General features: G+C 44.7%; 1 protein-coding gene across 2 annotated transcripts; it reads right to left on the bottom strand.

The window, feature by feature from the left end:
- Positions 1–10,752: 10,752 nt before the first annotated feature.
- Positions 10,753–42,378, bottom strand: VLDLR (very low density lipoprotein receptor). Of its 2 annotated transcripts, XM_060014678.2 has the most exons (19): positions 42,247–42,378; positions 29,979–30,098; positions 25,487–25,609; positions 23,977–24,099; positions 21,942–22,313; positions 21,717–21,839; positions 21,504–21,626; positions 20,950–21,069; positions 20,720–20,845; positions 20,051–20,222; positions 19,145–19,363; positions 17,278–17,396; positions 16,529–16,668; positions 16,065–16,206; positions 15,071–15,217; positions 13,778–13,861; positions 13,310–13,390; positions 12,299–12,468; positions 10,753–11,408 (listed from the first exon to the last, which is right to left on the bottom strand). In XM_060014678.2, exons 1-19 carry the CDS (start codon positions 42,326–42,328, stop codon positions 11,373–11,375), a joined length of 2,622 nt encoding a protein of 873 aa, XP_059870661.1. In that variant the 5' UTR covers positions 42,329–42,378; the 3' UTR covers positions 10,753–11,372. The 2 variants fall into 2 exon arrangements, with proteins under 2 accessions (XP_059870661.1, XP_059870660.1); XM_060014677.1 differs by lacking the exon at positions 13,778–13,861.
- Between the last annotated feature and the right edge of the window lie 18,570 nt (positions 42,379–60,948).

Raw genomic sequence — 60,948 nt, 5'->3', positions numbered from 1 at the left:
GATGAAGAAATGGAGGCTTGGAGCTGGAAGAGAATTTACCAGGATTGTAAGGCAAGTGGCAAAACTAAGATTGGAACTCAAATCTCGTAACACTTTTCCCGGAACACACGAAGGCTTGTGGGATCAAGCTTTTTGTAGTCATGCTATGTAAGGTACTTCGTTAGCAAATTAATTCTAAACACTAAAATGAAGTAACAGTTGTGATTATCAAGTTACAGGATAACTTTTTAAATTGTCTTAGCAGTATATAGTAACCTAGATGAGTGTTACCCTAGTCAGTGTAATTCCCTTGTCTGGTTATGTGTTTATTTCGGAGATGGTGCTATTGGCTGGAAGTATGTTCTGTTAGAGTTCCTCATTAGGACGGCCAGGGAGGGTGTCAAAATGGTTTTAATCAACATGACAAAATTACTATGGTCCCTGACAGAACGCTCAGTGATTTTTGCTGTTTCAGAATATTCAGTCTACCCTCAAGGATGTAAGTTTTGCTATAACAATATGTGAGCAAAAGACAGCCGTATGCCCCCTGAACCTAAGTCCACAAAAGGACCTCCAACTTGTGTGAGGTGTAGGATACGTTGGAATAGGTAAATAACCTCTCAAGGGTACTTCTTTAATGGGATTATGCTCACCTGAAGGCGTCGTGCTGGTATGCTTGTTTATAAAATATTGCTTGCGTTTGTGGGTTTCAGATTAACGAATGGTATTCGAGCATTAAAAAGTGCCCAACTTTGTGCTATACATGGTGGGGGAGACAAAGATAACGAAGACCGAATTCTTACATTAGAGAAGCTTTTATTTCATTCAGTCAGGAAGGTATACACATAAAAATAGATAATCTCTATATAACGGGGTAGATAAGAGACACATGAGCCAAATTGGGTCAACAGGGAAGGCTTCCTGGAGGAGGTGACATGTGAACCGAGTCTTGAAAGAAGAGTAAGAGCCAAGTGAGGAGAGATGAGAAGAGCACACAAAGCAGAGGGAAGAGCATGAGCAAAGGCACAGCTTTGTCTGGGAAGCAGCAGTTTGTGGAGTGGGGTGGAGGTTACAAACAGGTGTTACCAGAGCGTGGAGTTTGGGCTGGGGAATTGCAGGATAGAAGAGAATTGAGTAGCAGGGGTCGGGTCATGGTGGTCTCGAGCCTGAGCCTAAGAATACCGGCTTTCATTCTGTCGGCAGGCAGCAAGAAGTCATCTAAGATAAGGAGTGCCACAGTCATATTTGCACTTTGGAAAGATGACTCCATGGTTTGAATTACTCCAAGCCCCTGCAGGCCATTGCTGTGATAAGTTCTGTACACTGACTAACTAGCAAAACACCGAGCATGCATCATCTAAAGCCACCTGACCCCACCTAATACATGTCACAATTTGCGGCATCATCTGGAGTGACTCTGTCCTTTAAGCTCCAGGTAATATGGGCTTGAACTTCCATCTCACATTCTGTAGAAAGTCCACGGTCCCCGTTCTAAGCGTCCCTGGGGGGCTTCTGCTGTCTAAGCTCTTGCAGCTACTGAGTTCAGTTCAGTTCCTGGATTGTTCTGTAAGTCCCTTCCCTGTCCTGCTGCCACGTCTACCCAGATCTGGGACTGGGCTCCTTTCCAGGACGTTCATCAAAAGCCACTCACACAAGGTGTGAAGCCACACACTTTCCTGAAGAGCTGAGGAAGTGGAAGCGTTCACAGTGCAGAAAATGTCAGCGGTCCCAAATTGCCTGTTAGACGTTCCTGCTGTCCGGCAGCTGGAGCCCCAGAGGTCCGTGCACGCCATGTAGCTCCACCCTCTTCTCCACCTTACTGCTTCCCAGCACTTCCCCACCCCACTCCTGAGGCCTCTTTTCTAGAATGCAGAGCAATTCAGCAGTCTGTCGCTCACTCCCCAAACCCAGCCCAGGACTTCCTTTGTCAACTCCAAAGATTTTCCTTCTCTCACAGCAGTATAGAAATTTCCTTTCCCAGGACATTCCCAGCCCTCCTGCCAAGGCAAAAGAAGCTACAGTTAGTTTGGGTTTTAAGTCGTCTTTTTTTTCACCTTCATGTCACTGGATTTCTAAGAGAACTAGAGATTCCGTCGAAACCGGTGTGCCGCTTTTGGCGAATTGGCACTATTAATGAGGTCCATGGAAATCTTATTTGTTTCCTAGTAGAGATAGTGCGCTGAGTGCTGGGCACACAGTGCCTGCTGCAGGGGAGGGAGAAGCCAGGGAGAATGGCACGTAGCCTCTAGTCCCAGCCTCGTCCTCTCCGGAGGTGACCGGATCCTGAGATAGGAAAGGTTGCTTCTCTTTTCTGAATGGAAACAGGTACCGGGGCTGACGTCTGGGAAGAGACTGTTTTCTGTTTCCAAGCTGTTTGTTAATATTTGGCTTCTGTTCTGTGACATGCATGGGTGCCCTTCAGAGACTCACCTCACTTAAAGAGCCTTTCCTCGAAAAGAGGACAGAAAAAAAAATTCCTTTCCTCAGATTTTGGGTCCTAGGAGGCACTTGTCTTTCAAAACAATGTTCTTTTTTTTTTTTTAAATATATATATATATATATATATATATATTAAGGCTCACGAGCTTTTTTTGAATTTCTAGGCACATTAGGAGAGTAACTTACTCTGTGGGTCATTGTCTGATGAATGGGGTCTCCTTGCTGGGTAGATATAGGCAGACATGTTCTGCTTCCCCAGCTGGGACCTGTTACCAACGGTATCAGACAAGTACCTGACTCAGTGACCTTGGGATCCCTTTCAACTGAGAAATACCAGGATTCTGAAATTTGTTGGGGGAAATAGTTCCGATAATCTGCCAATGCCTTTAAAGACCGGGTGGGTAACAGGGAACGTATAAATACATAGCAGTTGGATAGATGGAAAATGCTGGATCCTGTCTAAAGCCATTACATTGAAAAGAACATTGTGCGACCTATAGAAAACATGCCTGTAGAGGACATTGCTCAAGAGCTAGCACAGAACTCTGTACAAAAAGGACCCTGCCAGGTAGGAGGACTCCCTCTGAATGGGTGAAAAGCTTGCACTTCTGTGGACTGGGATTTATGCTCCAGGCTCGTACCTTCTTCAAGATGCAGACTTCCTTTGTTAGGGAGGAGAAGCGTGACTTTCCCTCCGGCTACCATGCAGCCTCATTGAGTTTCTCCACTGATGCTGCAGTCATGCCTGTCACCCCTGCCCAGTCAGGGGGCAGCCAAACCGATACCCGCAGGTAGAGAGCACAGCTGGGATGGAAACCAGCTAGCTTTTCCTGGAGGAGGGGACCAACTATCATGACGCATTCTCCACTCCAGAGACACGGCTTGTACACGTACTATGCCCTCAGCATCCCCATGGCCGCTGCATGTAGAGTAGAGCTTTCTTCCATCCCCCCCAGCCCAAGCCATGGCCATCTACCTGCCTTACTGCCATAGTCTCCTAACGTATCTCCCTGTTTCCACCCCTGCTTCCCTGCAGCCTATTCTCAACAAAGCAGTCAGCACGATCCTTTTAAAATGAGATGTCCCTCTACTGCCCCCAAACCCTCTTAAGTGGTCCCATCGCTTAAAATCCCAAACCCCAACCACATCCCTAGAAGTCTACATCACTTGGTCTTTGCTGCTCCCTTCTCCCCTCCCTCTCTGCCTTGGTCACCTCCACCTACATGGCCACCTTGCTTTATCACAGATGAAACAAGCATGCTCCTGCCTCAGGACTTCTGCTTCTGCTCTGTCCTCAGTAGGCCACTTCCACAATTCTACCAGGTTCTCTGCCCAAGTCACCTCCTTGGAGGGCTTCCTTGATGGCTGTTTCTAAAATAGCTCATTCTATCATTCTCTGCCCTCTACTCTGGTTGTTTTTCTTTGGAGTTCTTATCACTCCCTGACATATTAAATGTCTGTTCCATTCCTGACTCCCAGCTAGAATGAGCACCATGAAGGATGGGGCTTTGGCCTGTTTTGTCCTCCACTGGTTCCCCAGAATCCAGAACAAAGTATGGCACATAGGTGGTATCGAACAAATGCATGAAATAAGGACAAATGAAGTGTGTGTGTGCGCGCGTGTGTGCGCATAGAGGCGGTACCTTTTGAAGGGGTTGGTGCATATATATCTTTCCTCAATTTCATTAAAAGTTCAAGAGCTTTTTGAGTTCCCTCCTAACTGATGATCAGTTTAGGATATGCCAATTGTAAAACTGTTCTAGAACCTTTCAGAAACTCTCACTGTAAGTACCCTGACACCAGAGAAGGAATGCCAGTGCTTATCTAGTTATCTAAAATCATCCTCCAGCATTTATAAGCCCTTCTCAGGAAATCACAGGGCTATTTGTTTGGGGTCAGGTAAAAAGGAAAATTTGCTTTTAGCTTTAGAGAAGTAGTCCTTGGCAAATATCACATGTAAATGGACGAATTTAAGAAAACATACATGACTATGGGTTTAAACCATACTCTCTGCCCTCGATCAACCAGTAGGCAAGAAATACCTCTAAGTAAGAGCCTAGAGCATTAGTTAAATGTTCAGACCCAATATTTATCATTCCTCCACATCTCTTAGGTTATGGGCCCATCACATTTGCTAAGCGTGATAAATCCAAAGATCGTGCTAACCTCACCTCCTGGAGTGGCACAAAGTTTAACATCTTTTCCCCCCACTGATTAAACAGACCTCTCTGCATAACCGGTGAACTTAAACCAGTCACCTGTGCGCTTTAATCAGCAGAGGGTCACACATACAAGGATTTCTGCAGAGCTCTTGGGTACAGCACGATTGAATTTGATTTCTTGGAGTGAAGAAAGATCTCCAAATGCTAGCAGTCCGAGGGGAGACCTAAGAGGGAACGCTTGCAAATGGGATTGAGTATGAGTGCAGACCAAAGTCAGATCTCCAAATGGACACAAGTCAAGAATTTTAACTTTTTAAAAAAATGAATTATGATTTTTTTGGCACTGGAGAACAGCAGCTGTTACTTGAATAAAGCACTTTATAAGTGTTGCCTCTCTGTCTTAGGAGGACCCTATGCAAGTAGGTGTTACGATTTTCAGAGGACAGAAGTTTGGATGATAAGCAACCTACCCGTGGCCACAGCTAGTCAGGTGGAGGAGGGAACAAACTTACATTCCTGTCACTGCAAAGCTGGTATTCACTCAACATTTCACTCATTAAGTGCATCTTAAATTCATTAAGGACTCTCTGTTGAGCTTTTAAAGATTTTTTTTTTTGACAGTTTATCTTTCCCTCAATTTCCTTATTTTCTTCCCACTACTCCCTGAGCCAATTCCAAGGTTGAGCACCCAATATCACTCAGACATTCGGGAGCCCTTGCTTGGAAAAGTTTCGGATGGAATATCTGTGTCTAAAGGCTCATAAAAATTTAGCCTTATCATAAATGAATTTCAACACAGACCACTGAAGAGCTGATGAGGGGAAAGTATCAAAATGATTTTTCTTGCTTGTCAAGGCCTGTCTTGTCCTGTCACCCTGGGGCTTCCTACCTTTAGGGCCTGTTCTCTGTCATCCACAGGGAGGAAGCTCTGGCCTAACATTCTTTGGTAATAGTGGCTTTGATTTTCGTTTCTCTCATGGGAGGGGTGGAAAGGGGGAGTTTGAGAGGGTGGCACATTGGCTGTCTCTGGTGAGGCACTAACTATACTTCTAAAGATGGCCAGAAAAGGGACATCTCTCATTCTTTCAACTTGATGGGCCCAGATCTGGTGGCCCTGGTTGCTTCCCAGAAAGGGGTGACTGAGCCATATTCAGTTGAGAAAAGGAGAAAGATTTGGGTAAAAACTTTTGGAAAAGTGCTCTGGAGAAAGGAAAGGCTCACAATAATTCTCTCAAAAATAAACTTTATTTAGGTTAAACGTACAGTTCATTAATAAAACAATGTTTATCTACAGGTCAGCAGGATGGGATGTGTCCCAACATGTGCCTCTAGAATTCTGAAGATTCTGAGCGTGATAACTGGTGGTACGCTCTGGACTCCTGAGGCCTTACGTGCTCTTAAGTCACATTTTGGTATCAGGTGACATTTTTAAAAGGGCAAGAGAGTTTTGTCAAAGCCAGTCATTTCGTTCAAAGAATTCTTCCCCCTCCTTGCGTATGTGTGAAATGTGAGCAATGCCCAGGTCTCAGGGGTAGATTCCAGAATACCTAAGATCCAGTCTTAGGGTTACAGCATCATCACTCCGTGGACTCAAGTTCCAGTTCTTTCTGTCTTCTTGGGCATGTATCTCCTTATAATAACCGTAAAATTTAAGATTTGTTGTGTTACAGCTTGTTTTCCCCAGTGTCTTCATACACAGGAATGATGTTGCATGGCTATAAATTCCTTTAGGGACTCTTTATCTTTCACTTTGCAATCCAGTAATCTACTCCTGCTTCTGTGATGGCCAAGGAAAATAATTCTGGAACTTCTAGCATCTTGTAGGCATGGCACAGAACTAATACACTTATTCTGTGCCAACCTGATGTGGAGGTGCTAGCGTTCCACCCCCGTGTGCCACCATATTGGAAGTCAGCCATCGTGGGCATCTGAGAAACTGTGGAAGCATCCTAAGGTCATTAGTAAAGGGAACTCAGCAAACATACAACGTGACATTCACCTTAACCTTTACACAGCACTGCCTCCTCTCCTGAGAGGAGATGCCAGTAAGCACATAGGGTTTGGAATCATTTATTTGTAGCCTCAGTTTTCACATCTATAAAATGGAGGTAATACTTACCTATTCAGTTTGTTGTGAAGATCAAATAAAATACACGAGAGCATTTATTTAGCACGTTATTAAACGTATGATGAGAAGTTGAGATTCAAAGTGCTTTGGCTGCCATCCAAAGCCTGTGCAGGCCCCCAAATATTTATTTCCACGTCTTTGGCAGTGAAGTCAGAAGGTTGAGGCAGAAACACACCTGCTCTGTTTCTAGGGTTCAAAGCATGTAATCCTTGAAGCCTTTTTATCTACATAAAAGGTACTATTTCTACCTGAATTTCAGACTTCGATCTCATCAAATAGGTATAGTGGAAAACAGATGGGACAAGGTCTAATGCGTGTTACTCAATGAGTTAAGTTACCTGTAATTCTCACTGGGCAGGTCGCTTACTAGTTTCTAGACCGTGCCACCACAAACACAAGTAGAGGCATACCTCTGAGAGTGACATAGAGCAGTGACGTGTGCCTTGCACCCTCTAAATGCCAGAGGCAGGGATGAGCTTTCGTGTGCTTTCTCACTGAATCCTTACCGTGTCATAGCAAGAGAGTCCCCAGCACCTCTGTGTACAGAGTGGCTTAGTGACTTGCCCGAAGGTACCACATGCAAGGCTGACGCAGCAGCCAGCGCCCTTAACCTCCTTGCTGCCAATCTGACTTTGCCCTTGAGCACAGTGAAGAAGAAAACTGTTTCTGATGTGCCACAGGGTCGCCCGCAGAGCCTGTACCTCCACCCTCAGCCTGCCTTCCTTCTGCCTCAGTGACTGTGGTTGGAAGGAGACTGACAGTGGGGCTGTTGGTCGGTGGTCCCGCTTCGTTCCTGTGTCTCAGGTGAGCCGGGCTCAGAAACACTGAACGCATTTGGGGGACAGGACAGAGAGATGGGCCACTCCTGTGGGCTGTTTTTTAGTAGCTTATCCCTCGACCCCGACATTTCACATATAGGACCTCACCACTATCTCGCATTCAGCTTTTCATGTAGAAAGAAGGCTGATCACCCTTCCCATGAATTTATTTTGAGCTGGAAAGCTTCTATGCTTGATTTGAGAGAAATAAGCCCAAAAAATGCCATCGTTTAATCTTCAAATTTGTTCCTGCTGCGTTTGGAAGATACCTTTGAAGCCTTTTTTGACTTTTATGTATTCCTGAACTTCCGCAGTTTAGGTCCACGATATGGCTGAAACATGGACATACAATTCTCAATTTTCCCAGAGTCAGGCTGAACACTTGATTATGAAACTGAGAGCGCAAAAATCAATGATAAAAACTAGCAGGTTGTATTCTTCATTCTCAGACCCAAGTTGTCGCAGCAAAAGTGTAGATGCTTTTTGAAAGTTTCCCCAGCATTAAAGCAAGGAGTCAAGCTTCTACTGGGTTCAAAATAGTAAACTGCTTCCCAAGGTAAGAACTCTAGGAAATTACTCGTTGGGCTGCACGACACGGGAGTACACCCCATCAGAATCTTCTGGTTGGGTGTGAGGATAGTTAAAAGGCAAACTTCTGTGGGAGGGAGACGCAAGAGGGAGGGGATATGGGGATATATGTATGTGTATAGCTGATTCACTTTGATATACAGCAGAAACTAACACACCATCGTAAAGCAATTATACTCCAATAAAGAGGTTTAAAAAAAAGAAACTTCTATTTAGGTCTCCCGTTTCTAAGTGTTAACTGAAGAGTTAGTCCTTTAAATGCCCTATACTTTTGCTATTGAAAGCCTGTCTTCTCATTTTTTGAGAAGGGCTATCAGACTTCCAAAGATATAAGGAACAGAAGCAAGTGTCAAAGTCGAAGTCTCCATCTTTTTGCCTTGTGTTCATCAAGAATTGAATACCATAGGTTCGGAAATGATACCAAGGCTTTAAAATAGCTGTAAGAATGTTTTAAGAGAGCTGGTTGATCAACTGGGACTGTTTCTTGCCGAGTAGATAGCTTGCAAAGGTCACTTAAAAATCTGGACTCAAAGACTTGACTGGATTTCCTTACCAGAGGCCACAAACCTGTTTATTCATCTATCAGTATCAGTCTTTCTAGCAGTTGGTAAAGCCTCTGGAGGACTTCCTTTCTGTGACTTGTATGACAGGCTCATTTAACTTCAAACAGCCTCCTTTAGCGTTTGCTAAGCTTCATATTTTATCTCTTGATTCATTCTCATTTCCCACATTAAACTGTAGAGACACAGCAAACTTACAGCAAAAGGTTTCACATAGGATTCTTAAAGTTCTTGTGTGGGTACCGATGCACAGGCTCTGGCCTCCCATGATCTCTTAATTCATGCTGAATTGGCTAGCAGTGTAACTATTCTAATTTCCATAGAAATAGCTAGTTACGTCATTTCTTCAAGTGAGTTTGTACCTTTTAAGTTAGCGTTTCTGTCCTTGGCTAAAAGAATGAGATGCTTTAGACTCTTGGAAGGTTGGAAATTGGGACCTAGAACCTGGAGGAACACACTAGGGACTGGAATCCAAGAGATGATGGAGAATCTGCTTGATTTTCTTCTTAACAACTATGACTTTGGGTGTTAAGAGTTGATTAATACTGTATAATCCTTGTAATGGCGGAGAACACTGGTGTCTTTAAGCTTCCTAGGAGGGAATTCTGTATTGCTCCAAATGAATAAACCAATCAGTGGGTTTTGTACCAGAGCAGGATCAAAGTCCCAATCAACCAAATGGCCTTTAGAGTTTACATAAGATGAATGCTCACCAACTTATCAAATAGGCACTCCAGATACCGCACATCAGCAGGCCACATTCTGTTTAGTGTTATGACTACCTGAAGATGAAGCAACAGGTGGCCAGAAGAGTCCTACCTTCACAACTACGTCCTTTTGCTCTACATGTTTGACCTCCTCATCTCCCAGAAAAAAGGTTCACGCCTATTCTTTCTTTCACTTTCATCCATTTGACCAAAATCTCAAGAGGGTACCTATTAAACAAGATGACAGAAGCACCTTCTTCATCCGGGATTATTGATCTCTTTGCCTGAGCCACAAGCCACATGTCCACTGTCTTATTTATATCCCATATGAAGGTGTACTCTGACTCATCCACTGATCCATTTAGCTGCTCAAAACATCTTCTCTTCATCCTTTGGCTACTGTGCTGATGATTCAGTTCATGAAGACTGCTGCACCTTTTGCAGTGGACTCTCACCTAGAGCATCTTCCCAGGGTTAAAGCGTTGTATCTTCCCTTGCTTGTTGGCTTCCTGTGGCTTTAGAGAAAGAAATGGCCAATCTGATGAAAAATTTATGCAAGCTCTGTGCTACTTTTTCTTCTACCCAAAGTTCTTATCTACTCTTCATATCACACGTTTCAAAAACTGTCCACAGAAGGAGTCCATCCTATGCCAGCCAGCCTGACAAATTAGATCATCTTACAGATTCTCCACGAAGTCACTTTAGAACCGTGGTTTTCAAATTTTAGTTCACGTCAGAATCACCTGAAGGGCTTCTGAAAACACATATCCCTGGACCTTACCCTCAGAGTTTCTGATTCAGCAGGTCTGGGGTGGGGCCTGAGAATGTGCATGTTTAACAAGTTCCCAGGTGATGCAGATGCTAACCTGAAGTCCACTGAGAACCACTGCTTTAGACTGTTCAGGAATGGCGTTTCTGCTTGTTACCTCCCTAGCTCTCCTCAGGGTTGACTGTCTAGGCGTGTAAAAGGAGGAACTCCTTACCCATGCTTTGCAAGGCGCTTGCCCTTGAACACTATATAATGATAGGACACGTAAAACAGAGACTTAAGCACAGAGAAGCAGAATTGACAGAAATCTTGGCATATGTTCCTGGATCAGGCAACAAATGAATGAGAATAGGAACTTTCCTCAAAGAAGAAGAATTCCAGGTGCAGGTTAAGCTAGCTTCTTTTACAAAATAAATATTTGGGGAGGCAAGTATCAAGTGGTACCTCATCCTTTTAGCACTTGATTGTAAGAGAAACCAGCCAAATTGTAGGCTTCCTTATATAATACAATACCAAGATCCATAGCGCATCTATTTAGTTAGAACACCTGCTACTAACTCAGCTTGTTTACAGAAGTTCATCCTAGAGGAATAGGCACAAACCATGGTTAAGCTGCTTGGTTTAATTTTTTTTAGCACTTGGAAAAAAAATGTACAGTAGTTTGAATACTTAGTCTTTGCAAACCTCCACTGAGGTCAAAGATTTCATTCATACGTACAAAATTAGTTTACAAATTTTTTGGCGATTTCATCTTAGTAACCCGTTTTATCCTATTGCCATTGTCCCAACCATTGAAAAAGTTTACAATAATTTACATAGAAATATTTTCAAAGTGCTTAAGAATAGTGATTGTTCTCTGGGATATTTACAGATGGCCTATACAATGTATGTACAGGTGGTACACGCTATAGCGCAAGTTTCGTCGCTGGAATATGGCTTTCTAGGGAAAGTGCATATTTGGCCAGAGGTGGCAATACTGTCTAGAAATTCAAGGGTTACAGATACTTTTGGTAACCACATCCAAAGCTGAAGTAGAATGTGGACGGGAATATCTACAAAAGTAATATAAAAATGGTTAAGTATACAAGCTTGATCCACGCAAAGATATTTCGATGTTCTTCCCAACTGGAGGAAGAAAGAGGCTTCAGCTGCTGGCTCGGTTACCATTCCGAAGTGGGTTATTACTGGTTTAGACCTCAGAGGTCACAGCTTGTCTCAGAAGTCAAGCTAGATCGTCGTCTGTGCTTACAACGGATATCTGTGGAAGAGAAAAAGCATGGAATGTGTCTGGGGATTCCCTCACTGGTGGTAGCAACCTCAGTCTCTAAAATGAACCTTGCTTTTGCGCTGGTCATCCAGAGACCAAAGGTGCACAGGAGGGAAGCCAGATCCCAAACAGTATTGAGTTGCATCACTAATGCATGTTAACTTGAATTCAACTCTATCTACTTGGCAGAGAGAGAAAACAGTGTGACTAATTCTGCCTGTTCTACTTAATGATTTTAGAACCTGGAGAAAAATGTGAAAAGACACACGTGTGCCATGAACTGACCACACTCTTGTTTCACCAGAGCTTGAGGGAGTGCTCAGCACTTGTTCTGTTCAGAGTTCTGTAAGTGAAGGCCATATACTCCACGTGAGTTTCAACTGAAGAACAAGTGACTGACTCTACTGTTGAAATGGAAGCTAGCTCTTGAGGTGTAAGAGGTCATTTTCAAGTATCTGGTCATTTTGGTTAAATGAATCTTGCTCAATACACTGACTTTAAGTCAACCCCCCTATCTATGATATGCTAATTTACTTTTAAGTATCCAGCAGGCAACTGATGGAACAGTTTAGAAAGGAGACACTTGGCTCCTAGATACATGCTAATGTTTACATGTAGTTTCTATAACCCAAAATATCTCAAATTGTATAGTGATGTCCTTAATTGACTTGTCATTCTGTTTGGGGCAGATACTTGTCAACTGACTTACTTAAGTTCTAACAGCCTAGACTGTCTAATCTCCAGGTAGTAGATGAAGTATTCGGTGGCTCCATGATTCTAATGGTTCTTTCTAGCCCAGGCAGCCATAGCTTGAGTTGTGGTCTCCTTTCCAAAAAGTCCTACTGCGAGTCATGGTACATAAAGACACAAAGCTGACTTACTGCTGGGTACGTGTGTCCGACAGAAGCACTGTGTCTACCAATGTCTATTGACAGGTCCTCTTCAGTGGTCTTCAAGTACACAGGATTGTCAAAGTTCATGCTTTTCATGTTCTTGTGTTGCCAGTTCCGCCACATCAAGTAGCCACCTACTGCTGCCATTGCTAAGAGCACTGCAAAAAAGTTAGAAGGTGACTAAACAAGGTCTAGTTTCAAAACATACGAAAAAGATCATGCTAAAGAATCCACGATAATCCGAGCTTTTAATTAATAAAAGCTTCACGTTTTGGGAATCTGGGATGACTAGAAGTTAGACTATAAATGGGCTGGGAGCTTAAAACAAGTTCAGACCAGAGGTTGTGTTATTCTATAGACTCTGGTGCTCAGCTCAGCACATCCATCTGGGCAAATGTGGAGTCCTGGGCCCCTCCCCAGGCTGACTGAATTTGAACTGCGGAAGCTTCTGGAGGGCTCTTCAAGTGGTCCTCCTGGTTTGTTAGCCAAGCTTGGAATCCCATAATTTAGGATAAAGAGGCCATTTGGCATAGTGCTTTAGAATTCACACGCCCTAGAATAGCTTTAGAGCGTTTGAAAATTCTTAACTGTTTTTAATTTACCCTCTACAAGTGCTATAACTCCTCAAGAAATCATTTTAGCATTTGTGTAGCTCCTCTGTATGAAGTGTTATACATATTTCGAAGGGGAACAGAACAGTGCTCTTCACTGGAAAGGACTTATTATGAAAGGGGATAAAGCCGGACGAACAGCTCTGAAGTAGAAAGCAGTAGGCACCATTCATCACTGCTGGTCGCTGTGCTAAGGATACCACTGTACAGAAGGCTGTGGACTCTGAAATCAGTGTGCCGGGCTGGTGAGGGGAGCAAGGGTAATTCAGTGTCACGAGTGCTATGACAGTACAAGGGGCCACGGGAAGGGCATCTCTAGATGAACTAGAAATACCCATCGAGTATTTAAGAAGTTCCTTGGATCCAGATATGTGGGGAATCTACTTACAGAGGGGAAGGATGGCCCAGGCAGCAGAAGTCCCTTTTGGGGGAACACTGACCTCCGATACTGCTGTGGTCACATTGATCTCTACGGGGGAATAAAAGGAATCAGTTTAGAAGGATCTGAATTCAGACTTAGAAATTCAACCACCTGGTAGAGAGAGCCTCACGCCCTTTTGCATCCATCACTGATGTTCAACATCTATTACAGTCGTGTACCAAGAGTAACCGGTCTAGAAGTATTTGTGAGTCTCAGGCTATAATAGCCGTTTCACTAACAGCTGTCTCAGAGGAATCTTAATGAGTCAGGTCAGGCTAAGGGTTGCAGGTTCTAAGTCTTTGGAGTTTAAACATAGGTTACCAATTAGGGGCAGAATGAGTAGTTAAAGGCTGCATTAATGATTTAAGGAACAGGTAGGTACAAAGAGTGTGGCTGTTAGCTGAGATGAACAGTTTGCAGAACGGAACCCAATACCTCCAGGAGCTAGTCCACTAGTTGGTGACATTTCTGTTGTGTTGGTATCTTTTGTCTCACTGTGAGTCACAGTAGTTGCAGTACCTGAATTACAAAACCAAGAACCAGGTCAATGCCAAGGTTCCAGAGTGGCTATAGCCGTTTAGCCCAGACAAGCCATGCGATGGGTTATTTGAACGCTGCGGGAAATGGACGAACCACTGCCAAACCGAGTTGCAGGGTGGGTGTGCCATAACCCAGCAAAACCAGAGAGACACTGGGGTCTTCGGGCAGAATCGCAAGCATCTGGAATTAGACAATTCAAAAGGACCGACGGCCTCACTTAAGGACCCCTCTAAGCAAAGTCCCAGGCTCCTGGAAGCTGCAAGAAATGCTCTCAAAAGCAGACCACCAGGCATACCAGTCTTCCTGCCTAATTGTCTGGTAACTGCTTTCTCAGTAAACAGAGCTAGTCCCCGTAGGGACTCAGTATCACGCTAATAAAAACCTCACAATATGAGATCCTTGCTCACAACCCGCGGGTTTAATTTGCCGGTTAATCGAAAGCTAAGAACAGGAGACTAAAATGCACGTTTCGTTTAAGTAGGAGTTTAAGATAATGTCACCCACGGGGGCCAGAGGGTTTCCTGTAACCACGGCCTTTTTTTTTTTTTTTGGCTGCGATGGGTCTTCTTGCTCTGTAGTTGCGGTGAGTGGGGGGCACTCTTCATTGCGGTGTGCGGGCTTCTTACTGCGGTGGCTTCTCTTATTGCGGAGCACGGGCTCTAGGCGTGCAGGCTTCAGTAGTTGTGGCACGTGGGGCTCAGTACTTGTGGCTCGCGGGCTCTAGAGCCCAGGCTCAGTGGTTGTGGCACACAGGCTTAGTTGCTCTGTGGCATGTGGGATCTTCCCGGACCAGGGATCGAACCCATGACCCCTGCATTGGCAGGCGGATTCTTAACCACTGAGCCACCAGGGAAGTCCCCCAAGGCCTTTTTTAAGACTAATTTCAGGCCTCTCTCTTTGGAGGCAAATGTTAAGACTTTGTTTAATTATCTGCAAGTTGGCTGGCTCAGTGCTGTAATTGGTATAAATCAGCATAGTCACCTGTAGACTCATCTAGTGTTGAAATGAGTTAGTCCTGAAGTAGTGATGTGAACTCCTGGCATGCAACAGTAGCAGATATGTTCTCCAATCCATTCCAAGAGTGAGTTAAAACAGAATTCTTAAAATCCAGGCTAGTTTCTGTAGCTAGTGTTTTAGTCTAATGCCTGTTGTATGTCCTGCTTGTGTTTGAAAAGTAAAAAGCCTTACTTTGGCATTCTCGGCCATTGTCCTCTAGACGGTAGCCATTGGGACAGGAACAGGTATATTTTGGAGAGTGGTCATTAATCTGTGGGGCTGGCAGGCAGAGGTATTCACATCCTCCATTCTCCATGTCTTCTTTGCACCAGTTTTTACCTGTTCAGAAAGAAAAGTCCTTTAAAATGGGTCTTCCAGTGCCTGCTGTACATAAACTTTGGTTCTAGATGCTGAAGACGTGACTCCTTGTCTCCAAGGAGCCCAAACTCGTATACTCTGTCAAACCCTAAAGTTAAATCAATACCAGTGAAGGATAAATGTAAGGGTACAGGCAGCATGCTCTAAGGACAGCAAAGTGCCACAGAAACTTCTTGGAAGTAGGACAAGAGTTATGCCGTAAACAGATGGGTGGTGAGGGAAGAGGTGGGGAAAGGAGACGGGTGACCGGACCTGGCCTCCCTATTGGTCCAAAGCTTACAAACTGGCTAGTCTGAGGCTCAGAGGAAGGAGAGAAGCATGCTCTGCGGCTTTGCCTCACTCCCACAAAACAGAAGGAACCCAGCTATGGGGAGGTTTAAGGGTTTCATTTGGGTAGAACCAGTCAAGTATTCTGAGCAGGAGACCATAGTGTTTGAGGAAGCACACAATTCCATATACGACGTACCACAGTGGGGAGGGAGGAAAAGGCTGTGGCATAAAAGCGACTTTGGAGGCTAGTGCAAAAGTCCTAGCAAGAAGGAATGAATGCCAAGGAGATATGGAAGGGACTGAAATAAAAGACAGAGCACTGATGGTTGGGAGGGCAGCTAAGAGATGACGTTCTCAAGCTCTTTGACTTGGAAGTCAGAATAAAATATACCGAGCACCAGGTTTGAGGGAGGGTCCAGGAGGGGAAAGTTCCATCGTAGAGCAAGCTGAGTTGCTAGGGAGCTACGGATACCCAGGGGCACTGTGTCATGCTGCTACCCTGAAAGTAGCCACGAGGGGCTCTGCTTCCCCACAGTACCTGATGGCTGTACAAGTGCATGATAGACGATGATGTCTTGGGCATCGTTAAGGTTGTTGACTAGAGTGGCCAGCTCCGATCCAGTGAATTTATTGGCGCCGTAGACGGCTTCATTTTCCCCATCTATCCAGTAGACACGATCCTAAAGCAGAACCCCCATATTAGTATGTACGTGTAGGATGAACACGAGTCAGTCTCTAAGGTCAGTATTATTTACTGGCAATTTAATGGACCAAGTTTATTTAAAGCTGGTCTGGGACATCGGATGTAAAACTCTAAGAGAAGCATGAGTTCAAGTTTCTTAAAATGCTATGAGGAATCAGCACGTCATTTGTCCCAGGTTTTAGGTGAACGCAGTTTCTCAAGTCATGCCCCTCTGTCCTTCCCTCCTTCCCCTGTTCCTTCTCCCCAAGGTGCTACAGTAACTCAGAGGTATACACTTAGATGTGAGACACACGTCTTACCTCAAATATTGTGAGCGCGAGGGGATGAGCTAGGAATTCCAGAGACTTTAGGACCACCCTGCGATCTTGGCCGTTCAAGTCCACACTGGATAACATGTGCAATTTGGAATCCAGCCAATAGAGGCGGCCCTTTATGAGGTCTGGGTAGGAGAAGAATGGTCACTGTATAAGAAGTCAGTACTGCCCTGCTTCCATTTAAAATAGCTAAGGAATCCAATACTCTACTTTCACGGTTCCTTCTCCAGCAGGGGCTGTTAACAGGGTCCCACCAACCTTGTGAAGCAGCATGCAGAATCTGTACCCACATTCATTTGGGGGACTCAAGGGGTACCTGAGATTGTCAAAGTAACTGACTTAAGAAGTGTTAGTGACGTTATAGAAGTATTAAAAGAGGTGAGCATTTTGTTGCTCTCCCCTTAGGAGCCAGAAGAAAACCGTTATGAGCCTGCAATTCAGGAAATGCTGCGACTCCTAGGCCAGGAGTACGTAGGATGAGAGTTCACAAGGCCCAAGATTCACCTAATTCATGTCACACGTTAGCTCCAAATGGCTAGAAAAGCTAGTAATTATGGAGCATGTCATCTGTTAAGTCCACCATTCCACTTGTACTGTTCGGTTCCTCTCATCCTAAGTCCCTGCTAAAGAAGGCACCATGAGGGTTGTCTGCTGTAGTCCAGAGTTAACTATGGAGACGAGTTACAACTCTGCAGACAGCCGAAGCGTGGTCGAGGAAGGAAGAACATACGTACCAAGTGTAATTCCGTTAGGCCACTGAATGTCCGCTGTCACCAGCGCCCGTCTATCAAATCCATTCATTCCGGCTTTTTCGATTTTAGCTGGTTCACCCCAGTCTGACCAGTACACAAAGCTGGGAAGAATTAAATTAGAAATAAGCCTTGCTGGTTTAGAAGGAATAAAGTTGCAGCTTGAGACAGACATTTTCAAAGAGTGAGCAGAAAACTCTAGGGTACAAATTGTGCCACTCAAGGGTCTAGATTATGTTCTGGGTAAACAGAAGTTAACACTGAATCTACAAGCTCATTATTAACTATAGTAAACTATATAAGTCTGCTATTTAAATTTCAGCCCCAAGTCACAGGTTATATATTTCCTGTATAAAAGGCCAATTCTTTCAGTGGAGCAAAAGATGAATAGCTGTTAAGTTTTACAGTAGGGGCGGGCTGACTGTGTCCTAGTGAGGCTTCATGGGGGCCAACTGTGATTACTACAGCCTTAGTCAGATACCTTTTTTTTTAATTATTAATTTTTATTGGAGTATAGTTGCCTTACAATGTTGGGTTAGTTTCTGCTATAACGCAAAGCGGGTCAGCTATGTGTATACATACATCCCCTCTTTTTTGGATTTCCTTCCCATTTAGGTCACCACAGAGCACTGAGTAGAGTTCCCTGTGCTATTCAGTAGGTTCTCCTTAGTTATCTATTTTATACATAGTAGTGTATATATGTCAATCCCAATCTCCCAATTCATCCCTCCCCTTTTCCCCCCTTGGTATCCATATGTTTGTTCTCTACATCTGTGTGTCTATTTCTGCTTTGCAAATAGTTCATCTGTACCATTTTTCTAGATTCCACATATAAGCGATATTATATGATATTTGTTTTTCTCTTCCTGGCTTGCTTCACTCTGTATGACAGTCTCTAGGTCCATCCACTTCTCTGCAAATGTCACTATTTCATTCCTTTTTATGGCTGAGTAATATTCCATTGTATATGTGTACCACATATTCTTCATAGTCAAATTCCTAACAGCTGCTTTTCTATATTATTTAGGGGCAGTTTGGGGGAAGTCCTCAGTGAAATGTTTCTAGAGAGGTCTGTTTATTTCCACTGGACTTTCAGACAACTTGCACATTTAGATGAAAGCCTAGAGGTAATGTGGTTACCAAAACCCTTACAACTCATGCTACTACTTAGGTTGGATCATCCAGAGCTGACCTGATAAAGTGTTCAGACAGAAATTAAAAATCATTTGCATAGCGACACAAACTTATCTATGAAAGAGAAACAGACTCACAGACATAGAGAACAGACTTGTGGTTGCCAAGGGGAAGCAGGGGTGAGGGAAGGACAGATTGGGAGTTTGGGGTTATCAGATGCAAACTATTGCACATAGAATGGATAAACAACAAGGTCCTACTGTATAGCATAGAGAACTATATTCAATATCCTGTGATAAACCATAATGGAAAAGAATATGAAAAAGAATGTATATATGTATAACTGAATCACTTTGCTGTGCAGCAGAAATTGACACAACATTGTAAATCAACTATACCTCAATTAAAAAAAATCACTTGCATAGAAGCTGGGTGGGCATAAGGGTTTAGATACAGCTTTTTGGTGTACCTCAAATCAGAAATGTTGTTCCACTAATGTGAACCAGCAGTCATCTGCTCAGGGAGGGCCTGTCGTATAGACGAGGCCATCCCCGGGTTGCTCAACAGTGGCACCACTGACATCTTGGACTGGATGATTCTTTGTTGTGGGGAGCTGCTAAGTCTTGGGATTTAAGTACTGCTTTAGGCATGAGGAAAGCTCCTGACCTATGCAGAAAGCATCCGAAAGGCTACGTGATGAAAAACACAGAATACAAACCCAGACAACGGGTCCACAGCTATGGAGGCAGGCTCTCGCAAGTCAGAGTTAAACAGGAACTTCCTCTTGGTTCCATCTAGGGTAGCTACTGAAATAGTCTTAGAAGCCGCATCAGTCCAGTAGATGGTCTTGTACACCCAATCAACAGCAATGGCTGCAGGATTATAGACATTGTCGATCATTTTAACATGTCTACCAACCTTGTCATCAATTGAGGCACTGAAACAGAATAGGTCACAAGAAATTTAAGAGTTTGACACCATCGGAGCCTGGAGAATGGACTTTCTGCTCACAAAATGGTCAACAACTTTGTTCGGAAAGAACTCTAGCAAACCCCATAGCTCAGCTCACCACTCAAATTATGTAACCATTTTGCTTACTGATCCTAAACAATACTGTAGGTTATCTCATTGTTGGTCTGTACTCTACGTGCAAGAACACCACACTTCTAAGTGAAGCTATACTGATTCTAAACAATACTGTAGGTTATCTCGTTGTTGGTCTGTACTCTACATGCAAGAACACCACACTTCTAAGTGAAGCTATTTGTTTCAGTAACCATCACCTGAGTTTCTACAGTTGCCGTTAAGAAAAAGCTATCACTACCATTTCTATTTGTAGCAACTATGAACAGTTCTCAACTAACTGGAGAGAAAGGGAGGAAAATTGGAAAAATTAAGATGTTGTCTGTTATAATCTTATAGTTGTAGCCATCTTTTATTTTATAGGCGATTGTTAGTTTCTAATGAGGAACTGACAGTAATTTAATAAAGAATCAGTGTTTAGAATTATTATTCCCAACTAGTTTGATGCTAGACTGGAGCAAGACACAAGAGAAATTCCTCCAAACCTTCCCAAAGGCCAGTGACAATGACTTAGGCGAAGACACCAAGAACTGAAAGTTACCTGAAGATGGCCTTTTGGCTTAGATCAGCCCAGAATAGTTTCTGAGCAGCAATGTCAGCATCGAGAGCCACAGTGTTTCTTAGCTGTTCAACTAGTTGGATATATTCTTTCCTCTCCAAGCCAATCTTCCTGATGTCTCGTCTATTAGTGAAGATCAGACTTGGCTCTTTGCCTGCAAGACAGGAGTCAGGCTAATTTAGTTTTGCTGTAAGAAGGCAACGTCCTTCCAAGTCCCCTCCTCCCAGCAGAGGAGCACTTAAAAAGTGAGGGCACTGCTGAACACCTCAGGAGTACTCTTGCTGAAGTCCATGCCCTGGGACCTGCAAGCACTTCAGCACTTCCTACGGTTTAAGAAGACAGCCCTGGAGTCACAGCATTCAGTAAGAGGGCGGCCGATGATAAGTTACTTATTTGAATTGCACTCAAGTTCTGGAAGCAGAGAGTAAGTAGATATTCAAGGTACCATATGCAAAAGGAACTGACCAAGGCAGGAGTCTGGGGCAACAATTTGCTATTTAGCCTATGATATTGCACTGTGAGTTCAGTACCATTGCTCTCAAGTACTTTTTAAATTTTATATTTCGTTTGACTGTTGTAGTCACTGGCTGTACCTTTCATAATCACGTACTCAGAAAGGTACCAGAGCAACACCAGTCCAAGTCCATTTACCTACTGCCTTGCACACGCCAGTGGCAAGATCCATTTGATAGCCACGACTACATTCACACTTGTAACCGCCTTTTAAGTTGATACAAATTTGACTGCAGATTCCCGGATTTTGGCATTCGTCAATATCTAGGAGGGAAATTAGAGTTAGTCTTGCTGTTCCTAGATCACCTACGGAGATCTACAGACCTTTCCCATCACCCCCGGGGCTTGGGCTCTGTTCTTCGACTCACCTCCACAGGTTTTCCTATCTATCAGTTCAAACCCAGCTGCACAGTCACATTCGTAGCCTATAACTAGGTCTTTGCAGATATGGGAGCATCCGCCATTATTAACCAAGCATTCATTTACATCTGAAATCAAAAGGTAGTAGAGTAACTCAACACTCCAATTGATATTTGTCCTATTAACATTTAAAATCCAGGCTGTTTGTCTAGATAGTCTGGTCAAGCCCATGATTTTTCTAAGATCTAATTATCCGTCTTATAGATACGCATCTCAGCGTGTACTGGGGGAAGAGTAAACCCAATCTCCTTGGCACGTTACCAGTTAGTTAAGCAGTATTTAGTCAAGTTTCTCTATTGCCGATTGGTTACCTTGAAGGGGGTGAAACTAGGAACTACTTTGTCACTACTTCTAAGTCATAAAGTTTCACTTTTAAGCCCAACAACTGAACCTAGTTCATCAAAGTAGTTTACCCAGGCATTAGGCAGGCTCGGAACCGCATCAGCTCTGCCGGGTCTAATTAACCTTCCCAAATCTGTCCTCAAGCAACCCCTTCACTTACGACATTCTTTCAGGGGCTCATCACTCCAGTCCCTGCAGTCCTGCTCCTGGTTACACACTTTACTGATATCTATGCATTCCCCGCTTCTGCACTTGAATTTCCCGGGGCCCAAGCACTGATTGACTACAAAGAGAAACACAGAAGAGAGATTCCATTCGTGGGTCTGATCAGAGCAGTCCTTTGACTAACACCCCACACCTAGGGACCCTTTACCATTTTTGCAGTTGACTTCATCAGAACCGTCGACGCAGTCTCGGATGCCGTTGCACTGCCTGCTGCCGTGGATGCAGCTACCATCCTCGCACTCAAACTGGTCAGGTTGGCAGGTTCGGGAAGCTACAGCGGGAGGGAACGGCAGGGGATGAAGCCAGCCAAAGCGTCCCTGGTTGATACGTGGGAGAGACCCGAACGTGCCATACTGATAGGAAAGCTACTTACGACAGTTGACCTCATCGCTGCCGTCCTTGCAATCAGGATCCCCGTCACATCGCCACTTCTTGTGGATGCACTCGCCAGAGCCGCACTGGATCTCGCTGGCTGGGCACTTGGTGTGGATCACTGGCTGGCGGCCGCACTGCTCGAGGGACTCATCTGACTGGTCTGAGCAGTCTGCGTCGTCATCGCACACCCAGCTGATGGGGATGCAAGAGGAGGTGCTGCACTGGAACTCGTGGGCCCCGCAGGTGGGTGGGGTGCAGTCAAGCTCGTCGCTGCCGTCGCTGCAGTCATCCTGGCCATTGCACACGAAATTCCTGGAGATGCAGCGGCCACTGGAGCAAGTGAACTCATCAGGGCTGCACGTCACGTTGCCTATTGAGAGAGAGGACGCCCCACTGAAAATGCATCCAGACCTGTCCTTTCAAGCGTCTTGTCCCAAAATCTAACATGCAGATCATGGATCATGAATCCAAGCTTTCTTGCCTAACTTAAAAGCTAAAGTCAGATTATATCAATAGGCAGTTCCCAGAATACTAGGAAACAGTCTTACCATGTAAGAGATGCTAGGACATTTGAATAAGAAGAGAAATGTAGGACCGAGAAAAGAGTTGAAGACTAGAAGTTAATTTGAGATGAGATGCATCTTAAAGGGACAGTGATTAATAACTTAAACTGTCACAAGAGACTTCACTGGGGAAGGCAGACATGAGTTATCTTTAAATGGATATACTGCTCATCAGGCCAGGCCACATATCATGAGATGAGATTATCATGCATCAGGTATATAAGCAAACATTCACTCATAATAAGCATTATGACACCATCACCAAAAAGTAGCCCCCACGTATTATAACACCATACACGGTTCCTTCTCTTTTGGTCCTTCCAACCAGGATCAGGAATAACAGGTCTTCAATACTTTCAAGTTTTAGAAAGTCACTTCTGGGGCTAGAACCGCAATCTAGCAGCCAGGTGCAATGATAACGATAAGCTAGTCAGACTAGCCAGTTTGTACTTTGACTCGAATTCCTGCCAAATTAATTAAGGTCAATAATTGGTGGTGACTGGGGTGGAGACCACGACTCTCTTGGGAAGCAAAGTCTGGATTTCAGAGGGAAACGTGTGGCAGCGCCACAGCTTACCAATCCATAAAGCTCAGTTCTAGGATTAAATGCCAAAACTCATTGGACTAGGTGCAGTGGTAATGACCTCAGGAGGTGACTTCTACGCGCAAGATCGGTGTTTCAGCTACAAGTACCCTCAGCTCGTTGCACACTTACTGCATCAAGAGGCCTGTGCTTGTCAGTCTCAGGAGGCCCTATAAAAAGGGCGGTAGCTTGAAAGAACATTCAACGCAATGTTTGTTTAACCTAGAGATTTTCCCAGGGCCTCACCTTTAACACTGAGCATTTTATTACATATTTTCCAAGAGCAGAAACATGAAAGGCTAGGAAACAGAGTTCGCTTTTACAGGCAGGAACTGTGTGATAGGAGACAAAGGTACCACCGGTTGGGTAGAGTTATCTTTGGGTATCTGCCAGCAAGATGTTAATTCCTACTTCTGTGCCAGTTTAGCTTTTGGAAAGGTTAAAAGAAAAACTAGTTTGGGGACTGAGAAATGCTTGGGTGAGACTCCAGTAGTTTATTCCACTAAGCAGATCCAATTTTCGACCTAGGGATGTGTTCGCTGGGCCTAGTCCCTTTCTAGCTTGATTGAGCCCAAGTGAGGAAGGCCCATGAGTTACTGTCCTGGCTGAGACAAGAGTCCACAAAATTGCGGCTTCACTGAGCTACTTCTACATGGAAGTGCCTCGGATGACTTACCTTCTTATTTCTATTTGCCTAGAAGAAACACCCGAGCAAGCAATGGTCAGTTACCATGCGAACTTCTCTCAGAGTTTGAGGGCACTTAAGAAGGACAAGTAGTAGAGCAGAGAGTGAGGTCATTAAAAGGCAAGTCAACTGCACCTTCATGCCCACCCTTCTTTGAGCAAAAGGGTCTTTGGGATAAGCCACTCAACACTGATCTTCTTACCACAGTTTTCTTCATCTTCTCCACTGTCACAATCATTTTCACCATCACATCTCCAGGACACTGGGATACACTGAGTGGAACGGGCACCACAGCTGATTTCACTTATGCGGCATGTTCTCATATCTGTTGATGACATACAGTCTCAAAAGAGCCTCCAAACTCATGAGTGCAGAGCTGCTGCTCCTGTGCTGCCTGGAAGTGGTGACATCTGTAACTCAGTGGCCGGGCACACGGGTGAAATTCGACTTACTAGCTGAAGCCTGGGCAGATCCTTCGACAGCTCCATGTCTTGGAAGCCATGCCAACCTAGGCTACCTGGCAGTCCACCGGAGAGCCTTGACCGTGCTACTCCGTCAAGGTTCCGCGGTGTGCGCAGTCCTGGCTTTTGTTTTACTTGGCGTGGTTACGTTCATTGGCTGGCCTGCTCCTTGACCATTATTTATCTGCTGGGTATCAAGTGACAGACCCAGATACTGGCAACCTAATCCCAACTTCATTAAAAGCCAGATGCTCTATCACCTGTGAAGTCTTCCTTTGCCTGGATTCCTTCACAGACCTCCTTCACAACCTCTTTTCCACTGACATCTTGCAAAGTAGGGACACCCCCTAATTCTTGACTTTATGGGGTCATCCCCCACTAAAACTTGGGCTGAATCTTCATGGAACCTGTCTTCACCTATGGTGACTCACCTCCCTTGGCCAATGCTCATATAACTTCCCTTACTTCTTGCCTGGAAAACTGAAATTAACACACATCCCTTCCTTTCTGCTTGATTCCAGACCTAAACTTTGTTCACGTTAGACTTCCACTTTTAGTGCTTTAACAGGCCTCTACTGCCTTAAAAGGAACACCGAGACTTTCTTCACCAGGACATGCAAATGATTCTAATTTAACTGTCCCAAATCATCTTCCTCTATGATCTCATAGACTTTTTCCTGAATATCAGCTTGAGGATACACACGTATTTGCATACCTATGAAGTTTCTCTTATTTCAGAACAAGCTGTAAGCTCCCTACTTTAATAACTTTACGTTACATGTTTCTTAAGAATTGCTCTATCATCCTATTTCTAGTCACCTTACCCCTTCGGTAACAGACTTTTTTTCACAACATGAGAAGCTGTGCACCTAAAAGCCTGCACGTGGCCCACGGGGGGACCCTCACATCTTGACTTAGCTTCCAGGACCAGAGTACCATCCACTCAGAGTCATTATCATCAAACATTTGAAATCTATGCACCTAGTCAAGGAGTTCTTGAATCTTCTGGCTTCAGTCTTAAATGTTCAATAGCGAAGCTACCCAAGAGAACGTCAGTCTTGTTAGACTAGGAAGAGCATTCTTTATGTTTTTAAAGATTGGCTGTTAATGATTTGACTGACCTCGGAGTCAACTGGCCTAACTTTAAGGGAGGCCAAGGAAAACTAATCAAGTTTTAGATTATACAATACTTAGAGTTATGAGACACGGAACAGCCTGGAAAAGTTCAAGTCCAAAGCAAGTCACACTCACGGCACTGCTCTGGGCTTTCATCGGAACCGTCTTCGCAGTCGGGGTCCCCGTCACACTGCCATCGGCTGGGAACACACTGGCCGTTGTTGCACACAAAGTCAGACTCGGCACACGTCTTCTTCACTACGAAAGTTGATTTGCAGGGTTAAAGTTGAAGTCACTCACCCAAGAGCCCTACATTCCCACTGGGGGTACCACTGCATTTGGATGTGTTTTACTCTAAAAAATAAATCTGAGTCAGTTAGCACTCAACTGCCAATATCCCGGAGAATCTTAGAAAAATCTTTTTTTTTTTTTTTCTTTTTCCTCAGAGGAGGAAGGTGATCATTTGAGAGACTTAGAGGACACTGAGGTGAAGGGATCCCTTATAATGAACTTCTTGCCTGCTTGATAACGTTGAGATTAAGTAATAATTTTGTTCTTTTCACGCATTTCTTCCAAGTCATTCAAGTTTAACAGTCAAACGACTGGATCATAGTATAACTGTTCTAGCAGCATCTTGTAACAACACGTGGGTTTAGTGCAGAGGCAGAAGACCCAGCTCCAGTACTGAATACTGTCACCCCTACAGGTCTATTGGGGCAGAGGAACCCACTGGGTAAGAAACAGAGAAAGCGCAAACCTGAGTATAAGAGAGGTTGTATTTAGCATCCGAAGGGTGGGCTCACATCCACCAGCTAAAAGTCACTGAGCCCGCCGTGGAAGCTGCCAGCACCCGTAACTGACTACTAGACTTAAATAGCCTTAGACAAGGTATCAGTTCTGCTACTAATTCTTACTAGGGCAGCCTTTTCTCCTCAATTAGGGAGACCATGCGATCTGTTGTCCAAATTGACACAATCTCAGTAGAAGGGGGACAGTGTTAATTTTCCCAGGAAGCTAAGCGTTGACCAGGACTGTGCTAAGCAAAGCAGGCAGCTTGGTCATCCTACCTGCGAGGAAGTGAGGGAGTAAGAAGGGGCCTGACAAGGAGCCACGTCGGGTATTCTAGGGTCATCCTCAGATTATATTCTTCTTTGCCCGTGTGCCTATACTTTCTACTTGAATTTCCAGTTTAAAACATTCTTCTCTAACGAATATTTTGTAATGGGAAATCAGCTAAAAGCCAACCATTTGCTGAAAAGATGAAAGGGACCACCTCAGGTCAGGGGTTTAAGCCAGGTACAGCACTCAGAGTTCAGCCGCTCTGGGTTAGCCTCAGATATTGTTAATGGGGAGACAGTGATGATAGTCAATTTCTAGAACTCAAGATGGGATGATCAATTATGATGATCTGAAAAGGATTATTTACCTCCTAAAATTGTGCAGCCAAGGGAACATGAAAGGCCATATTACCTTTTAGATTCATAACTGCTTCTAAAATCACTGAAATACTCAAACGCCAGTGTTAACAGTTTAAGTGATATCCAAGGCCCATCTTCTCCTGAGCAGGTAGGAAGGTGCCGGAGGGTCTCAGAGTCAGTTATTGTAATTCACCCTGTGATACTCTTCAGAAGTTGCAAAAGAGAGAGTACGGAATGGTTGTAAAGAGACCTCATGAATTTAAGAAGTATAAGATGTTACAGGGATAGAAAAGACTGGTTATACTACAAAGTGAACAAGATACACAGGGTCAGATAGATTGCTAGGGTTCCTCTCTCTCCATTCTGAGCACAGACTGGGAGGGTAAAGATAGGCTGTTTGAACTGGGCCTTGAGAGATGGATAGAAATTTAGATGTGCCACCGGGGAAGAGAACTACCAGTTCCACTCTTGGGGTATCCGAGTTACTGATGTATCAGTTCAGCCTAACACTTGTAGAAGAGTGAGTTACTAAGACTGATGGAACATGGCTTGCAGAATCCAAGCTGAAGTTGACTAAATATGCTAGTTGACATGCTTGAAAGAAAAGGCCCTGCTGAAACTGTAACCAAGTTCAACATCAAGAGGTTGGACAGGAAAAACAGGAATTGGCTTTGGAAGTTTTAAGTAATTGTGTAGCTTTTCCCTTCCATGGAGGAACATCTCAAAATAAGCATTCAGAGCTTCCCCGAGCAAAGCTCCCACTTTCCTTCTCTACCTTCATATCTGAGAGGCAGAGACAAATTCTGGGCAAGAAATATATTTACTTTTTCCCACTTTGCATGATCTTGATTGTAGGTACATCTACCCCCTTACCTCTTCCAAACCTTCCTGTTACGTGGCTAGAATCGATTTATGCAGAGACTATTTTAGGAAAAGCCAGCGATGACCCCTACAATGACTCAGGTTAGTTTCTACTGAGGTAGTCAAATGGTAAAGTAAGACTTCACACCATGGAGAGAATAATTACTCTCTTAAAAAAAAACAAAAAACAAATGGGTTTTGCCAAATATAGTTTAGCACAGAAGAAGAATGGCTACTTACACCAAGAGAACAGTGGGACAAGAGTGAGGTCCTTTAGTGAGAAAATTAGTGAGAGAATTATATCACCCCGGTAACCCAGAAAGAGCATGGAACTCAATATCTCGTAGAATAGATTAAAATCTTAGCGTTAGGATGCAAATGATATAAATGTGTCACATTGGAGAACTATTCTTGGTCCTGAGACTGGAGATAAGCTTCTTTTCTGATATTGCAGCATGGGTTTACTCTGCTTCCAAATGAGCTGCTAATTTACATATTGGCATGCAGACATCCATGATGCTGCTCTGAGAGCTCAAGCACAGGACTGTCTGCCAGTATGTTTATACTATAGCAGTTTAGTAATGATGCATGAAGTAGGTAAGGGCATAACAAGATGGCAGTTGGTAAAATCTACATTTAGCTTCTATTTTTCTTCTGGATTTTTAGTTTGTATAGTGGACATCTTTATGTAACGTCTTTTATTTATTTTTTTGATTTTTTTTTACATCTTTATTGGAGTATAATTGCTTTACAATGGTGTGTTAGTTTCTGCTTTACAACAAAAGGAATCAGTTATATATATATACATATGTTCCCATATCTCTTCCCTCTTGCGTCTCCCTCCCTCCTACCCTCCCTTATCCCACCCCTCCAGGCGGTCACAAAGCACCGAGCTGATCTCCCTGTGCTATGTGGCTGCTTCCCACTAGCTATCTACCTTATTATGTAACGTCTTTTAAAAGGCAAATGACAGTTTTATCACCGACATTCATGAACAACCTTATTTCAAGAGTTTTACAACACAGAACAAAGGGATCATAAAGCAAGCTTCAGCATGTATTCAAGGTACCTAAATGCCATCTTGACATGTAGTTCTCAGCTGTCCTGGCTTAATGAGAGGTTATATAGGTTGCAAAGACAGGCATTTCTCATAATGATTTTTTTTTTTATATAAATTTATTTATTTATTTTTGGCTGTGTTGGGTCTTTGTTGCTGCGTGCGGGCTTTCTCTAGTTGCGGTGAGCGGGAGCTACTCTTCGTGGTGGTGCGCGGGCTTCTCATTGCGGTGGCTTCTCTCGTTGTGGACCACGGGCTCTAGGCGCTCAGGCTTCAGTAGTTGTGGCTCGCGGGCTCTGGAGCGCAGCCTCAGTAGTTGTGGCGCACGGGCTTAGTTGCTCCGTGGCACGTGGGATCTTCCCGGACCAGGGCTCGAACCCGTGTCCCCTGCATTGGCAGGCGGATTCTTAACCACTGCGCCACCAGGGAAGCTCTCATAATGATCTTTTAATAGATGCTGATCAATGGGTATGATGGCGTATCCCTATTTTCTTGGGGGAGAGAATGTCTTCCATCTTGCCTAGTGCTTTAAAATCAGCATCTCTGTAGACAGGGAATTAAAAAAAGAATCCTTATCTGATCTTTGATCTGGGCTGGCTTATAGTTTCTATACCAGGAGTTAATTAATTCCTGAAACTGCAGGGGATTTCTTACCGTCCACGGCTTGCTTTTTGGGGATCGGAACCATTTGAGAATTAAAAAAAGAAAGTCTGGGGCTTCCCTGGTGGCGCAGTGGTTGAGAGTCCGCCTGCCAATGCAGGGGATGCGGGTTCGTGCTCCGGTCTGGGAAGATCCCACATGCCGCGGAGCGGCTGGGCCCGTGAGCCATGGCCACTGAGCCTGTGTGTCCAGAACCTGTGCTCCGCAACGGGAGAGGCCACAACAGTGAGAGGCCCGCGTACCGCAAAAAAAAAAAAAAAAAAAAAAAGAAAGTCTGTTCAAAGCAGTCTTCTGTCTGTCTCTATTTCTGGTCCTCCCCTTCCTTCCTCTAGCTTCCTATACCAAAATTTTGTCTGATCTAAGATCAACCGCGTCTGTCGTTTGAAAGGAACTCCACTGTATCTTCAAAATTCCATACTCAAGTCGCTAACTTCACATCAAACAATCATATCCCTCCAGACCAGGAAGTATAGAATCTTTGGACTCGAGTTCAAAGCAGTTCTTAGGAGTGGATTCTATTTTTCAGAATTTCGATACATTTGTAGACACTAAGATATAATATCATCATCTTTCAATACAATGTGTACGTCCTAGTGAGGTGGCAGGTGAGACTGTCCAGGTCTTTACTTACCGCAGTTCTTTTCGTCACTGCCATCAGCACAGTCTTCATCCCCATCGCATTTCCACAGCAGCGTAATACAGCGGCCATTTGTGCACTGGAATTGGGAGGGTTCACATTTGGCTTTTCTTCCTAAAATCAGGAGGGAACACTTAGCTAAGCTGGGACACAAGGATCGTTAAGTTAGAGGTGCTCGTTACCTGAAACCCATGGATAGGAGTCCTCTTGGAGGGACAGCTGCAGACTCAGAGGCCATAACACTGTAGGGGCCAGAGCTGGATGGGCCTTGGGGCAGTGACTGACAGTAACCGAGTTCTTAGCTGGGCACACTCTATCTGGATAAGACTAGATTCCCCAGCCTCTCTTGCAGGAGGCATAGCCATGGACTAAGTTCCAGCTAATGGGATGTAAGCAGAAATGGTATATACAACTTCTGGGAAATATCCTCAAAGGCACAGGGGATCCAGTTTCCTTAATTTTATTCCTTTCTGGTTCCTGAAAACTAGGCATGGTGGCTGGAATAGTAATCTTGGGTCAAGGGAGCCAGACCAAGATAGAAGGAACGTAGATTGCCCAGAGACTGCAGGTGGCAGGGCAGGGGATTCACCTGTGGACTCATTTCTCCCATTCCTTTAACTCATTTGTGTCATTATAATCATGCAGCCAAATCCTGATCTTTTAATGGCATTTCTTGTCCACATTCTATACTGTTACTCATCAATGATGCTTCTATTACGAGCAAAGTAAAGGATATTTAGAAAAGGCGTGAGGTTTAATACATGCTTCCTCATCTCAGAATTGGAGGTCTAATTGGAAAAAGACATGTTTACAAAATGACTCCAAGATAAGATAAAAAGCACGAAGAAGGTACAGTTAAGAGGTGAAGGGAGATCATTTTTTAAGTTTAATTTTTATTTTATATTATAGTTGAGTTACAATGTGTTAGTTTCAGGTGTACAGCAAAGTGATTCAGCTATACATGTATATATCTTCATTCTTTTTCAGATTCTTTTCCCGATTCTTTTCCCACATAGGTTATTACAGAATATTGAGTAGAGTTCCCTGTGCTATACAGTAGGTCCTTGTTGATTATCTATTTTATACCTAGTAGTGTGTATATGTTAATCCCAACTTCCTAATTTATCCCTCCCCCCCTGCACCTTTCCCCTTTGGTAACCGTAAGTTTATTTTTGAAGTCTGTGAGTCTGTTTCTGTTTTGTAAATAAGTTCATTTGTATCACTTTTTTAGATCCCACATATAATCGGTATCATATGCTATTTGCCTTTGTCTGGCTTACTTCACTTAGTATGATAATCTCTAGGTCCATCCATGTCGCTGCAAATGGCATTATTTCATTCATTTTATGGCTGAATAATATTCCATTGTATATATGTACCACATCTTTTTTATCCATTCCTCTGTCGATGGACATTTAGGTTGCTTCCATGTCCTGGCTATTGTAAACAGTGCTGCAGTGAACATTGGGGTGCACGTATCTTTTTGAATTATGGTTTTCTCCGGTATGTGCCCAGGAGTGGGCTTGCTGGATCATGTGGTAGATCTATTTTTAGTTTTTTTAAGGAATCGCCATACTGTTCTCCATAGTGGCTGTACCAAGTTACATTCCCACCAACGGTGTAGGAGGGTTCGCTTTTCTCCACACCCAAAGGGAGATCATTTTTAACTTAGTGATGTGAGAAAAGCAAGGCAAGGTGGGAGCCACAGACCTGGATTCTATTTTTCTGAAACTCAGTTTTCCTATGCTCACTGTATGAATATAATTCACATAATGGCATGAATGAATACTTGGAAGTAGGGCACTTAGTTTTTTTTTGCCTGGAATGGGACAGCTGATATTCAGGTGTTTCCTATCATTAGCAGGTCTATCCTTCTGGAGGACGTAATTTCTTCGAGATAAAAGGCAAAGATGTGGTTGCTTACAGCAAATACACTGCAAATATTTGAGAAAAACAGTGGAGCCACGTAGTTCATGCAGATTCCTTAGGGAGGTCTTCCCAGCAGAAAGCCTTGCGACTTCCTGTACCTTTCAGCATCTGCAGCTGTGGCATGTGGGCATAAGAACAGATGCTACAGTGACAAGCACAGACTGGAACTCCTGTGTCATGTACACAATGCTCTAGTTGGCATCGTACTATCAGCTACTCCCTACTGTCTGGGAACGTTCCATACTTTGTGGCTAATTCCCAGGGAGATTAAAATCTGGTCCTAGTTTACCATATGGGTGTGTGGTTACTTAGGTACTAAATGTACTCGTCTAAGAACTATATGTAGCACTCTGCCCACAAGAGTGTAGTTAAGCTGGGACCCAGATACAAAGCAGGATGAATCAACGGCACTTCCTATCTGTAGTTCATTTTTTATTTTATTTTTTTATAATTATTATTAGTTTTTTTGGCCACACCACGTGGCTTGCAGGATCTTAGTTCCCCGACCAGGGACTGAACCGAGGCTCCAGCAGTGAGAGTGCTGAGTCCTAACCATTGGACCACCAGGAAATCCACCCTGAGTGGCCAACCCCCCGCCCCCGCCCCGGCATTTTTTAAAGTTTACCATGTTAACCATTTTTATTTATTTGGTCGTGCTGCGTGGCTTGAGGGATGTTCCCCAACCAGGGATTGAATCCGGGCCATGGCAGTGAAAGCCTGGAATCCTAACCACTAGGCCACCAGGGAACTCCTCTTCCTACCTGTATTTCATACTATTCATTCAATCCACAAATATTTTACTGGGCATAAGAAGGGGGAACAAGGAGAGGGTAGAGGCTGTCAGGAAGCATCGCACGCTAGTTTTTATACCGCGAAACCAAGTATGAAGTACCTGGCTGCCTCTCACCCTCCCCCTTTTATCACTGGAGTCTCGATATAGTCTTAATATTCTCAGTGCTGGGGTTATCTGTTCCAGGGCCCACTGGCTGTAGTTCTTTATCCCCGTGACCTCTGACTGTTGTGGGAGTGGTAAGAATCTACTTAGAGTACTTTACTTGGAAAGTAAAAAAAGAACTATTTATGATAGTCAGAGAACAGAAATATACATATACTTGGAAAGACAAGTCAGGTTGCAATTAGAATACCTTTTTAAAAGGTGTTAGTTACCCAAGGTTTTAGTTGTTTGGTCAAAATGAGACAAAAACATCGACGTTGATATCTATGCTGTCAGAAAGGTAACCATATAATCCGACTTGCACAGGGACTTAAAAGTAGGCGTCAGGAAAAAAAAAAAAAAGTAGGCGTCAGATGATGGTTTTCCACTTGGGGTTAGGTACCTGGCAGATCTCTTTAACAACGAGCCTTGATTGTAACTACAGATTTTACAGACACTCAAGCTGGCCTGGGATTAACTATGGGCGCACAGTAGCCTAAGGCTGGTGTTTAGTCCACTGTCACCTTAAGGAAGCTCTCTGAATGTAACTGGAACACACAGGCAATCAACAGTCATAAATGCTGCGTTAACATCCCAGCAATGCTGCTTTAAGAGTCGCTGTTGAGCGGGCTCAGGACAGACACTCAAGACAAAAAGGAGTTTAATTTCTACCTCTTATCTCAGACGTTTCCACTTCACCCAAGCTTCTGCCCGATGGTCATAAAGCTGTGTTTTACCATGACACACACGGCTCTCCGTTAAGAAAGGAGCACAATGGCGTTAGGAATGGAGTAGCTGCTAACCAACCATCCCTGCTTCTTTAAAAGAGGAGAGTGGTGGGAGTGGGGGTGGGTAAAGCTAGCTGGCTTTATAAAGGGCTCTTTCTTTAAAGAGAAGAGAAGAAAGACCCTAAGCTCTATGGCCGCGCCTCGGTTTCTTAAGTTTCCTAAGCACCATGTTTTGAAAGATTGCTCCTGGGTAGAAAGGACTCCCTAGTTCTGTTTAATCCCCTGTATCATGCAGAGCGGGGAGAGCTCAGCCACCTGTTTGCAGCATGGTGGGTTTTCTGCCCAAGTTTCAGGAAGATTCTCCCTTTACACCCGTGGTGCCTACCTGGGAATGCTGCCGTACAGAGCTCCAAAAGAATCGAAAACACCAAATGAATTAAGCTTTCGGTTTGCAAAGCTTTGGGGGATTACAGGATTGTGGGCCTGTAGTCTATTTCCATCCGTGACAGTTAAGTCTCAAGTTCAGCATTATACTTTCATAAAGAGAACAGGGTGAGCTTGAAATGATCGACACCCAGGGTCCTTTCAATGCTTAGGCTAAGCTAAAGCCAATGATGCCTCAGAAAATAAATTACAAGTAGAAGCGCTCGGCATCCTACAACCCAGGGTCTATCTGCTCAGAAGGGTGAAAAGTCGGAGTCAATGTGATTTTTAGCGGGTTCCTCAAAGTCACGGGGTTCACAGGAATGCCTTGGTAGCATCGGGGTGGCTGCAGTCAGGGGAAAGGCTACGACAGCAGGGAACCTGGGTATTCCTCCTCTGTTTCAACCAGCATTTCTTTTCAACATTGGAGTTTTGTGTAAGGATTTGAAAAGCGTTCCATAACTTTAAGAAATCAAACGGTTGGACTAGATCTGGGTTTCCTTTCAGCTCTAATACTTAGGATGAATACCCCTACCCCCTTGGGCCAGGGGGTTGGAAGTCACTTGTACCTAGTCGTCTGCACGGCTGTTTACACTTGTAACGAATGACTGAAGGCCCAGAAGCGTTGAAGATTTCCTCACTAATTCTGCGCTTACACAGTTGATATCAGACTCTGCAAACTTACTTCAAGGCACCCATGTCCCAGGAGCCTTGCTTACCTAAATAGTTAACGTTGCTACCCAGACATGTTGGCAGTTCACTGGCTCCAAGCAACTCAGGGGTTTTAATGCATTTAGAAGTCAGCCTGCCGTTGTTGTCTAATTGTCCCTGCAACGGTTAACATGGAAGAACAGTACGTAAGCTTCGGTTAAAAAAAAAAAAAAAAACAACTGCATAGATCTTACGGTAAATACCAAGCCTTCCAAGTGGGCTACGAAGTTCCCTGTAGGGCTCCGAGTGGCACCTTTGCAGGAGTGCTCCAGAAGGGATGCCCACAGTAAGATGTTTCTGCGTGTCAGGCTCAGACATGAACTTCAGCCTGCACAGAGGGGCTGCGGCTGCCACACTGCTGGGACTAGCAAGGCCAAGTGTTCACATCTTTCACAGCCCTCCCATTTGCTTGAGTGTACGGGTGTTATCATCTCCTGGAATTTTGTTCAGTCCATTTGTTTTGGCACTTCTGGGGCTGCCAAGGGCATTTATTTTTAGTCCAGCTCATTCCTACTGCTTGCCACTTGAACGCCAATCTTTCTATTCATAGGCTAAAACTCCTTTTAGGACAAGCAGCTTTTCAAGTCAGCAAAGAAGTTTTCCTACAAGGGAAGAAGGTTAGTAAGAGGAACTGAGGATGAGGGACTGAGCTGTATTCTGGCCTTACAGACAGCCTCTCAAGCCTTGTGAGAACCAGTCGGGGGCCAGCTAAAAACTGTGAAATACTTGGGTTAATCCTGATTCACTCAATCCTACAGTTCAATTGTCAGTTTTCCCATTTACATCAGATTGAGATGATCTTGAGAATCATGGATAAATAACTTAATTTTTATTCTTAGCCAAACACTGTTCTAAGACCTCAGTTTCTTAATTGATTTAATTCTCAATCCTACACAGTCAGCGCTACTGTTCCCCTTTTACATACCAGGGAACCTGTTTGGGGAAGGGAGGACAGTATTTGCCCACGACCACCTTGGGCAGAACTAGAATTTGAACTCAGGCGGTCTGGCTCCAGATACCATGTGATTGAGCACGCATCAACTAGAGCACCTGACTCAGGACCACTTCCTTCCAGAATATTCTGCTGACTTGTGATGTGGGTAGTAGTGTCAGTTTAAATTAATCCGGAATTAGGTACGATCACTTGTCAGGATGTCACTGTCCTAACACAGCCTTATTGTTGAGATAGAGCCCACCCTCCCGTCCCCATTTTGATTTTTAAAAACTGCTGCCTCAGTATCCCTAGCAGGTCTTTTCCTAGAAGGACTATAATGCTTGGTCTTCTTGTCTAGAAAGAGCTAAGGCCCTCCTGATATATTTGGGAAGTTATTAGTTTTGTGGGTGGTGAAAGTCAGTGGTTCTCAAGATCGAGTTTGTATCAGAAACCCCTGAAGGACTTACTAAAACACAATGCTGCCCCCTCACCAGAGATTCTGACTTTGTAGGTCTAGCATGGGGCCCAAGTTTGCATTTCTATTGAGTTCCCGGAGGCTGTTGACCTAGCTGGTCCCTGACCACACTCTGAAACCACTGCGGGAAGGTTAGGAGGCTAAGATTCTACCCACAATGCGGGTGACTACTTCATTCTCAGGGTTGGACTCTATAGTACTCACCCCATAAGTCGTGTGCATCACTGAATGGACATAGGTGACAACTGCCAATCGAACAACAGAGATTATGATGACGACCTTTGTGCCATGAGGTAAAATCTACTTGGATATCTTAATAGGCGTACACGGTAAAGAGGTTCTTCTAAAATCTGTCTTCCCATCCCCATGTGCCTGATCTTTGACTGACCCACCACTTACTCTAAGTCAGTAGTCCAACCGTGAGCCTAGATTCTTCTCCTCTGACATTTTGCCATCAAGTCCTGGGCATGTCCAAGCACTCATCTCTCACTGGATCTAAATTTGTCTCTTGTTCCTCTGCCTCCAGGCTGCCGTGTTCTCTATCCACATCAATATGGTGAATCAGGCAGCCAAGAATGGCCCAGGGTGCCAGGGCTGGGATCACTTGCAGGCTTCTCACGGGCTCTAGGATTGAGTCTAGTTTCCTACCCATTTCCCCCGGCTTCTTCCTATTGCTTACCACCCGTTCAAATGTCATCCTTGAACGAGCCCCTCAATTGCTTTCTTGACCAATTAGGTGTGGTCTGGCTGCTTTCTCACTGTCTCCTGTGCCTGTCACAGAGCCGTCACATACTGAGATGTGCTCACCTACGTGTTTCCATCTCTACAAGCGGAGATCCCCTATGGCAGGGCCTGGAATGTGTCTTTGTAAGTTGGGACCAGGTGCCTGATGTCTAAAATTTTTTTAGGCACTAGCGAGTGTTCCCCAATGCATCCGTTGATTTGTTAGTTCACTAATAAAGTTGGTCTGAACTACAGATTTTTTTCCCAAAGCATTATTCCCAGGTTTTCTGAACTTGAAACCAAGTATGAGCAGTTGTTTCACTAGTTAGCATACTTTGAAAGACTCTTAGGTTACAAAGGCCACAGTTCTCAATGCCTACGAGGTACTTTCACCTCATCTTCAGAAACTTTATCATTTAAAAACAGAGCACTTTCCTGCACTTACATATCAGAATGAGTGTGTCAGTGTGGGTCCGTTAGCCTCGTTTCCACGTGAGGAGAGAGGTTCCGGCACGCAGGGCTCACTGGTAAAGTTAGAAATTTCAGGGCTTTTACCTCTGACGGATTTTAGCGCTCTTTGGTAACGTTGGCAGCCATCCATTGTTGATTGAGTGCTGTCACCCTTGTAGGATCATCTGCAGAGATGGACTAATTCCTGGCTTTGTCACATGAGAGTCTAAGTTCTCGGTGAGTTTTGAGAAATCTTCATAAGCTGTAACCCATGTGGTGTGTGGGACCTCCAGCAATCTTCAGCTGCTCCCTGCCTCTTTCATGATTAAGTCTTGACCACTGGGTCTGCTCGCTCCCATCCAGAGCTTCTATTCCAGGCTGTCTCTGGATCACTGATTTCCTGGTTTGACTTTCCCACTACACTAAATGTCATGAAGGAAGAGCCCAACTTCTTGGTCGCTGTGTCGCCTATGCCTGGTGCTATATGGCATGTGGTGGGCACTCAGTAAATGGAAGTCAAGTGCTTTTGAGCAGAGGTACAAAGGATGCTGGCATCAAGCTACCACCTACTTAGGGAACCTACAGATCAGTTAGTAGCTCAGACCTTGGAAAGGTATCTTAAGAAAACTAAAGATTAGAGGCAGTCTATAAAAGAACCTTATTTACTCATAGTATCTGGGGGAAGAATTATAACACACGATGTAACTTGCAAATGTTGTCTATCACCAAGGGTTTTATCGCCTCCCTTGTTTGGCAAATTACAAGCCCGACCCGATAGCCCACCCCTCCCTCTCCCACAACCATGGTCCTATCTTATAGTTTCTGCCCCCAAAGTTCTCTCTTAAATACAGGGCCATGAATGCCCTTTCCCTGCTCCGCCCACCCATGCAGCATCTTTAAAATACAAAGTGGGCAAAAGATCTCTAAGCAGATATTAAGCCACTTCTAGCAGAATCGCTGTATTTATTCTCCCAGCACCTGGCAGGCATTCTCTTGTTAATTTAGAGCCACCATATAGCCATCAGGCCCAAACTTTTCTAGGAAACTTCGCATGAAGGGCAACGTGTGCTAAGTTTAAGGTATCACCTGCCATCTCATTTAGTCCCTGCAGTGCATCTAGTGTATCTAACTAGGCAGTGTTAACAATGTTGAGAATTTTTATCGAAAACCAACAGAAAAGCTTAGCAGAGACACCAATTCGGACTGAAAAAATGCAGAGTGACACTGAGGTAATCGTCCTTTACAAAGCCAGATTCTCCTAGAGCTAAGCCATTCCTCTGTCTTTAAGTCCTACGAAAAGCCATCCGTCTTCAGATTTCCTAGCCAACAACTCTTTAGGTGGGCCAGAACACTGCCCCCGGACCACTTACTTCTGCTCAACAGGTACATCTCCTCCATCTCTGCCCAGGTATTCTTGGACTCTTTCTCTTGAAAGCAGTCTCCGTGCTGTGGCTTAAGCACAGACGGGAACAAACGAAGCAGTGTTGAGTCTATCACGTAACTACCTGGAGAGCAGCCGTATTAGCCCACCCTGAGAAATGCTTCTAAGGCAGGAACTTTTATCATAAGCTTCATTATAGAGCTTATCATAGTCCTTTGAGGGATTTAATTTTTTATAGACTAGTAATGTGAAGGTGGCTTTCCAAAGAAAGGTCAGTATTCAAAGTAAATTCAATTATGACTCGAAATTGTATAGATGACCACCTAAATTTGATCACTATTCCCTCTAGAGAGGGACAACTTTATTCACATTCTGTAAGAACTAGAAAATGGTCTAAATAGCTAATATCTACATTTCTATGTGGTGCTCCAGGTCTTCTGGTCTCTGGACCAAAACCCGAAGCCCTACGGCTGGGGGCTGTTCCCTTGAGCTTCTGGTTGTGCTCTACTCTAGGAGTTCTTGCTAAGTCTGATCAGTTTGACATTCCTCCTGGAACAGAAGGGGCTTGTGACTATTTTTCACCTCTCCTAGAACTGTAACAAAACTACTCAAGTGAGATTGGGTTTATGGGTATCCAATTTTATAAAAGGCAGAAGCACTTCTTTGGAGCACGGAGGCTGCTATAATTAAAATATACAGTATGGTTATATTGAAGTCCTAACATTTGGCAGTTCTACTGAACTTGGCCTTTATACATGCTTTAGGTATCTAGGGACTCCAAACAATTCGAGCGAAGAACCAAAATGAGCCAGGGCAGGTACACAGCTAAATGTCACGTGAATTGGGCAAAGGGGCGATCTGGGGAGCAATGCTGCTCCAGACCACGGGCAGCCGTCATTGCCAATGAAGGACTGACTGGTGACCCTCCTTTAAAGAGTCCCTGCTCACATGCTCATTCTTTGATCTAGATGAGGATTACGATTATTGTCATAGCTCCTCTTGGTGCTATCTGGATAAGTCAGGTTTATTTTCCCTCTGCCCTCCGGTCTCCTGTCCCTCCAGGTACTGCCAATTTCACCAACCCACTCCCCACAAGAGGAGAAGTTCCGTTGACTCTTTTGTTGGTGGCTAGCCATATCTGAATAGCTCTCACAAAACCCTGGTTCTTCTAGGCTCTGGCCTTAATGAATATATAGTACCCCAGATCCTAATCTTGACTACCTAGGCTGGAGGAAAATGTCCTGGAACTCCCAGGGATTTTTTTCCATCAGGTACGCTCCATTACTGAATTTTAATTTCTCTTGTTAGCCTGACTTAAGTTCCTTGGCAGAGTCTTAAAGCACACGTGCCCTGTCCTAGAGTATTTTAGACCAGCATCATGCGTGTGTATGGGCAGAGTGTAGAAGACCAGGACCAGAAAGTCAGTCCGTATGCCTTGGGGCTTTGAACTTCAGACAGGAGCCAGCCTGGGTTAGCTTAGGGTCAATACCTGCCTCAGCCAACCCCCAATTTCCTCCAGCTCAGAAAGGATGTGTCTCCTTTCCTTCGAAGAATTTAAGTCTTACACGGGCTTCTATTTTCCGCTGTTCATGGCATGTCACATATTTCACATGTGACCTAGGGGAGCAAAAGGGAGGCTCACCTACCTGATACAAGGTGAACATATGGCTTCAACTAACTCATTTCAACAATTTAGGTGCATTCATAGCGTTCTATAGGATAAAGTTAACCTCCAGTGGAAAGTTATTTTACATTAAATTAAAAGAATATGAAAAGAACGCAGCAAAAACGAATCTCCTCTCCCACCTTTCTGGACAGTCATCAGTGGTTTCTGGTATATCGGAGTCTTTTGAAATGATATGAAAGGTGTAATGTAAGCCATGGCACTACTCTGAGCAATCGTTTAATAAGTTAGTATTGCTCAATCATTAATGATTAATGTTAGAGTCTGAAAACTTTTCAGGGCTTTTCCAATCTCTTAGTTTGGTTACACATCAGGGGTCATCTTCACTAGACACTCGCCGTTTTTCAAGGAGTCCAGGCAGGCGAAAGCATTTGAGAGAACAGTCCATTGGAGCCTGTCAGTTTTTCACGTTCCCTTAAAGGTAACATTTCTCAGGCTGCTAAATTACGAGCCCGCGGAGCCACGTGACCAACCTAAACGTGATCGGGCGGCCAGCCAATCGCAGAGCGCAGAAAAGCCCGTCGCAGCTTCTCACGCTCGGGACAGTCAGAACCTAAGGGCAGGGGGCATTCGGAGACTCAACCCCCACAAGTATTGCTTGAGGGGCTGCTTGACCATACATTAAAGTTCGCTCTCACTTCAGGAGACTCGTGACTGCGGGCAGGAGGGTCTCCCAAGCCACCGGGCGACAGGAGCTAGGGACTCTGGAGTGGGTACTTAGGACGGGGGCAGTTTTCCGTCCCATTTCCCCAGAGGTGGCGAGCCAGCCCCTTGGTGTCATGTCGAGATCACTTCAGGGACCTGCCAGGATTCTCACCGAATCCTCTTAGAAGGGCTTCGTGTCGCCTGCCTGAGAAAGTTGTGCGGCCCCTAATGAGAGAGTGGCTGAGGACAGGGCTCCCAGGCCCAGTGCGGCACACCCTGGGGACCCGACAGTTGTCCCCACCGCCCTCCCCAACAAGCCACAGTCACACACCAGCTCTCCCAGCTCTCGTGCTACTCCATTTGATCTACTGGTTAGAATGAAGGCTAATTACAGTCACCAGATAAGGACCCAATTCCTCTCGAGGAAATCTCACCGGGAACGAGGCTCAGCAAACTAACCTGATTAAGTCTTCGTTCCACTCCCCTCCCCCGTTCAGCTATCCTGGAGACCCGAGAGGTTTACAAACGCTCCCCGGAGAGCGGAGAAACATCTAGAGGTGAGTCCTATTTGATTCAAGCCTCACTCTTCCTCTAACCCGCACTACACAGAGACTGCCCGGCGCCCGGGGAGTCGCAGTCCGGGTGCGCAGGCTGCGCACTTCTAGCCGCTCGGCGTAGACTCCCGGCGGCAGCCCACCGAACGTGCGGGTTCCTCGCCGCCGCGGGGAACCCCACTCCCGGTCGGCACCCGGCGCCCCGCATCGCCGGAGGCGCCCTTCCTCACCCACCGCCCGCTCTCACCCTCCGTGAAGTCCGAGGGGCGCTCCGGGGGCTGCCGCGCACGTCCCGGCCCACCCGGCCCCCTGCCTCCTTCCTAACACTCCGCCTGGCAGAAGAGACACAACCATTGTTCAACGGCTCAGAAGCCCATATTCCCCATCCCCGGCCAAGCGGAGTGAGAAACGAGGCAAAGCACAGGTTTTAGGGGAGGCAGTGTAAGGGAATGAAGACTAGTTCGGGCAAGGCTTTAGGACACCCCAAATCCCACTATCCCCCCAGCCTGGCTCCCGGGAGCCGCGGTGCTGACAGCTCAGAGGCGCCACCAGGGTGGGGAGGGAGAGAAGGCGACGAGAGTGAAGAGGCGCCTCCTAGGAGGGGGGTGGGCAAAAGGAGACCCGCGCCTCGGGGCCCCCTGGCGCCCCGGCTAGGTCCGGGCAGGCCGCGGAGGGGCGCGTCCTCACTCACCCGCTCCGGTGGTGCCGCTCTCCCGGGGCGCCCAGCACAGCGCGAGCAGCAGCCAGAGCGCCCAGCGCGCGGACGTGCCCATGGTGCCCGTCTGGATGGTGCCGCCGCCGCTGCCGCCGCTCGCTCCGCACAACAAGTTACCAGCCCTTCGGAAAGGAGGAAGGAGGTGGGGGCGGGGAGGGAGGAGGGGGAAGGGGAGGAGGGGAAGGAGTTCGAAGGGGGGTAAAGGGAGCAGGGAAGAAGAGGCGCACCCCCTCCCCTACAACTTGCACAATCTACCCCCCACCAGCCAACCCACCCACCCACCTACCTCCCCGGGCTGCAGCGGTAGTGCAAGCCGAGCCCGCGGGCAGAAAATAATGCAGGCGCTGCAGAGGAGGGGAGGGAAGAGGAGGGGAGAAAGGGAGAGGGGGGTGGGGAGCCAAGAGCAGAGAAGACAGAAGAGAGAGGAGCCGGCCGCGGAGCACCCACCCTGGCGGCCGCTGGAGCGCGGGGTGAGGAGCGAGGAGGGGGCAGGAGGGGGAGTGGTCAGCGGGGGATGGGGGCGGGCGCGGCGGCTTCAGCCCTCCCTCCCCACCCTCGACGCGCTCCTCTTATAAGCTCGGGGCAGCCAGGTTCCTGCGTCAGGGTTGTGTGAGTGTGCGTTCGAGTGTGAGCGTGAGTGGCCGTGGCCGCCGCTGCCACCCGGAGTGCTCCCGGGGCTCGGCTGCTCCGCGCGTCCGCCCGGGGCTCACGGGGGCCCGGGGCGGCCGCTGGTTGGCTCGCGCGCCGCCCTCGCCTCCAATCCCCGGTGCCTGCCCTAATTTCCTGATCCAGGGAACCTGCCGCCGCAGCAGCTGTGCGCTCCCTACAGTCATTACTGTACCTTCCCGGCAGCCGCCAACCGTAAATGCAGCAGCAGCAGCAGCAGCAGCAGTGGCAGCAGCAGCAGTTAGCACTGATGCAACTACTGAGGCTATTGCCACCGCCTTCCCAGTAACGCGGCTTACAGCCCGGAGGGGGGGACTTGCAGTTTCCAGGGGCAACAAGCGTCTCTCTACCACCTTCTCCTGCGCCTCAAAGAGGGCTGGTCCTGTGAGGCTGGTAGGTAGCTTCTTTCTTGGGCCTCCTCTCTCCACTTAAAAGTGATGAAGAGGAGTGGATCTAAACGTTTGGGCTACTTTGGTGTGGGGTTGGGGATGCCTGTCTCAGTCAAACGCTAAGATGCCATTTTTGCTAAAAATTAAATGTGTCTTTAAGTGAGAGCGTGTGTGTAAGGAGAGTGCGCGCGGTTGTGGTTGGTCCTCTGTAACAGAATGGGACGAAAGTAACCCAGTCTGGGCTGAGGAGGAGGGAGATATCGATAGCGCAGCTCTGCATTCTCTCATCAGCGATTATAGTTAATGGCTAATTGCACAAATGATAGTCAGAGGGCCTGTAATTAGAAGCTTAACCTTTTCTTGCTTGGGGGAGGGGAAACCCGGTTTATTCTTCTTGATATAGTTTGCAACATTCAATTACAAGGCTCAAGGAAAGAAAGAAGGAAGCAAAGGCAAGACTCCTGTAAAGGATTGATTCCTGTTTTGTGTCTGGCAATACTGAGCCTGTAATTTGCTTTTGTGTACTTCAGTTTTCTTGCACAATTTCCCCTGGTTGTCCCCATTTAACCAGACGGGGAGGACACACCGGGCTATTTCACCTTCTTAAATAAAGGGTTTGTATATTTTTAAAAAGTAGTTTCGATCTCGAACGACTCAAACTCCACCGATTTCAATAGGACCAGCTCTGACGCTATTCTGTCGATGATGAGAGAAGTAGAGGGCTCCTGGCTAGCTATATTCCTCTTGTCTTGGTGCTCCAGGGCATTTGTCAAGGCTAACCATCAGATGGGATGTTTATTAGGAACTTGCTGGATCCAGGAGATGGAGAGGAGAGGAAAATTCCAGGTCAGGATACACTTTGGGGTGGGGTCAGAGGATACCCAGATTGTGAATGGTCTCCACGAAGGGGCTTAACTCTGTCAATATGTATTGGTGGAGACTTGCACTACAGTTCATTTTGAACTCTGGTTTGCTCGCTCTGTGGTTACACGTTTGATACAAACTGCAGCAGACGCACATGTGTTGCGTGTGAAACAGTTGAGCTCTGCTTTATGCCATTAGTAGTGAAGATGCATGCAGGTGTTGCTCACCTAGCAGGCATTAAGGGATGGTGGTAAAACAGGTGTGTGGCATTTTCAATATTCTCGGGGTTCTGAAAGAGTACATTAATATAGTCGTGTGGTTTGTTTCTAATATTTTACTCAGAGATAAATATGTGTACTATAAGCTGAACACTGATATGGTATAATAAGATTTACCTTTGACATACACGTTATGCTTTCTATCTCTCCAAAGGATATAAATAACCTGTTGGTGCACTTAGCTGCGGCTCTGTGTTCAACCCTGTAGCTCTCTTGTTGGATCAAAAGGAAGCATAACTTTTGGCTCTACCTCTCATTGGCTGTGTAACTTGGGAAAATCTCAGTGCCTGTCTGTGCCTGCCTTCTGACTTACAAACTGGACACAAAACCAGTTCACATAAAGTCAAAGTGCTCTGTGGCCTCAAGGACCAGCTCTCTGCAAAGTGTTGATTATTAGAAGGAAAGGTTGTAAGGAAGAGTGAATTTGATTAATATAGAAAGTAACCGAATAACCAAAATGATAAATTTATCATGAGTGGAGATGGGTGTGGTTGAACTAGGCTCAGAGAGGCTGACACTGCTGCATACAGAGCCTTCAGGTAAATGCATAGGCAACCCCACTCCCACAATCTACCACATTCGTTAAGTTGTTGAAGCAACACACACTGGGCATCCCTGGGTAGCAGGCGCTGTGCTAGGCAGTAGGTATACGGAGATGTTTGTCTAAGGAAGCTCAGGATCTGGTGGGGGAGGCAGAGAAGTTGGCGATTGTGGTACCCTATGCACAGCACACGCTTAGGCTTCAAGGTGCTATAAGGTTATAGGCAAAGAGTAGCTAATCTGACTGGGGGACCAGAGGGTCAGAAAAGGCTTTCCAGAGCACTTGTCTCTGAGCTGAAGTCATGACTTTTACCAAGCCTTTCCAATTCTCTTTACTGCTGGACACATGGTAGGATTGCACTTCCTGGCTCCATGATAGTTAGGTGGGGCTGAAAGACCAATTTTGGCCAATTATTTGTGAGCGGAAGTTCTAGGGTGTCACTTCTGGACTGGGGCATTTAGTGGGACTTGCATGAGACCCTCTCTTTTGGTCTGCATGGTGACTAGAGATGCTCAAGAGATGGCTGCTCCATTAGCCTGGTCTGAATGACTAGACTGAGTAGTTCTCTGCTGTCTCCATGTCTCTGGCAATGATCACGTAGCGTAGAGGTCAGCAGATGGCCAGTGACCTGTCTCTATATGACCTATGAAAGAGAGTGGTTTTTACATTTTTTAAAGAGTTATACAAAAAAGTGAAGAAGAAGAAAAGGCAACAGAAATTGTATGTTGCTCACCAAGTGTGTAATATTTACCATCTGGGTCTTTAGAGAAAAAACTTACCGCCTCCTGACATTGAGTGAAAAATAAACCTTTGCTGTCTTTATCTACTGAGCTTTTGTTACCGCAGCATGACCTCTCGTTCGTTAACTTGACTGATACTCTGGGTGAAGGGGGAAGGAAGACCTTGGTGAACAGAGGGAACAAAGGCAAAGAGAACATCAAGTGTTGAGGAAACGCAGGGGCTTCAGGATGGTTCCATAATGGGGTTGCAGTGGGCTGACAGCAGGAGGTAAGGCTAAGGAAGAAAGTCAGGGACTGGATTATATGGAAATGTGTATGAAATGCCAACACTTTGGTTTTTTGCATTTAAAAAAACTTTTTTTAAATTAAAGTATAGTTGATTTACAATGTTGTGTTAGTTTCAGGTGTATAGCAAAGTGATTCAGTTATACATATACATATATGTGAGAATATGTATATATTCTTTGTCGGATTCTTTTCCATTATAATTCCATTCCATTATAGAATTACAAGATATTGAATATAGTTCCCTGTGCTGTATAGTAGGTCCTTGTCGTTCATTTATTTTATATATAGCATTGCATATCTGTTAATCCCAGACTCCTAATTTATCTCCCCCCCTTTCATGCCAACACTTCGGACTTGATGCTGTTGGCCATGGTGAGGACTTGTGATGGATTTCTACCGTGATAGATTGTGATCAGAGGCCTGACATTCCGTGTGTTTTAGAAAGTTCACTCTGACGTGAAGTGGTCTGTAGGGTGACTTCTTTGGGAAGCAGTGTAGGATGAGACTAGAGGAAGAACAGTTAGAGGCCCTGGTAGTGACGGAAGGCACCAGGAAAGGACAGGAAGAAGCTATTATTTGCAGTCAGAAATATTCATGTAATTCTTTCATGAGATTTTTCTCCCCAGTCCTCTGCATATAGCTTCAATTAATTAATTAATTTAGTTATTTGTTTTGCGGTACGCGGGCCTCTCACTGTTGTGGCCTCTGCCGTTGCGGAGCACAGGCTCCGGATGCGCAGGCTCAGCGGCCATGGCTCACGGGCCCAGCCGCTCCACGGCATGCGGGATCTGCCCGGACCGGGGCACGAACCTGTGTCCCCTGCATCGGCAGGCGGACTGTCTACCACTACGCCACCAGGGAAGCCCTGCATCAGCTTTTAGAACAGTGTTTTCCAACCATGGTCAATCCGTAAGAATCCCTGGGGATTTCCCTGGCGGCGCCGTGGTTAAGAATTTGCCTGCCAATGTGGGGGACACGGGCTCGAGCCCTGGTCCGGGAAGATCCCAGATGCCGCGGAGCCTGCGCGTCCTGAGCCTGTGCCCCGCAACGGGAGAGGCCACAACAGTGAGAGGCCCGCATACCGCCAAAAAAAAAAAAAAAAGAAAGAAACCCTGGAAATGTGTGTTAAAAACACAGATTCCCAGGTCCCTCCCTTGGAGATCCTGACTCTGTAGGTCTAGTCCAGCCCAAGAGGCTGGACTTGTAACCTTACTCCAGGCGACTCTTAGGATTAGCCATGATTAAGAAAGCTTCCTAGAGAATGTCTTCTTCAATGCAGTCTTAACTGCTAAGTAGCTTTACTTCTCTCAAACCTGTATGTATATATTTGTCCAATTTCCCCAGGGAAAGTGGGTTAGGGCCCACAGAGAACGGGAGGGTTAATGTTGGGCATTTCTTTTTCTTCAAGCCCTGGAAACTAATAAATATGGGCAGCAGAAGTCATCTTCAAACCATGTTGCTAGGCTGAAGCACTCATTACTGTGTTTTCTACTTCATAGCCTTACCATAGGAAGTAAGAATTGAAATGAACTGTCCCCTTCTGGAGCCTTCTCCTTCTACAGTATTTTGACGGTACTTTCTCAGGCCTCCACTCCACCATTTTCTAATTGTGTGGCAGCCAGTGAAATAAACGGGATTCACCCCACTCTAGGCTTTACACGTAGGATCTCTGATGGTTTAAACCAGTGGCTCACAAACTTTAGCTTTCGTGAGAATCACCTGCAGGACTCGTTAAACACGGATTGCTAGGCACCATCCCAGAGTTTCTGGTTCAGCTGGTCTGGGGTGGAGCCAGAGTATTTGCATTTCTAACAAGTTTCCAGGAGATGCTGATGTCACTGGTCAGGGAACACATTTTGAGAACCATCGCTCTAAATCCATCAGCATAACTTCCCCCCTCAGCCACTGTGATCAATTCAAGGGTCTCAGCCAGTCAGCCTGTGGTCTTCTGGCCACACTGATTGGATACTTCAGTCCTAAGCACATTATTCAAGTCGATCCAGTTATAATGAAGTTCAGGATTTTTGCTTGGTTAGAAAGGCACCCTTTTTTTCTTTTTCTTTTTTTTTCCTTTTCACTGACTTCTTATTTTTAATTTTTTTTCCAGTGTTGTTATTTTTAATTAATTTAATTAAAAATTTTATTTTATATTGGATCATAGTTGATTAGCAATGTTGTGTTAGTTTCAAGTGTACAGCAAAGTGATTCAGTTATTCATATCTATGTATCTATTCTTTTTCAAAGTCGTTTCCCATTTAGGTTATTACAGAATATTGAGCAGAATTCCCTCTGCTATACGGTAGGTCCTTGTTGGTTATGTGTTTTAAATATAGTAGTGTGTACATGTCAGTCCCAAACTCCTAACCTATCCCTCCCCCTCCCCTTCCCCCTGGTAACCATAAGTTCAATCTCTAAATTTGTGAGTCTGTTTCTGTTTTGTAAATAAGTTCATTTATCATTTTTTTTAAGATTCCTCATATAAGCAATATCATATGATATTTGTCTTTCTATGCCTGACTTACTTCACTTAGTATGGTAATTTCCAAGTCCATCCATATTGCTGCAAATGGCCTTATTTCATTATTTTTAATGGCTGAGTAATATTTCATTGTGTGTGTGTGTATATGCGTGTGTGTATACATATATATATATGTATACACACACGCATATACACACACACACATACACACACACACATATAAATACATGGAATGTATGTACCACATCTTCTTTATCCTTTCATCTGTCGATGGACATTTAGGTTGCTTCCATGTTTTGGCTATTGTAAACAGCGCTGCAATGAACATTGGAGTGCATGTATCCTTTTGAACCATGTTTTTCTCTGGATACATGCCCAGGAGTGGGATTGTTGGATCATATAGTAGTTCCATTTTTAGTTTTTTAAGGAACCTCCATACTGTTCTCCATAGTGGCTGTACGAATTTACATTCCCATCTACAGTGTAGGAGGGTTCCCTTTTCTCCACACCCTCTCCAGCATTTACTGTTTGTAGATTTTTTGATGATGGCCATTCTGACTGGTCTGAGGTGATATTTCATTGTAGTTTTGATTTGCATTTCTCTGATAATTAGAGATGTTGAGCATCTTTTCAGGTGCCTCTTAGCCATCCGTATGTCTTCTTTGAAGAAATGTCTGTTTAGGTCTTCTGCCTATTTTTTGACTGGGTTGTTTGTTTGTTTTTTTTGATATTGAGTCATATGAGCTGTTTGTAAATTTTGGAGACTAATCCCTTGTCGGTTGCATTGTTTGCAAATATTTTCTTCCATTCTGTGGGTTGTCTTTTCGTTTTGTTTGTGGTTTCCTTTGCTGTGCAAAAGTTTTTGAGCTTAATTAGGTCCCATTTGTTTGCTTTTGTTTTTACTTCCATTTCTCAAGGAGACAGATCCAAAAAGATATTGCTGTGATTTATGTCAACGAAGAGTGTTCTGCCTTTGTTTTTTTCTGAGAGCTTTTATAGTATCTCGTCTTACATTTAGGTCCTTAATCTGTTTTGAGTTTATTTTTGTGTATGGTGTTAAAGAATGTTCCAATTTCATTTTTCTACATGTAGCTGTCCAGTTTCCCAGCACCATTTATTGAAGAGACTGTCTTTCATCCATTGTATAGTCTTGCCTCCTTTGTCGTAGATTAATTGACCATAGGGGCGTGGGTTTATTTCTGGGCTTTCTATCCTGTTCCATTGATCTATATTTCTGTTTTTGTGCCAGTACCATACTGTTTTGATGACTGTAGCTTTATAGTATAGTCTGAAGTTGGCGGGGGGGCGGGGTCTGAGTCCTCCAGCTCTGTTTTTCTTTCTCAAGATTGCTTTGGCTATTTGGGGTCTTTTGTGTCTCCATACAAATTTTAAGCTTTTTGTTCTAGTTTTGTGAAAAATGCCCTTGGTAATTTGATAGGGATTGCGTTGAATCTGTAGATTGCCTTGGATAGTATAGTCATTTTGATGGTATTGATTCTTCCAATCCAAGAACATGGTATATCTTTCCATTTGTTTGTGTCAGCTTTGATGTTTTTCATCAGCGTCTTATAGTTTTCAGAGTACAGGTTTTTTTGTCTCCTTAGGTAGGTTTATCCCTAGGTATTTTATTCTTTTTGATGCGATGGCAAATGGGACTGTTTCTTTAATTTCTCCTTCTGATCTTTCATTGCTAGTGTATAGAAGTGCAACAGATTTCTGGGTATTAATTTGTATCCTGAAATTTTACCACATTCATTGATGAGCTCTAGTAGTTTTCTGATAGCATCTTCAGGATTTTCTATGTATAGTATCATGTCATCTGCAAACAGTGACAGTTTTACTTCTTTTCCAATTCGTATTCCTTTATTTCTTTTTCTTCTTTGATTGCCATGGCTAGGACTTCCAAAACTATGTTGAGTAGAAGTGGCAAGAGTGGACATACTTGTCTTGTTCCTGATCTTAGAGGAAATGCTTTCAGCCTTTCACCATTGAGAACGATGTTGGCTGTGGGTTTGTCATATATGGCCTTTATTATGTTGAGGTAGGTTCCCTGTATGGCAAGGCACTCTTTTATAAGCAATGTGGTGTATGGACTTAGGCCAGGACTTCTGTAGCCATTGTGCCACTGTGAAGGAAGCCAGTCTGAAGACCAGCTGACTCATGGAGAAGAGGAAGCTGAGAGAATCAGGGAAACAGCACCCAAACTGGAGCTGGAGCCCACGTGCGATTCTCCTGAAAGCTGCCATTTGTAGGACTTTCACTTTTCTTAGCAAATAAATTCCCTTTGTTGCTTAAGCCCAGTATGGATTGAGTTTTCCATTGTTAACAAGTAATTAGCTGATAGAGATGCCCTCTTGAGGGAAGTAGCGTGTATATGGTAAAGCACTGGGCAAAACTCCACCTGTGGACATATTTACAGTGGAAATAACACGCCCACCCCTTCTGGCGTGGTTTTGGAAGAGGAATGCAGCTATCAGTAAGGACCGTCTTAAACAGTTGCTCTCTTGGGCATCCGGACCAAGTCGACTCCCGCCATACCTCAGCCCTGAATCAAACACTCCATGAGGGCTTATTACAAATGAACCTTTATTGAGGGTTACGATCTAATAAGAACACTTCTTTTTTTGAAATCCCAAGGCCAAAGGCTATTTTGCAGATAGCTTTTGAAGAATTTCAGAGAGTAAAAGTGTGGCCAAATGTGGTAAAAATAGAGTTATGTTTAGAGAGAAACTCCAAAATGGGTTGAGTATGAGGGTGGACCAGCGATTCTCAGCTGGGAACAGTGTTGCCCCCAGTGAACATTTTTGAGTTGTCTTGCCTCCCTGTAGTTGTTTAGGGGGTTGAGCCCAGGGCTGCTGCTGCTTATCCTACAGGGCACAGAACAGCCCCCTCAGCAAAGACTTATCTGTATCAATGGTGCCACAGTTGAGATATCCTGGGCTAGACTAGGTAAAGTCAGACGATTCTGAAATGTATGAGCTTTTTACCTCGAACAGGGTAGGGGAACATTATTTGGAACTTGGATGGCCCGTTAGAAGGATGTTGTCCCTTTGAACAACGAAAGGACAAACTGGGTTTTGTCCAGTCGATGACAGCTGTGAATGCAGTATCAAAAGGCAATGTGTAGATTTACAGACCCGGGAGATGTAAAGCAAACGACAAGTAGATTCCATTCAAATTGAGGTAGACCAATGTAGGCTATCTACACTTTGGCTGCGTTGTGAATTCGTAGTGCCCTTTAGTTTGCAAGGGTTTTGTTTTGTTTTTCAAGGCAGGGACGAAGTGCTTGACTACTTCTACTTTAATTCTGATAGTTAATTCCTCTGATCCTTGTCCCAAATTTGATTGCTTTCATTGGTCCTAAATGCCATTTACAAGAGGTTTTAGAATGTAGTGCTATAGCATTTAAAACACTCTTACAACTGGAGTGTTTTTGGAAGTAGGGGCTTTGTGGTCCCTACTGTGCTAGCTAAGTATAGATGCTTATTAGAACATAAGAATTTTAATCTGCAAGTTATGAGTAATGCAGTGAGCTGTAAAGCATGTACCATTTCACCAGGAGAGTTCCATTTTCAAACTTTTAGGAGTTTTGTGGAAATGGATAGTTGATATATCTAATGTTGTTTTAGTTGGCTACGTATGTAGTTTAAATTCGTATGACATGGCTGCTTGCATTCCTTGAAGGACTGAGTTTCTACATGGATATGCTTCTGTCCAACCTGGCTCTTTGAGAAGGTTTTGTCCTAGCATCTCTAAATCGTTTAGAAACACATTTATGAGGAGTTCAAATGCTGATGACTGTGTCTGGAGTGTGGAGGGAAGCCTGGGTTTTCCAGCCTGCTTTTTATGGTTGTTTGAAGGAGGTGCAAGTAATTCTGAACTGTTGAAGGGTAGAGTGGCTTAAGGTGGGAGTAGATACCAGAGGGGTAGCCAGGTACATTTGGGGAAGTTATTTGTGTATCGTTTTGATCTGTACCCCATAAGCAGTTAGTAAACCATTGAAGGTTTTGGATCAAGAAATGATGGATCAGATATATGTCTTCAGAAATATGATTATTTGAGAAGGTGATTATGGCTGTATAGGATCCAGAGGTCGCCCTATGTGGTCCCTGAAAGCCTTTGTGCCTTCAATGCATGCAGGGAGGCAATGTAGGTTAACAATTATGAGAGAAGGTGCTGGAACCAGTCTTCCTGGGTTCAAAGCTTGGCTCAATCACTTACTGGCTGTGAAATTTTGGGCAAGTTATTTAACCTCTCGATATGCCTTAGTTTTTTCACCTGAAAAATGGAGATAACAAGTATGCCCACTTCTTTTAAGAATTCAGGGCTTCCCTGGTGGCGCAGTGGTTGAGAGTCCGCCTGCCGATGCAGGGGACACGGGTTGTGCCCCGGTTCGGGAAGATCCCACATGCCGTGGAGCGGCTGCGCCCGTGAGCCATGGCCACTGAGCCTGCGCGTCCGGAACCTGTGCTCCGCAACGGAAGAGGCCACAACAGTGAGAGGCCCGCGTAATGCAAAAAAAAAATAAATAAATAAAAAGAAAAAAAGAATTCAGTGCACTCATATTGATACAAGTAAAGCAGTTAGAAATATGCCTGGCATATAATAAATGCTCAGGAATTGTTAGCGACTCTTGTTAATAGTAATGACATTTATTGTTTTCTTGTTGTTTTTATTATTACCAGCACCTCCCGTGTAAAAGAGGCAAAGGGATTACAGGTGTGGGCCCAGGATTGGAACGTTGGAAGGCAGTGGTACTGGACCCCATATGCACATTAAAATCCCCCGGAGAGCTTTTTAAGACTATCAGCCCTGGAGTCCTACTCAAGATCAATTCAATAACAGTGTCTGGAAACAGGGCCTAGACCTGAGCATTTTTAAGCTTCCCAAGTGATTTGCATTCTAATTATGACTCACTTGGTGTCAGGCCTGATGCCCTGCCTGGCCCAGAGGAGACAGGAAAAGCTGGGTGGTAACACTTGAATGAACTTCACCCCAAGGGCGACAGGGATGCCATGGCGGCGGCTGCAGAGGAATCACGAGCAAATCCCCTGTCTGTGTTCCAGAACAGCCTCGCTGTCCTCGCTCTGTGTGTCCTGCTCCTGGCCTGGCATCCCACATTCAGCTAGATTTGTCAGCTGTAAGAGAGCCAAGGACCATGGGAAGTCAGAAGCTCTGCACAACCAGACTGCTAGGAACCCAGCTGGTGTCTCCCCATCAGTGATAGATTATGTATCGCCAGTCTCATGCCTTTGCACATCAGTCCCCCAGCAAGGACTTGCTGAGCACTTTCTGGGGCCCAGCCGCCTGCCAGGTGACTGGAGGGCAGCAACCAGATAGCGATGTGGCTGCCACTGAGGAGTGAGTTGTTATTGTTTTGTTTGCCTTTTCTACAGGAGCCAAAATTCAGGCTTGTTAAGTGGTAATTGACAGTCCTTCCTTCTAAGGAAGTTTCTCTTGGATTTGCTGCCAATAGGAAGTGTATTATTCCTCCTAGCACTATAGCATTCATTTATCGAGTGCCCACTCAATTATGAAGCATGACAGAGTTTGCCATCTAAGAGAGGAAAGACCACTTAATGATTCCTCGAGTCAGAAGTCTGGAATAAATGGATAGACAGATCAAAGAGTTAAGGGGATTCCGTTGTACTAGGAGAGGCAATTTGAGCAAGAGCTGGGTTTTCCACTTAAGTCTTTTCTTCTTTTCTTTTTTTTTTTTGCGGTACACGGGCCTCTCACTGCTGTGGCCTCTCCCGTTGCGGAGCACAGGCTCCAGACGCGCAGGCTCAGCGGCCATGGCTCACGGGCCCAGCCGCTCCGCGGCATGTGGGATCTTCCCGGACAGGGGCACGAACCCGTGTCCCCTGCATCGGCAGGTGGACTCTCAACCACTGCGCCACCAGGGAAGCCCCCACTGAAGTCTTAAAGGAGCGTTTGAATAAGTTGTGTGGGAGACAAAGTATGTTTTTGAACATTAAGGAATAGTGATTTCAGCTGATCATCTCATAGGCTAACAACGTGCTAGTTGTGGTTGTTTTCTAAACCGTGGTGGGAGCACATGTAAGACCTGGTGGAAATTGAAATTCTATTTTGAGATCTTAACAATTATTCCCCCTACCCCAGGGGAAGTTGAACTCTCTCAGAGAGTATGTTTACCATAGTAATTTTCTGGGTCTGATTGTTTTTCTGGATGGACAATTCTTACATGTGAGGGAAATAAAAAAGCTTCACCCTTTGGGAGGGGTTTCCTTCTAGAGTTGAAGAAAGGTTCATGGTTACTGATCCAGACTGAAGGACGATTGATGGTTAGTGACCCAAATCAGACCTTGTTCCTTGGATTTGACTTGGGAAGAAGATAACATGGGCTTCCCTGGTGACGCAGTGGTTAAGAATCCGCCTGCCAGTGCAGGGGACACGGGTTCGATCCCTGGTCCAGGAAGATCCCACGTGCCACGGAGCAGCTAAGCCTGCGCGCCACAACTACTGAAGCCCATGTGCTCTAGAGCCTGCGTGCCACAGCTACTGAGCCCACTGCTGCAACCACTGAAGCCTGCGTGCCTAGGGCCTGTGCTCCGCAACGAAGAGTAGCCCCTGCTCGCTGCAACTAGAGAGCCCATGTGCAGCAACGAAGACCCAACACAGCCAAAAATAAATAAAATTAAAATAAATAAATTAATTAAGTAAACACATGTGGACCTTTAAAAAAATAAAAGAAGATAACAGAAGGCCATTGGGAAGCACAGATCAGAGGTCTTATGTAGATAGAGATGGAATTGGGAGGGTACTGGGTTTGGGATGAGGGAGCTTGGGAAATGAGACATAGCTGAGACTTCTACTGAATCTAATAGTTGCCTTTCACCTTCTTAACCATAACACCCCAATATCACCAGTATTCTTCTTTGCAATCAAAACTTACTCCTTTCCTGATGTAAATAGTAAGCAGAAATTATGGTTTAAATGTTTGCCATGTTTGTGAAATTGAATTGGAATATATGAACAGGTCTTTTAATCAGGTTCTCTTGGTGAGCTCCAGAAAGGCATCTTTCTGTGAATAAGTGACTGAAAGGAAGATGGGTAATTGCTGAGGTTTCTCTTTTGACATTCCTTTACTCCTCTCTTCCGTTTGCCAGAGACTCCAACAAAGAACAAAGAGATGAGGGAGAAAGGGCAGGCTGGCTGGCACAAACACTATGCGGAACACCCAACAGAAAATCCCTGAAGGTCATGGAAGATCTTCTCTTCCTTTTATAGTGATTCCATAGCACTTGCCTGGCTGGTGGGACTGTTTTCTAAATATGCAACAACAACAAAAAATGATGGTTATGTCTTACATAGTGTGAGAAGAATGTCTTGAATTTGTGCACTGCCTTTCTTCTGAGAACGTTCAAAGTACTCTACAAACATGACACCATTGCTCCCTGGGAGGAGACTGTGGACAGACTTTCAGGGGAATAATCCCTCTTCAGCAGTTCGGAAGGAGCTCAAGCAGAGATCAGTGTCCAGACTCAGCTCAAGCAAGTGTCCCAGATTGGTTGAGTTCTAAATCTCACATAGAGAAAGATGGTGTTAATACTAAACACGGCCAGATAAAGTTTACGTTGCAGTCTCTTGGTGAACTCTATGTCTCATGCTTTAAGAAGACACACTGTATGTTTTTCTTGTTTCTTACTCTTTTTCCCAAATGGCCATGCTTCAATCTAGCCTCCATCCATTTTGTTTGTTTGTTTGTTTTTTGGAGTAAGGCAAAAATAAAACGACAGAACCAAACAAGAGACACCAAGAAGTATTTGTGTTATCATGACAACACCAAATTGACTCACCTCAGCAAAACCTGGAGTCTTAGAGAAGATTCCTTGAAGAGAGAAATGGAAACGTCGTACCTCCCTCTGTTGTTCTGGTTAGGATCTTGTGGCAAAGTAGGGTCATTAGAAATTCTTTTAACTTGAAGGAAAGAACAAATGCGGTAGTTATTTCTTTTTCTGCCTTTGCAAGGGAAATGTAATCACATCCAAGAACTTTGCTTATTTTTCTTTTCTTCATTCCACTTCCCAGTCCCTGCCCTGCCTTCTGCCTGGCTCTCTTAAGAAATCTTGGGAGGTCCTGCCCATGGCAGAAAATTCACAGGATATGAAGAGGAATGGAAGGGTGCCTCGTAGATCTTAAATCATTTCCTCAAATCAAGGTCCACTTCAGGGGAAGATTCACTGGACGAATTACTGGAAGTATTGCAACAACGGTTATTTAGAAATTGAAGGTGAAAACAGGAACTGTTCAGCAGTATAGGTCAAATTCTCTTCCCATTTCCTTTGACGCTGATATGAACTGGCTTCAGTGTTTTTTCCACTGACAGGTGTGATACTCTGTCAGATGAAGTAGCTCTTCCATTAGAATCTTTATTTTCTTAATCACCAGAGTACCTCTGGAAGGAAATGGTGCTGGCCATTTAAATCATGCTATAAATACTTGTCCTGTATCTAGACATGACACTGTACTTCTTAGGTTTACAATCACAGAAGCAAGCCCTGTGCCTTATTGTGTGCTCACCAGGATTTTTGGCGGGCTCTTCGTGTTTCTCTCCCCAAATACTCCCTTGTTAATTAAAAAAAAAACAAAACCAAAAAAACTTCTTGTGGGTATAGTGGGAGTCTTTGATTGATTGAATTGGATTGAAAAAGAGACCGTGATGGTTTGTGGCATTTATTTATACAGTTGACCCTTGAACAATTCAGGGGTTAGGGGTGCCAACCCCCAACCCCATGCAGTCAAAAATCTGCATATAACTTTTTTTTTTTTTTTTCGGTACGCGAGCCTCTCACTGCTGTGGCCTCTCCCGTTGCGGAGCACAGGCTCCGGACGCACAGGCTCAGCGGCCATGGCTCACGGGCCTAACTGCTCCGCGGCATGTGGGATCTTCCCAGACCGGGGCATCAACCCGTGTCCCCTGCATCGGCAGGCGGACTCTCAACCACTGCGCCACCAGAGAAGCCCTGCATATAACTTTTGATTCCCCCAAAACTTAGCTACAAATAGTCTACTGTTGACCAGAAGCCTTACTGATAACATAAATAGTCGATTAACACATATTTTGTATTATATACTGCATTCTCACAATAAAGTAAACTAGGAAAAAGAGAATGTTAAGAAAATCATAAGAGAAAATACATTTACGACACTGTACTGTTTTTATCCATACTGTAAGTTTACTTTGTTTACAAGATGCCTTGTCTGTTAATACCTGCATCAGTACCATCTTATATGATATAAAACAGTGTAGATGTTATACTAACACTAGCATCAAAAGTAAAAAGATAATGTACAAAGAAATTCATATTTATGATGATATAATGACATACGGTATAATGATTCATGCGTTGATAACAAAGAAGCAGCAATATGATTGCCCTGTGGTAGCCTAGTGTCATCAATACGATTGCTTCACAGTACCCTAACCTGTACACTAATGAATGAATCGTTATAAAATTTTTATAGCATACAGTATTACAGTGATGTTCATATTGGATATTGTATTGGAAACGTTGTTACACTTCAAAACCCACCTACCTGTGATGATAGGCTGATATGCAGTTTCTCCAATTACCAGAGAGAGGCATATTGTATGGTAATGTAATTGTTTGAAAGCGAAGTTATAAAACAGTAAGGAAACTAATATGTGATTAATTTTATATGCAATATCACTTACCTTTGTGCCTGTGTAAGGATAGACGAGTATCTACATATATTTTATGCATTCATGACATAGCTAACTTTTTCTTAATTTTTTTGGTATATCTAGGCTGTGTAGTTCGCTTGCGTGTTTTTTAAATTGTCACAGATCTCCAAAAACTTTTCCAATATATTTATTGAAAAAGCTCCATATATAAGTGGACTCGTGCAGTTCATACACGTGTTCAAGGGTCATGTGTAGATGGACTGCCAAATTCATCTTCTCAGCTTTTCCTACTGTACACATTACTCTTGCTGAGAAATTTCCAGTGTCTTTCCTTCCAAAGGCTAACCCCCTTATTATGGACACTTGGAGCCTCCTGCCCCCACCTGTCTCTGTGAGTGCATCACCCTCTCTTCCCACCCAGAACCCCCTGCTATGGTCACGTGTTTTCTCGTGGCTTATTTTGGTCTTTGGTTGCTAGTGTCATGGGAGATGGGGTCTATGAAATTTTGGCCATTATATACATGTCATATTCAATAAGGTTGGGGATCACAAAACATTGCTCTTTGTTTGCTGTGTAACTTTGCCCTCCTTTTGTTATTTTGAACCTTTCAAGGCTGTCCAATCTCTTCAACTGTGTCGACATCCCTGTAATGTTTGGGACCACAACCATGGTGCCCACGCTGGGAGGCTTCAGCACATACACACATGAGGAATGTCTGTCCCCAGCCTGTACTGACTTACCTTCTGTAACCTACTGAAATTCCTACTGGAATCAGAACTGAGACCCCAAATGCTTGAAGCCTTCATAAAGTTCTGTCCTTTGGAGCATGTAACGTGGACCTCTCGTAGATGTGACACTCTGTACCGGAATCCTTGTGTAACTTGGCAGTTTAAGTTGGGGACTGGACACAAGAAACATTTACCTTGTGCTAAAGTTGCTTTGTGGAGAGAAGTTAACAGTGGGGTTCCACTGTGTGTAATTTGAACCACTGAATGTGATCTGTGGTACTTGTTCATTGATAGAGATTATGCAGAACAAGTGCCATCCTTAAGGGATGAACTCTGATGGGTGGGCACTAGGGGTGCACATCTGTCCCATGCATACAGCCTGGAGGTGCTCCCGTTGCTTGTAGCAAGCACTGGTTTCCAGATCCCCGAAGCCCACAGCCCTTCTCACTCACAGAGCGGCATTCTGCTCACAGATCTAGGTTAGTTCTGAGAGGCAAGTGGGAGGGCTGTCCCATCAGCTCCTGGCGTGCTCTCCTGGAGTTCAGGGACACCCACTGAAGAGAAATGGTGAGGTGCCCATGCTTGGTAAGGGAAAGGAGGAATAACTTCTGTCAAAGCGATATGGAATTTCAGAGCAGAAAGTGGCCTTAGCTCTCCTGCTGTGATGAGGAACACACACGAAAAAGAGGCATCCTCGAAACTTCTTGCTCTTTCCCAGGCTCTGCAGGACCTTTGAGTTCAGCAACGCAGGGGATAATAAGCAGTGGTGTTTGATAATTCCCATATGAAGTTTGTAGCCCCTAGATAAAATTCTAAATCGCTTGGGCATTTTCCATTAATAGCAGCTGAGTAAGTAACAGGTGGGAGTTTGTGTGTGTGTGTGTGTTAAAAGAATTTCTGGCTCCTGTTGGTGACCCAGTACTGTCCAAATTGTAAGTCCTATCCTCTCTACTTGTCTAGGGAGGGTGACTCTGGTTACCTTGTTTAAGAAAGAATGAATACATCTAACAGCATGTTGCAGGAGGGGCTTGTTTGACTCTGGGATGGCTTTGTAACATTTTCCATTTTCATCACTTTGATGTGATATGACCTGTGCTGGCATTTGGATTCAAAAACTGGGGTTGGAGTCTAGACTCTTCTGCTCAGGAGGTCTGTGTCTTTGAGTAAGCTCCTGAACTCCTCCTGGGCCTCACTTTCTTCAACTGGGGAAAGGAGATAGTTCCTGCCCTACTTATCTCTTACAGCATTTCATCTGGCTTCAAAGAGAGAAGGTGCATATAATGGGGTAGGTAGGGGTAAGTAAATTTGCATAAGGACTTTGATAACCTTCCTGGGAAGGAAGGGACCAAAATCTCAACCCTCTTTCCTAGTAATTTCAGGCTATAGAAACCTTCAGGGTGGGCTGAGTGATCTAGTACCATAGGAGTATAAAAAGGCCTCTGTGAAAGCACTCAGGGTGGAAAGATGTGTTGGATGTGAGCAGAGATGCTGGATGTTGCCTTGTTCCCAAAAGCAAAGGGTTTGGCCTTGAGCAAATGTCTTGGGTGGGTGAATCTAAAGAGATGGCAGTTGGGAGCCCAAGTCACGTTTGGCATGTGGCACCCACAGCTGAGATAACTCTGAGTAGGGAACCCTCCTCCTTTCTAATTGAAGATTTGGCACTCTGTTTGGTGGGAGAGTAGAGTGGTTCCCAATGCTATCAGTTTACCCCTTTAATGAGAAATATCTTAAAATGCTCCTTTTCTATCTTGAAATGAAAATTATAGATAATAGCACATATACACATATATGATCTACAAAAAATAATCAACCTAATGTCCTAAGTATAATATAAAGAAAAAATGAATGGAAACCAATTTGTAATAAAGCAATATGGCCCAACTATACCAGAAGACACAATACAAAGTCAGATATTACACGTGTAGAATCTCTGTGAGCACAATGGCCACATAGGCCAACTGATACAGGTATAGTGGGTTGAAGACTGTCATAATACAAGCAGCTTAGCTGTTAGTGATACAATCTTCTGAAATG

The sequence above is a fragment of the Delphinus delphis genome, chromosome 6, assembly GCF_949987515.2.
Source record: "Delphinus delphis chromosome 6, mDelDel1.2, whole genome shotgun sequence".
NCBI lineage: Eukaryota > Metazoa > Chordata > Mammalia > Artiodactyla > Delphinidae > Delphinus > Delphinus delphis.
Note: the sequence above shows the minus strand (reverse complement) of the source record. Positions and strands in the feature narration are given on the sequence as shown.

Excerpts from the sequence above, each read along its gene's own strand:
- VLDLR (XM_060014678.2), bottom strand. The coding sequence starts at position 42,328 with ATGGGCACGTCCGCGCGCTGGGCGCTCTGGCTGCTGCTCGCGCTGTGC. Across the intron at positions 21,627-21,716 it reads TGAAGTCAACTGCAAAAATG|TCAATCAGTGCTTGGGCCCC; the intron begins GTAAAGGGTCCC and ends TTCTCTTTGTAG. Across the intron at positions 20,223-20,719 it reads TGGCGTGTGCAAGGCAGTAG|GCAAAGAGCCAAGTCTGATC; the intron begins GTAAATGGACTT and ends CCTGTCTTGCAG.